The sequence below is a fragment of the Mustela putorius genome, unplaced genomic scaffold (genome assembly GCF_011764305.1).
Source record: "Mustela putorius furo isolate JIRA1106 unplaced genomic scaffold, ASM1176430v1.1 tig00000095_pilon_pilon_pilon, whole genome shotgun sequence".
In the NCBI taxonomy this organism is placed as follows: domain Eukaryota; kingdom Metazoa; phylum Chordata; class Mammalia; order Carnivora; family Mustelidae; genus Mustela; species Mustela putorius.
The window spans coordinates 6786619-6858707 of NW_025421280.1; the positions used below are offsets into that span (position 1 = coordinate 6786619).

The window sequence follows — 72089 nt, forward strand, 5'->3', positions numbered from 1 at the left end:
CTCAGTATTTCTTGCCAGGCCTTCATACTTTAGTAAGAGTTTAGTGGGAAGAGTAATTGGGTTATTCGTATCTCCCAGTCACCCAGGAAATCTCCATACTTTGCTTAGTAATAGTGCTTTATTTTCTGTTTCTTGAAAACCAGATATGCACGTGTGAAAGGGATTAAAAGTATTCACCCAATTCTCGTCTCCTTCCTGGGCACATGGGGGGATTGTACTTTCCAAAACCATTTGATTTAGATGAAGCTCTATAGTTAGTTCCAGCCAATGAAATGTGAGTGGAAGTAATACATAAATCTTCCAGGCTGAGGCATTTAAGAATTCGGGTGATAATCCATATTCTTTTTTCACTAATGTAGTGACCTACATTAGTGCGATATGGAGGTGGTTCAAGTTGAAGAGAGTCTGGTCCTCTGATTCCCTGGACTGGGGAAGTCCCCACTAAACTGCACTTAATTTCACATAAATTTTGGTTGCCGACCCCCCGAGATTTCAGAGTTGGTCTATTGTAGAATCTTGCAGTTACTTAGCCCGATTAATAGAATATAAGCAGTCAATATCATATAAGTTTGGGAGCTAAAATATTAAGATACTCCAAGAGCGCTGGATTTGGAATCAGAAGACCCAGATTCAAATCTTGGCTCCGACACTTATTAGACATGTGACATTAGGAAAATAAACAATTCTGGTCTTAAGTAATATTAGATTGTTTTACATAAACCCTAACACCCCTTTTCCCCAACGTCAGCATTCTCTAATTCTTTGAAGCCTCGTATCATATTTTCTCCTTTTAGTCTAACGTTCCTCCCTGCCCCTTACCCTGCTTGCTTATAGGAAATGATAGTCATGAGAATGAAGTATATGTACTAATGTAAATTCTACAAAGATAATCTTTATAAAGAGTCATGGAATCAGTTCATGCCTATAAAAATACAGTGTTTTCTGAAGAAGGTTCTGTCAAGTACATAAGCTCTATTTACAAGGCCATTCCTTATGCTTGCCTGATTTACTCATCAGCCTGATTCACAACAGTGTCTTTCAAAAAAGCCATCATTGTCACATTCGGTGGTCTGCCCCCAAAGAATCAGTCATACGAAACAGAACTGTTTGTGTTACCACGAAATTGATGAGTTTCCATCTGGATTTAACCACAGTCCCATCTCCAACTAGAATACTGGAGACCAATACAGATGGTAGCTGAGAAATTTATTCTTTCTGGAATGGTGGGAGTCCCAGTGAGTTCTTTGGGTGCAGATCGCTACTTAGTAAATCATTTGCATGCTGATTTGTTTGGGGGCCTTCAGGTTTCTCCAAATCCTCCTTTTGTGTCCAAGGCATAATGCTGTTGCTGTGACATCCAGACCCCTCCCTCCATATGTGCATTCACTGCCTCTTCTTTCTTCTCTTGCCTTTGACATGTCAGATGGTATGCTACAGGCTTCGATTGCAGTAGACAACACTAGTGCTTTCTACTTTAAATCAAAAAGACACGAACTCTTCATTTGAAGGTGGAAAACCCCAGCTTCTTAGAAGTTTTTAAAACACTGAGATCGAAGATTGATCCGAGGGAAAATATCAGGGGACTCTGGGGGGGCAGAAGGGAGAAAATTGGGGTGAGAAAGGAATTACGGACATAGGAATATATACATCAATGATTTCAGGCAGTGCCTTGTTCCTGAAATGAATATATCCTCCCAACTTGAGTCGTCTTTTCAGAGCTCTTCTGAAAACAGGAGGCATTTTCTGTCTCACTGCCTGTGTGTTCATGGTTGGTCCTCTCTGGGGCTGTTCCAGCAGCTGCCTCCACCCCCGCTGCTCCTAGATGAATTGTGTCGGCCCTACTGTGTGTTAGCTGCCATTTCAGAGGGAAAGTCCCTTTGTTGCTACTTTCTGAGACTTCACAGCTCTGATGCTTTTCAGGAGCACCAGAAAACAAAACACTTCCATCTACAAGAAAATGCAGGTGCCACCACTCTGTTGCTACAGGGCAGAGAGAAAGTAGATTTTTTTCTCATTTTTTCACAGTGGGTGAAAGTCTCTGAGGACAATTTTAAAGGGAACCTGCACAAAATATGGGTGGAGTATTTGGGTGTGTGTGTTGGGGGGGGGGAGTTGTTGTTTGTTTGCATTTGGTCCTTTCATTTCTGTATTTCAAAGTGGGATCGGAAGCCTAGGTTCTTCTGTGTTGTTCGTTCTCAAGCGTAGATACGTAATAATTACAAGGGCTCTTGTAAAATCAAACCTCTTTCCTACTCGGACACAATGAAAGGAACATCGTTCAAGTTATTAGTTGTATGTTTTGCAGTAATTTATTCTCCCCTACCCTCTGAATTCCTAATGAAGAATTCTGAATTCTATTGAAATCTTCAGAACCAAACTTTGATCTTATTTTTGTTCTTTGGCTTCAAGCACACATTCGCCCTGATTTCTTCTTTTCCCACACTCAGCTGACTTTGACATTATTTTTCCATCTCTACTGCTTCCTTCTAGTGTTTTTCCTCTACTAGGAGTTAGCTGCCTTCCTCCTCTTTCTGTAACGACAACTCAGTTCCTCTTTCCTTTGATATAAATAGCTTCGTTCTATCCTCCTTCTTGTGTAACTTTTCACCCAATTCTTTTTTCCTTTATCTTTTTCTTCCCAATTTCTATCAGAATCCAGATTAATTCTACTTTGTTTCTGTCCCCCTGGCATTCGTCAAGAATGACAGTAGAGCATGGAATAACAAAATATTTGGCTTACTTGTTGGTTAAGAAATTAAAATGTATGTTTCCTGTGAAGATAGCATTTCTTCCCATGCCTTGGTAGCATTGGGGAAGTTTGGTGTCATTCCATGAAATAGTACTTACTGGGATTTTATTTTTGATAACATTTTGCTGATTTCACTTGATGGAAAATCAAAGGTCGCCAAAAATGTTTGATAATTCTTCTGTCTAGAGGGGAGAATCTTCCTCTCCCTTGAGCTTGGCTGGGCTCTGTGACTGTGTGGGCCTTGAGAATTTGGTGAAAGTTTGGCTGTACCTGTCTCAGAGCCCAGTCCTGAAGAGACTGGTCGTTCTACATCCTCCGTCTTATAACACTCACCCTTGAAGCCTGAAGTCACCATGGAATAATGAGCCTTGTGGAGGAGCCATGTGGAGGAGGTCTTTGCAACAGTCCTAGCTAAGTTTAGCCTCCGAGTCGGGGCTCCAGGCACACAGAATAAGGCCATCCTGAACCAACCTCCAGCCCAGCAGACATCAGCCGATGTACAACTTACCCCTTATTGCATTTGGAAGTTTCCTTTGGGTCTTGGCCGTTCTCCCGATTGTTGCTACAATCATTTTGCTACTCCTGCTCCACATATGGGAGACTCTCTGGGTGCCATTCCAAGCCCTCTGCCCCTTCAATCCTTCTTGGGCTCACAGGTATTTACAGAAACTCCATGCAGTGACATCAAACACTCCCAACCTAGACATTGCATTTCTTCTCTAGGATATGTTTCTAATACAATGTCTTGGCTGGGAAAAGACATACACCTGTTCATACATCCCCCAAGCCTACCTGCCTGTCCTGCTTTCCCTCCCTAGGGCACACCCCGGACAAGAAAGTGAAGAGGTTCAGGAGACGGTCACTATTTCTTGAGATTTTATCAAATGGCAGGCACTGTGCTAGGCTCTTCAGATACACAAGTGAACAAAACAAAAATCCCTTCTATCATTCTAAAAGGGCAGGCAGACAATAAATAATAGCAAAAAAAAAAGACTAAGTAAATTATATACTAAAAACGTATAGTAAAATATATACTGAAAGTGCAATCAAAAAGGAACAAAACAACAGTAAGAGCAATAGGTTGGGAATGGAGGGTCTCAAGGCAAACCTACTGAGGATGTGATATTTGAGTAAGAACCTGAAGGAGGTGAGCCTCGTGGTTGTCAGGGAGAAGACTATGACCATGTACTGAAGACAGTAGTATGCCTGACATTTTCAAGCAACAAGAGGAGGGCTAGTGTAAATGGAAAAAAATGTCATCAGAAGAGGACTAAGATATGTGTACAGAGTCTTGTAATCCTTGCAGAGGTCTTTCTGGCTTTGACTGGGAATAGCATGCGGAGATTTTGCAGGGCTGTGAGCCGAGAAATTGGCCTGATCAGGCATAGGTTACAATAGGAGACCCTTTGTTTGGCTGAAAGCAGATTGGCCTGGGGGAGATGAGGAGGGCAAGAGAAGCAGGTACCCCTGTTGGGAGAAGCTATCACAGTAATCTGAGCAAGACATTATGATTGCTCAGACTTAAGGTGGTAACAGTGGAGGCGATAGGACATGCCAAGACCTGCCCTGTCCAAGATTTCATTTTTTTCCCCTTCAAAGTCTTTTTCACTTTAGCACAAAATTATTTTATAGACTGAAGGTTCAAAAGTCTTGCACTTAAATGATCATGTGGTCTCCCAAATCTGCAAACTGGGCCCTGAATTCTTTCCCTTTCCCTCAAGACCCAGGTGTTTAAATCTCAAAACATGAAAGGAACCACTTTTTTTCTCCACCTTCCAGAGAACATGTCCTTTCCCTGCATCAGTGAGCCCCAAGTGGCCTCACTACAACTTGATAGATGAAAGAAAGCAAGGACAAAAGCAGAGCAGGAAAGGCTGGAGGGGACCATCAATTATTGTTTCAGAAATATCATCACTCCACTCTTGTTTTGCTACATCACAAAGAGTCATTGCAAGTCATGGTTGGTGTGAGAGAACATACGTTATGAAATAAGGTCACTTTCATGGAGCCACTTGCCCCTGAGGATCTTCAGCTGACCACCAGGTAACATGCCAATTTCAGCAGGAGAGAGCCTACCAGTACCTGGTCAGTAAATATATGCTGGATTAGTCTTTGGATCCAGAGTTAGCAGAAAATGTAGGTTAAACCAATCTCTCCTGAATTTCTACCTTTTTTTTTTTTTTACCCCAAAGTCCCATTCTCTCTTCCACATCCTTCTAATGATTATTTTTTTCTAATTGAATTATAATTAACATACAGTGTTACATTAGCTTCAGATCTGCAATATAATGATTCAACAATTCTGTACGTTACTCAGTGCTCATCATGATAAGTGTATTCTTAACCCCCTTCATATGTTTCCACATGCCCCATCCACCTCCCTTCTGGAAATCACCAGTTTGTTTTCTTGTCTTTAAGAGTCTGAGTTTTGGGGTTTTGTTTTGTGGTTGGTTTTTTGTTTGTTTGTGTTAAATTTCACAATTGAGTGAAAGGGTATGTTATTTACCATTCTCTGTTTGAATTATTCACTTAGTGTTATACTCTCTAGTCCAACCATGTTGTTGGAGATGGCAAGATTTCATTCCTCTCTATAACTAATATTCCTGTGTGCATGCATGTGTCTGTGTGTGTGTGTCTGTGTGTTTAAGTAGATATCACATCTTTTTTATCCATTCTTCTATGGGTAAACACTTGGGTTGCTTCCATATTGTGGCTCTTGCAAATAATGCTATAGTAAACACCGGGATGCATATATAGCTTTTTGGATTGTTGTTTTCATTTACTTTGGGTCAATACCCGGTCGTGGAATTACTGGGTCCTCTGGTAATTCTATTTTTCATTTTTTGAGGAAACTTCATACTGTTTTCCACAGTGGCTGTACCACTTTGCCACTTTCCTACCAGCAGTGCAGTGGATTCTTAACTTCTTAAGTACTCTGTGAGCCAAAAATCCGCTCAGTACTTTTAGAGTCATCTGCCCAAGGTCACATGGACGTCAACCAGCAGATTCAGGCTTCTGGGCAGGCCTCTCTCAGAGTCTGTACTTTCAGGCACTAGCAATGCTGTCTCCCATTATAACTAGCAGTTTGACTATGGAGGGCCTAAGTGTGGTTGGCTTATATTTATGCTCCTTGACATACATTCATGAAAAATGTATGTCTTTCACCAAATTTGCAAAGTGTCGGGCCACTGTTTCCTCAGATTTTTTTTTTTTTCCTGCTTTATTCTCTTACTCCTCTCCTTCTGGGATCCCAAGTATAAACACATTATTTCTTGAGCTATTGTCCTACAGATCCCTGAGAGTCTGCTCACTTTTTAACGTTCTTAGGTTGGATACTGTGTGTCTTCGCATTGGCTGACTATTCTGTCATCTTCAGTCTGCTGTTAAGACCATCCAATGGATTTTCTATCTTTATCATTTATTTTTTTAAAGATTTTATTTATTTATTTGAGATAGAGAGAGAGAGAGGCTGATGTAGGGCTCAATCCAAGGACCCCAAGATCAGGTCCTGAGCCAAAGTCAGACGTTTAACCTACTGAGCCACCCAGGCACCCTTATTTTTAAGATAACATACTGTTTAGTTCTAGAATTTCCATTGGGTCTTTTTTTTTTTTTTTTAATGGTGTTTTTTTTTTTTTAATTATTTTGCTGCTGTGATTCTTACCTTTTTTCATCTTAGCGTGTTTTCCTTTATGTCCTCAAACACAGTTATAAGAGATGCTTTAAAATACTCATCCTGCTGTTCCCAGTACCTCATTCATCTCAAGTTTGGTCTTGATACTCTCTTTTCTTGAATATATGTTACATCTGCCTATTTCTTCATGTTACAAGAAAAATCTGGATTGTATCCTAGGGACTGAGGATAATACATTAAAGCATCTCTGGATTCTGTCAGGTTCCTTTGAGAAATACTGATTATTATTTTTATTTATTTATTTATTTATTTGACCGAGAGAAAGCACAAGTAGATGGAGAGGCAGGCAGAGAGAGAGAGAAAGGGAGGCAGTCTCCCTGCTGAGCAGAGAGCCCAATGCGGGACTCGATCCCAGGACCCCGAGATCATGACCTGAGCTAAAGGCAGCGGCTTAACCCACTGAGCCACCCAGGCGCCCCCTGATTATTTTTATAAACAGGAAGTTAACGTTGCGGAACTCAAACTGCAACCTTTTTCTCCCCTCCCATCGGGAGCAGCTGCAGTCCTTGCCGCTCTCTTAGCCTTAGCTGGGCTGCTGGGAGGCTTCCTTCTTCCTGGGTGACCTGGGGGTTGACCACAGGCTGGAACAGAGTTTACCTACCAAATCTGGGACACCCTCTCTGTATCTCTCTCCTTCCTTCATCTTCCTTCCCCTTTCCTCCTTCGCTCTATCTTCCCGCACTGTCTAGCTGTTGTACTAACCTGAACTCTGACATCTGATTTTTAAGCCAGTCCATTGCAGGATTTTCTCTCTGAGTTGGAGTCCACCCCCACAGGGGAGATCAGACCACCCTTGGGCTAAAGCCGTCAAAAAAATGGGCAACACCACTAGTCACTCCTTTTTTCTTTGGTCCTATTATCTCCCCGACAGTATCTGTTTTCCTCTGGTGGTTCTCCTATGCTTTTCCATGTCAGTTTTCTTTGGTTTGCCCCAAGTTGATAATATCTGCCTAACCGAGAAAGGAACCTTCCCACTCTTCTTTACTCGTCAGTTAGCTCTCCTCCATTTGTTGAAGAGCCCACGGCTGGGCTTTATTGTGTTCATCTCTATTTCGACCCCAAGGGTTTTGCTACAGAGTGATTCCTAGGCCACCAGCACTGACTTCACCTGGAAATTTTTAGAGATTGAGAGTCTCCAAGATCCACGGAACCAGAATCTGCATGTGTTAGGTCCCCCAATAATGGGTCCATGTTTAAAGGAGCGAGACTGATACAAAGTGAAGGTCAAGCAAAGCTTTATTTTGTGCCAAGCATCAAGAATCAAACCAACCGGCTGGGGCCATGGCTCTTACAGAGAGGGAGACCCCTCTCTGCCTCACAGACTAACTTTTTTTTTTTTTTAAGATTTTATTTATTTGCCAGAGATAGAGAGAGAGAGTACACACAAGCAGGCAGAGAGGCAGACAGAGGCAGCGAGAGAAGTAGGCTCCCCACGGAGCAAGGAGCCCGATGTGGGACTCGATCCCAGGACCTTGGAATCATGACCTGAGCCGAAGGCAGCGACTTAACCAACTGAGCCACCCAGGCGTCCCCAGACTAACTTTTATAGAGCAAAGGCCATGTGGTTGAGCCTGGCCACACACAGGTGGCCATTGAGATTGCAACACACAGAGAAAGCTGCACAGTCATGCTAGGTCACACACGGGTGGCCAATTGAACTACAATTCAGCCCATAGTAGCTATTTGCACTAGCCTATCCCCTTGGTGAGAATTGGCGCCCAAAAGGCAGGGCCCACACTCCTTGGTAGCTAGGGGGACAGCATGCACACTCTACTGATTGGATGTCTGCACCTGATGGGACTCATCCCTGCATGCGGGCTGTTATCTCCACCTGATCTGACCCACCCTTGTATTTGGGCTTTGTTACCTGGGCCTGGTTTCCCGGACTTGCTTTTAAATAAGTTCCCCTGGGGTGGGGGAGGCAGGGTCAATTTAAGTTTTACTGCATAAACAACAAAATGGCTGTTCAACCGAGGTGGCACCGCTCTGGCTAAATAGGCCCTTACACATGAGAACAGCGTCCCACGTGATTCAGATGCACATTAAATTTGATAAGCGTGGCCATAGAGCACACTGAGGACCACATCATGGGCACTTGGCAAATGCTAATTAACAGAGCAGATAAATTCTTCAGCCCAACATTTACTACTAAGGGAGGGTATATTTGCATTGAGAAATCATTTTCCTCTCAGATTTTAATATTAACATCTGTTCTGTATTGTCCTCTTAAAAAAAAAAAAATGCTACCTAAACTGGTGGGAGATTTGGTTGGCAAATATGAGTCTGGATGGTAAAGCAAAGATATTTTAAAACTCATCAAAAAAAAAAGGAAATTATCACCAATATCAGTCATTTCATTTGTGAGAGAACCAGCATCATGTTGGTTGTAATTGAAATGCGGGATTTTATGAATCAAATTCTCTGTCTACTTCTGTAAAAAGCTTTTCCCCTGCCTCTAGGCTATAGATGAAATCTCCGGCAAAAAAAAAAAAAAAAAAAAGAATTTTCCATCCACATCCTATGCATAAATTCATCCAGATGAAAGCATTCTTCTTGATTCTTCTTTATTGGCAAGCAAAGCTGATGATAATTATGTGCTCTGGCAAAGCAAATCCTGTCCTAAAAATGTTTCTGATAAATGTTTATAGTTTAGGAAACTACAAAATAAATTCAAATGTAGAATATAGAAAAAGGTTGACACCAACCACATGAATATATCCCCTTCACATTTAAAAGTAATTCTACCTGATTAAAATTTTTTTCACTCTTCTTCAGCTAATGATAACTCTTGATATAATTTTATATGTTGAATTCTTTAAAGAGAAATTATAATTTAAAAGCATGCAAATGGGAAACAATGCTAGTGGAGAAAGAACCATCAGAGAGTACAAAGTTACATATAAAGCAGGGAAAAGAAAATTGTCAAGAAGAGTTTGTAATGCATACACAGAAACAACAAAAACATGTTTGTGCACCTAGTACATAATTATGTTGCCTAGAGACATGAAAATAATATCAGAAGTCTTACCCATAATGAAATTAATTAGTCTAACACCCCTCTCTTTCCAAGGGATCAGTGATTTCTGTTACCATGTAATAGACAAAAGCTGAAGTGTTTTTCTTTTGTCCATTCTGGGCCTACATTGTTATTAAATTAGTGCAGTCTGTGAAAATGACACTTCTTAATAAGAATGGAACAACACACTTAACAATAAACCCCCTTAAAAAGAAAAAAATGTCATTACATTTGAATGTCAAGATAAATTTCTTCTCGATGGATCCATGGAGTAGCTCAGTATTTAAAATCAGCTTATAATGGACAGCTATGAATTCTCAGTCAAGGAAAAGAAGCAACAATGTAACTGCCACAGAAATGAAATAAAATAAGGGGACCTGGGAGGCCCAGTCAGTTGGGCATCAGACTCTCAATACTGGATCAAGTCATAATCTTGTGATCTTGTGATCTCTTGATCTCTGGCCTGTGTGGGTCTCTGTGCTCAGCAGGGATCCTGCTTGGGATTCTCTCTTTCCTTCTCTCTTTACCCATCCCTGCTCATGCTCTCTCTCTCTCTCTCTCTCTAAAAATAAAATAAAAACAAATGGATGGAACTGTAGGGTATTACACTAAGTGGAGTAAGTCAGAGAAAAACAATGATCATGCTTTCACTCATACGTGGAATATAAAGAATAGTGCAGAGGACAATAGGGGAAGGGAGGAAAAACTGAATGGGAGGAAATCAGAGAGGGCAACCAATCATGAAAGACTCTTGACTCTGAGAAACAAACTGAGGGTTGCGGGTAGGGAGGTCAGTCGGGGGATGCGGTAACTGGCTCATGGGATTAAGGAGGGCATGTAAATGATGAGCACTGGGTGTTTCAGGCAACTAATGAATCATTGAACATTACATCAAATACTAATGATGTTAGATAGTCGAATTTGAATTTTAAAAATTTTAATTTAAAATTTTAAAAAAGAGAAATAAAAAAAAATAATCATCATTGTGAAAATAGACAATGTCCTGTTTTTCACTGAAATGGCCCTTACGTTTGGCCAAGAATATGTTATCTGACTATATAATTTTGGTGCGATCTTCAGGCAGATCCCAATGGACCAAGGTCACCGTATCCATCCCCCCTCTGGCTTTCCAGTGGGCTCACTGCTTAATGGGGCTGTGGATTCATTTCTACAGACTCTGCTTTATTGAATGATCATGAGGAGCCTGAGTTTTAGGACCAAACAGACCTTGATTTATTTCTTTATTTTTTTTAAAAAAGATTTTATTTTATTCACTTGACAGAGAGAGATCACAAGTAGGCAGAGAGGCAGAGAGAGAGAGGAGGAAGCAGGCTCCCCGCTGAGCAGAGAGCCCGATGCGGGACTCAATCCCAGGACCCTGAGATCAGGGCCTGAGCCGAAGGCAGCAGCTTAACCCACTGAGCCACCCAGGTGTCCCCAGACCTTGATTTAGATCCTAGACTACCATACATTAATGATGGGAGCTTCAGCAATTTAATTAACTGTTAAGCCTGTTTCTTCATCTTTAGATAAGGAGGAGTTATCTCCCTTATCTCATAGGACTGTGTAAGCAATTAATTTAGATAATTTGTGGAATGTTCTTATTCTAGTGCTTGACAGAGAGTAAGCACCCAACAAATGATTCTTCCTCCTCCTCTTTCTTCTTCTCCCCCTTCTGCTCTTGCTATAATAGGATTTTCAGGGTAAAACCCATGGGGGTGAGGGTGTTAGTGGGCCAGCCACAACTCTGAAATAGGTGATGTCTACAGCAGCTCTGCCCAAGAAACTCCATCCATTTAGTAATGGAAACATTGTGATCTATCTCACCCAATATGGCAGTCACTAACCTCTGGCTGAGATGCACTTGAAGTATGGTTAGTGCAACTGAGAAGCCAAATTTTAAATCTTATTAATGTTAATTTAAATATAAACTTTTTATTCTTATGTGGTTAGTGGCTACTGTACTGGCCAGTGCAGATCCAGAGAAGGGTCACTAGCTTCATGCAGGGAACAGACAGGTGACCTAAATGAATGAAGTGAGTTGAGTTAATGATAGACTCAAATGGCAGTTGTCATTTCATGCCTTGCCGAAAGGAGTCAGGCAAGACGAGTCAGCCAGTGCTGCTGGACTGGTGTAGAGCTAGCTTTTCTACTGTTTGAGGAGAAGCCAAAAATCCAGGTTTTTTACAAAGTCTTCTTATTCTTTAAAATATCACTTAAAAATTTTTGGAACCACTACAGGCCAAACCAAATGCGTATACTGATCAGACATAGGCCATAGAACATTAACATGCAAACTCTAGCTTGAAGCCCATTCTTAAAATCATGGAAAAGTCTCCAAATTAGACTATCCCAGGAAGAGCGGGGAGCAGGGAGCATCACCCTCATTACATATCAGGTCAGTTTCAAAGGCAGTGGGACTTGGGAGCCCCATTAATGATGGCCTCGGTGCCTACGTTAGACCTTGAGAATCCACCTCAGTCCTGGGTCCTCCATTTTCCATGGCTTACAAGCCATGAGAATATTTTATTCAAGATCCCAAAACAAAGTTGAGGAGTTAAGGTAGGTTTGAATTGAAGAACAAGGTCAAGTTAATTCTGGAGACAAAGTTTTCACTTGGTGGAAGTTGAAATCCATGTATACATTGTAATCAAAGACCTGTCCCATGTAGGAGTTTTCAAGTTTTTAAGAGTCTACCAGGCCAAACCCTTGGCCGCCTTTGCTGCTTTTGCTTTGCTTTTCCCCTTCCCTTTTTCTCGCTTTGCCTTCAGCCTTTTCCTTTGTCTCTGGTTCATCCATATGGGGTACTGTCCATGCTGGTCTAGAAGACTCTTTTTGTTTCTCTTAATTTCAGTCTCCATTTTCATGTCATCTTTTTCATCTTGTACCACACACTGAGTTTTCTCTTCACAATGTTTGGGTACCACCACAGTTGCTATCTCTTGAACATCTTTCATTAAAACATCACTATCTATTTTAAGAATACTTTTCAGTGGCTGAGTTCCTTTGGGGCATTCTTTTTTCTCTTTTCTGCACGCATCTTCCTAAGATAGACTAAATCTTAGAAGAATCTTGGGGCACCTGAGTGGCTCAGTCAGTTAAGCACCCAACTCTTGATTTCGCCCCAGGTCATGATCTCAGGGTCCCGAGATCAACACCCAGAGTGACATCGGCTTCTCTCTCCCTTTGCCCCTCCCCTTACCGGCACTCTAAATAAATAAATAAAATCCTTACATTAGTGTTTCATGGTGCAGCTCATCCACAAACACTTGGTATCCATTAGTGTAAGCATCTTCCCCAAAAGGGGAGTAACCGGGACAGGGACCAGCTCAGTCTTCAATGTTCTCAATTCTTAGGACTGGCAAGCCCCAATGGCTGGAAAAATTAAAAAAAAAAAAAAAAAAAAAATCTGTCCTGCTTGAACTCAAAGCTCTCTGGAGTCTGGTAATTCTAAGACAGCACCAGTTTTCACTCAATGTATTCCCTCATTCATCCACTCAGTTATTATTAAGCAGCTCATCTTGCAATCACTGCTGACCTCCCACTCTGCCCGCCACTTCAGTGTGCCCATTAGGGAAGCGGCTTTTAGACTTGTCCTTATGTAGGAGCAAAGGCAACAGCGCACCAGGGCTGAGATGCCCTATCCTTGGCCTGGGATTCAGATTGTCAGCTTACTGTCTGTGTGGCCTTAAACAAGAGACTTGACTTCTTAATACCTTATCTGCAAAAGGGCTAGAGTAAGTGTCTTCCTTACAAATTGGTGAGAACATTAAATAAGAAAAGTATAGAAAGGGCTCAACTTCAGCACAGCAATTCTCAATAAAAAAGGACATTCACAGGTCATGGATTACCTTCCACTCCATTACAGGGGCACACTCCAAAGTAGGAAGTGTCGCAGGCGGGTAATTTGCCCCTGCCAGGAGAAGACTTTTTTTTTTTTTTTTAAGATTTTATTTATTTATTTGAGAGAGAGAGAGAGATCACAAATAGGCAGAGAGGCAGGCAGGGGCGGGGGGCCCAGGGAAGCAGGCTCCCTGCCAAGCAGAGAGGGCTCCATCCCAGGACCCTGACTGAGACCTTGACTGGAGCTGAAGGCAGAGGCTTAACCCACTGAGCCACCCAGGCACCCCCAGGAGGAGCCTTTTATCACTGACTTCATTTAGAATGGCTGGTGCAGGCTGATAATGAAAAGCACACTGACTTCTAATCAGTTTTATCATTGCTTTAAAATTTCTCTACAGAGGGTGTGCTCTGTTACTGTCTGTTTCTGGAGGATCCCCAGCTATTGCCTCCAACCCTGCAGTACCACTGGCTTCCTATTTATCCCTCCTGTGGTCTTGCTTTGCAAGTAGCCTCAATACTGATTTTGAGCCCCCTTGGAATCATATATCCCGGTGGATGGCAGATAGACGCCTTGTGAACCAATACGGAGCACTTAGGACAGAGGGTGACCCACTTGTCCCAGTTTATCCAGGATTTTCCCAGTTTGAGCACTACAAGTGCCGTGCCCTCTCAGTCCTGTGCAATGGGGACAACCAGTTAACCCTGAACTGGCCACACATTGAATAAAGATGGTAGCAAAGGCAAGAAGCCAGAGTTTCCACACTAAGAATTTGAATATCATTTGGGGTCGCATCAGCAGAAAAAAAACTATCCACAAAATACAAGCACACACACACACACACATTCATATTTCAGAGCTTGGATAACACTGGTATGCCCAGCCCCTGCCTTTCTCATTACACAAACATCTGCCTCTACCCACTGATCATCTCCATATGCCCAGACTCATTTAACTGGAAGTAGAGCTAGCAACTACCTCTTCATGCCCTTTCTTGTTTCATGGGTTTTGATGTGCCTGCTAAGGGAATGTACAACGTGCTCTAAAGCAGGCCACACAGACGTGTAGTTGGAGCCAAACTGATCATTGCATAATTGATAATAGGCCTTTTGTATTCACATTCTATTTAGATTATTGTATGAAGCAGGTGACAGGTGTTCAGAGAGCATTACCCAAGCCGCCTGTTGCCCAGAACATCCTGAGACCAGCTGGGGCAAGGAGCCCAGAGGAAATCCCCATAGTAATTTAATAGTTCACAGGGCTTTGGGTTTGTGTGGATTACAATGAAGAATTAAAGTGATATTGACCACCCACTTAAGAAGAGCCTTTGTGCTTTTCCCTTGATATTTCTGCACTTATTTCATTCCCAAGGATATTGCTGCAGGGTGACCAAGAGGAAAACTTTTTTTTTTTTTCTCAGAAGGGTGTATGCTACCATTTGACATGAGAAACAATTAAACAGAATACAATTAGTAGGAGAGAAGCCTGCTTTGAAACACCCAATTTTGGGTATGCTAACTTTGGGGTGGATGGGGGTTCCTAACTTCTCTTTTCGAAAGATTTACAACAGGGCACCTGGGTAGCTCATTCAGTTAAGCGTCTGCCTTTGGCTCAGGTCCTTATCCCAGGGTCCTGGGATCTAGTCCCTAATCAGTCTCCCTGCTCCACAGGGAGCCAGCTTCTCCTCCCCTTTTGCCTCTCTTTCTCTTTGTCTCTCATGAATAAATAAATAAAATTTAAAAAAAAAAAAAAAGATTTGCACCAGTGCCAGAGGTGGGAGAAAAAACTTAACATGCAACTTTCAGGATGACAAGTTGGTGCTGAAACAGAACTGGGGGCAGGACATGCCACTTGGTTTCCAGAACTCCTACTTCAGGCTCACAGCTACACTTTCCAAAGTTAATGAGCCACTACCTTGTTCTTTGTTATCAAATTCACTTGCAATTGCCCTAACTTTTTAAGTTTTCTCCCCTGTTTTCTCAGGTACAAATCTGGGTCAGAATTCAGAACAAAATTGGGTCAGAATTCATTCACTGGCTCATTTATTAAGTGTGCCTCCTATTTCCAACACACCATGTGGGAATCCATCCATTATTTGTCCCACAGATACCTTAAGAGTATCCTACTCAGGCACAAGCTCTATGCAAGGCAATGGAGACACATCCTGCACATGAAGCCCATGTCCCAATGGAGCACACAGACCCATTTCCTTGCTTTGGAAAAAAAAAAAGTACAGTTATAGGTAGGGTAAAAAGAGCTAGAGCAAGGAAGTGAAAGATAATATTTGAGCAAGAACTTGAAAACAGTGAGTGAATTAGAAAGACATTTGGGGGAAGAATGTTCCTGACAGGGAAAGCAAGCTGTGCAAAGGCCCTGAGGTAGAGGATGCCTGGATGGCTTGAGGCCCTTGTAAACACTTCAGCTGCACTCTAAATGAAATGGCAAGTTACTTTATAGGGTTTTGAATAAAGGAGTGATGTGAGCCAATTCAGATTTTTAACAGGATTCCTCTGACTGCCCCCTGAGAAATAGCAAAGGTCAAGAACAGACTCAGGGAGTCAGAAGACTGTTGGAATAATCCAGGGAGGAGAAGTCAATACACAGAGAGGAAGGCATAATTCTAACCCTCAACAAATACATAGCTAAATGTTTTCTGGGGGGAAACAGATCTTTGCAGCATTTTAGCAGAATGGAATAATATAAAGCAAGCTGAGGAAAGGGTAATTAATTCCAACTATTAGGGAAGGCTTCTTAGAGGAGGTGACTGCAAGAATGACATTTTCTGTTCATTCTTAAGCCCCCTTCATTCCTTCATTTTTCTCTTCCTTTTCCCTCTCTCCATTTTGCTGTCTGCTTCTCTCGCTTTACAGTTGTCTTTCTTTTGATGACTTTTTTATTTTTATTTTTTGCTTGAGTAATAGTTAATCATGACCTAAAGGCTAATTTTCATAGCACCTTTATAGCACCTTACTTTTACTGCCCTCAAATCTGCTATAACTTCATTTTTCTTCCTTCAGGCAAATAGAGTTCAGAATATCAGATAGTGTTTCACAGAAGGTTTTTAAGCACTGAAAAAATGGATTTTGATGCACAAAATATGGCAGTTAATAAAACTTATTAAAATGTCACTGGATATGAAGGGGTTTGGAGTGGAAGAGGGAAGTGCTGTTGAGATTTGATTGGTAGAATCTCCTTAATGGCTGAGCTGGTCCATGGGCACACGGAGGTCTAGTGTTCTATTCTCCTTCTGTGAACGCTCGCAATTTTCTCTAATAAAAGGTAGAAAAATTGCATTAGATCATTCTCATGAAAAACTGCCATTTATATCCTAAGTGTTTGGTATCTTTTACAACTTATAGCTTTGAAGCTCTTTTTGTTGGGAACCAATCTCTAAACAGAATGGTTTGCAAGAATAAACATTTCAGGATTTAACTATTTTAAATATGTGAACAGGATGGGGCCGGTTTTCCTTTCTTTCTTCATTTTAGGTAGTGAGATATCAACCCTTGTTTTACATTCTGAGTTCTATAATATGCTCGTCCTGTTCGATAATGTATCTCTAACAGAAACTGTTTGAAATAACTGGAGACGTTTGAAGGAGTTCTAGAATAAAACGGGGCTTCGTCAGCAGGGATCAGCCCATGGTAGGTGTGTAACGGATATTTGCAGAATTCACCTCAGAAGGGGTTTGTCTATAAATCTCTACTTGCTCCCAGATAGCCCTCACAACCAGATGACATTTATTAATTCTTAAAGGAAGAACACTAGAGGTCAGTCTTCACATTAAGAAAGAATGGGAAGGTAGCAAGAGACCTTGTTCCTGGAAAACAGACTGACAGTCTTCTTCCAAATAGCCTCTTACATAGTGAGGAAATTATACTAGACCAACGTCAGTGTAAATTCCTTCTATTATTAATTATATTCTTCTATTACTAATACAGCTCAGGAGTATGAAAAGCATCCAGATATGCAGTATGTAAGTGTGTATGTGCTTACCTTTCCATAGAGTAGATGGTAAGGATCATATAACAAATGTGATTTTTTTTCAGCCCTTAATCTAATAAGATATCCTTTAGCAATCTTTTTTTTTTTTTAAGATTTTATTTATTTATTTGACAGAGTGAGACACAGGGAGAGAGGGAACACAAGCAGGGGGGGTTGGGAGAGGGAGAAGCTGGCTTCCCACTGAGCAGGGAGCCCAATGTGGGGCTCCATCCCAGGATGCTGGGATTGTGACCTGAGCCAAAGACAGATGCTCAATGACTGAGCCACCCAGGTGCCCTAGCAATTTTTTTTTTTAAGATTTTATTGATTTATTCGTCAGAGAGAGAGCATAAGCAATGGGAGTGGCAAGCAGAGAGAGAAGCAGGCTCCCCACTGAGCAGGGAGCCCCATAGGAGACTGGATCCCAGGAATCTGGGATCAGGACCTGAGCCAAAGGCAGATGTTTAACCAACCGAGCCACCCAGCAGTCCCATCCATTAGTAATCTTGAACCTAAATTAAGAAACTGGAAATTAAAATCTAAACTCATATAGGTTAACTACACTCTCTGCAAGTCCCAAACCCACAACAGCAGTTTGGTCACTACCTTCTTTTCCTGCTTCATTAAAATACGTTTCCCTTCCCAAGTAATGGCCATGATGAATCTGAGGACTTGGGTTGCTCAGCTTCCAGATAACCTTTCTCAGTGTTTTACCCACTATCAGATCTTTTCTCTCCCCAACCCGTGCCCAGTTTGAACATGTGCTATTCCCATGATGCATGTTCGTCTCTTTATACAACATCTACCAGTATCCCAAGTCTTGGACAGTAGCATGTTTTCCCCTGCTGATACTATCTCCATTACCAGAAGTACATTTCTTGTTGACTCTGCTAAAGCATACTAAATTCATTGAAAATAATGTCTCATTCTGTTCTAAAATTATCACCCTAATGATGGCCATTGAAGAAGAAAAAAGTTCTTTCTCTTCTATTGTTATGGATTAGAAAGTAAAGCAAAGAGCACCTTAAACAACAATAAATGTTAACACAAGAAAAAAATTAACTATAAAAGTTACTTAAAAGTTGCCTTTAAAATATAAGGCAAGTACAGATCCTTTTTCTCTTTGGTTAGGTCTATTCCTAGATATCTTATGATTAGGGGTGTAATTGTAAATGGGATCAGCTCCTTAATTTCTCTTATTATTAGTGTATAGAAATGCAACTGATTTCTGTGCATTGATTTTATATCCTGACACTTTGCTGAATTCCTGTACAAGTTCTAGCAGATTTGGGGTGGAGTCTTTTGGGTTTTCCACAGAAAGTATCATGTCATCTGCAAAGAGCAAGGGTCTGACTTCTTCTTTGCCGATTCAGATGCCTTTTCTTTCTTTTTTTTTTTGTCTGATTGCTGAGGCTAGGACTTCTAGTACTATGTTGAATAATGGTGGTGATAGTGGACATCCCTGATATGTCCCTGACCTTTGGGGAAAAGGTCTCAGGTTTTCCCCATTGAGAATGATATTCACTGTGGGCTTTTTGTGTATGGCTTTTAGGACATGGAATATTGTTAAAATGTCTATGCTACCTAGAGAAATCTACATATTCAGTGCAATCCCTATCAAAATACCATCAGCTATTTTCACAGAGCTGGAACAAATAATCCTAAAATTTGTGTAGAACCAGAAAAGACCCTGAATAGCCAAAGGACTGTTGAAAGAGAAAGCCAAAACAGGTGGCATCACAATCCTGGACTTTAAGCTCTATTACAAAGCTATAATCATCGAGGCAGTATGATACTGGCACAAAAACAGACACATCCAATGGTCAATGGAACAGAAAAGGGAACCCTTAACTCTGTGGGCAACTTTCCTTCAACTGCAGAAAAGAATGTCTAATGGAAAAAAGACAGCCAAATAAACTCCAAATGGATGAAAGACCTCAATGTGAGGTAGGAATCCATCAAAATCCTAGAGAAGAACACAGGCAGCAACCTCTGTGACATTGGCCACAGCAAGCTCTTGCTAGACACATCTCCAAAGGCAAGGGAAACAAAACAAAGATTTTTTTTTTTAAATGAACTATTGGGACTTTATCAAGATAAAAGGCTTTGGCACAGCAAAAGAAACGGTCGGTTGACAAAACCAAAAGACAACCAATAGAATGGGAGAAGTTATTTGCAAATGACATCAGATAAAGGGCTATTGTCCAAAATCTATAAATAACTTACAAAACTTAACACTCAAAGAACAAATAATCCAAACAAGACATGGGCAGAAGACATGAACAGATATTTCTCCAAAGAAGACATACAAACGGCCAACAGACACATGAAAAAGTGCTTGTAACACTCAGCATCAGGAAAATACAAATCAAAACCACAACGTGATACCACCTCACACCAGTTAGAATGGCTAAAAGTAACAAGTCAGGAGCCGACAAGTGTTGGCAAGGATGTGGAGAAAGGGGAACCCTCCTACACTCTTGGTGGGAATGCAAGCTGGTGCAGCCACTCTGGAAAACAGTATTGAGTTCCCTCAAAAAGTTGAAGATAGAGCTGCCTTACAACCCAGCTATTGTGCTACTAGGGATTTATTCCAAAGATACAAATGTGATCCAAAGGGGCATGTGCACCCCAATGTTTATAGCAGCAATGTCCACAAAAGTCAAACTAAGGAAAGAGCCCAGATGTCCATCTACAGATGAATGGATAGAGAAGGTGGGGTGTGTGTATCTATATACTGCATACACACAATGGAATACTACTCAGCCATCAAAAAAATGAAATCTTGGGGCGCCTGGGTGGCTCAGTGGGTTAAGCCGCTGCCTTCGGCTCAGGTCATGATCTCAGGGTCCTGGGATCGAGTCCCGCATCGGGCTCTCTGCTCAGCAGGGAGCCTGCTTCCCTCTCTCTCTCTCTCTCTGCCTGCCTCTCTGCCTACTTGTGATCTCTCTCTGTCAAATAAATAAATAAAATCTTTAAAAAAAAAAAAATGAAATCTTGCCATTTGCAACAACATGGCTGGACCTAGAGGGTATTATGCTAACCAAAATAACTCAATCAGAGGATCTTATCTTATCATATGATCTCACTCATTATGTGGAATTTAAGAAACAAAACAGGGGATAGTAGGGGAAAGCCATAAAAAATAAAACAAGAAAAAATCAGAGAAGGAGACAAATCATAAGAGACTCTTTTTTTTTAAATATTTTATTTATTTATTTGACAGGCAGAGATCACAAGTAGGCAGAGAGGCAGGCAGAGAGAGAGGAGGAAGCAGGCTCCCCGCTGAGCAGAGAGCCCGATGCGGGGCTCGATCCCAAGACCCTGAGATCATGACCTGAGCCGAAGATGGCTTAACCTACTGAGCCACCCAGGCGCCCCAATCATAAGAGACTCTTAATCAAAGGAAATAAACTGAGGGTTGCTGGAGGGGAGAGGGTTTGGGGGATCGGGTAACTGTGTGATGGGCATTAAGGAGGGCCTGTGATATAAGGAGCACTGGGTATTACATAACACTGATGAGTTATCTTTTATCAAGATATCTTTTATCACTGATCTCTATCTCTGAAACCAATAATAAATTATATGTTAATTAATTGAATTTTAACTTAAAAACGGTGTAAGCAAAACAAACAAACAAACAAACAAATAAATATATAAATATATAAGGCGAACCTTTAAAATACAAGGCAAAGCCCATGGAAGGCAGGGAAAAAGACAAGGTATGGGACTGGGATACATCTAACAAAGAACTTACATCTAGAGCACAAGAAGATATCTCAAAACCCAATGGCAAAAAATATAAAAAGCCAATGAGAAAATGGTTAAAGACATGAACAGGCATTTTATTGAAGAGGAGATAGAGGTAGAACACAAAAAGGTGTTCAATTTACCAGCCATTGGAAACGTCCAAATTAGAATCACAGTGAGAGGCAGCTACACACCTGTTGGCTAAATGGTACAGCTGAGAGTAGTATAACCGTACATTAACTAACTAGAACCAAAATAAACACCTAAAAAGGACAGGGTGGTATTAGTGAAAGAATAGATATACAGGTCAGTATGACAGAAGAGATTGCTCCAAAATAGGCCACACGGTAGTCAACTGATGTTTGACAAAGAGCAAATGCAGCTTAATGGAGAATGGATAGTCATGTCAGCAAACGATGTTGTAGTGATTGGAGATAGATGGATACTGAAATTCAGCTGGACACAGACTTTACACGTTACACAGAAACTTTCAATGGATCACCAGCGTAAAAACAAAATGTGAAGCTATAAAACTTCTTGATGAAACATAGCAGAAAATCTTCATGAACTTGGGTTTGCTGGTGACTTCAAAAATACAACAGTAATAACAAAAACATTGAAATGCACAGATATTTGAAAGAAAAATTGCTAAGTTTATTTAAATTAAAAACTTTTTAAATAAAGATTTTTATTTATTTATTTGACAGAGAGAGATCACAAGTAGGCAGAGAGGCAGGCAGAGAGAGAGGAAGGGAAGCAGGCCCCCTGCTGAGCAGAGAGCCCAAGGAGGGGCTCGATCCCAGGCCCCCGGGATCATGACCTGAGCCGAAGGCAGAGGCTTAACCCACTGAGCCACCCAGGTGTCCCTAAATTAAAAACTTTTGATCTGTGAAAGACAAGCCCCCATCAGGGAATAATATTTGCCAAACACATATCTGAGAAAAGACTTATATCCAAAGTATACAAGCCCCTCTTAAAGCTCAACAATAAGAAACAAAAGCTGGTTAAGAAATAGGCAAAAGTTCTGAATGGACGCCTCACCAAGGAAAGGATATACATGGCAAGTAAGTGTACAAAAAGATGCTTGACATCATCTATCATTAGGAAATTGCACATTGAAACAATGAAATACCACTTCGCCCCTGTCAGAATGGCTACAACCCAAAACTGACAGTAACTTCCATCGAGGATGTGGAGCCACAGGAGCTCTTATTCATTGCTGGAGAGAATGCAAATGGAATATCCATTTTGGAAGACATTTTGCAATTTGTTTACAAAACTAAACATGGCCTTACCATACAATCAATCAATCACGTTTCTAGGCATATATCCCACTGATTTAGGAACTTGGCCCACATAAAAAACCTGTATGTGAATATTTACCCAGATTTATTCATAATTACCAAAAGTTGGAAGCAAACAATAATAGGTAAATAGATAAACAATTTGTACCACCTCTACAGAATGGAATATTATACAGCAACAATAAAAATGAGCTACCAAGCCACAAGGAGATATAGATGAATCTGGAGGTTCCATGGGTGGCTCGGAGTCTAGGGATTGAGCCCTGCATCCACTCAGTGGGGAACCTGCTTGTCCCTCTCCCTCTGCCCCTCCCCCAACTCATGCCCTCGAGCACTCTCTCTCTCTCTCTCAAATAAATAAAATCTTTATTTTTTTTTTTTTAAAAGAAAGATATGGATGAATCTTAAGTGCATATTGTTAAATGAAAGAAGCCAATTTGGAAAAGCTGTGGGCTGTATAATTCCACTCATATGAAATTCTGGAAAAAGCAAAATTATAGAAACAGTGAACAGATGAGTGATTACCAAGGGTTCAGGAGTAAAGAGAGGGGAACACTTGAAGACATATTTAGGATGGTGAAACTTCTATTTCTTTGTTTAAACTTAAAGGGAAAAATAGTGGCTAATATAAAAAATTACAGTAACACCAAAAGCCGGTGTGCAAGAGTAGCAACAGGATCACGCATACATTGCTAGTGGAAACACACTACTTACTCTGATAAACAATTTGGCAGTTCCCTATATAACTGAACAGGCAGTTACCATGTGGCGCAGAAATTGAACTGTTAGGCATTAATCCCAGAGAAACGAAAATTTATTGTGGACTGAATGTGTGCCCCAAAAAGCCATATGTTGAAACTCTGCTCCCTAATGTGAAGGTATTAAGGGGCAGAGTCTTTGGGAAGTAATTAGGACTAGAGCCCTGGATGGGGGAGGGGGATTAGCGTTTGCCTCTCCCTTCTTCCCATCCTATGAGGACTCATAGAGAAGACAGCACTCTGCAACCCAAGAGAGGGCCCTTCGTAAAACCTGATTTCCTGACCCCCTGCTGATACTCAGAACTCTGACTTTCAGACTCCGAAGCCTTGAGATAGCTTTCTCTTGTTTGCAAACCACCCAGAGTATGATGCTTTGTAAGAGCAGCCCAACCAGACTAAAACACTTACCTTCACACACACACCCGCGCGCGCGCACACATACCCCTGTACGTGCAAGTTCATGGCTGTATTCATGATAGCTCCAAACTGGAAACAGCCCAGTATCCTTCAGCAGATGGATGGGGAAACAACCTGTAGTCCATCCACACCAGGGAATACTACTCAGGAGTGAAAAGGAACCAATTGCTGATACAGCAACAGCTTGGGTGAATCTGCAAGGAGTTACGCTAAGTGGGGGGAAAAAAAAATTCCCAAGGATAATACAGGATGTTTCCATATATGTAAAAGTGCTGAAATGACAAAACTTTAAGAACTGAGAATGTGTTCATGGTGGCTGTGGAAGGGGGAGGGATTATAACCACCCAAGCAAGGTGAGTGTAGTTACAAGGGAGCAAATTCATGGTTGCTTGTGGTGCTGTACCTGTTCAGTGTCTTGATTGCCCTGGAGTCATAAACAGGTGACAAAACTGTATAGAACTAAATACATACACAGAGACACAATGAAGCCAGGTGAAACCACAGAAATCTACATATAATTGGTGGATTATATCTATGTCGCTGTCCTGGTTGTCATATTGCACTAGATTCTTATAAAATGTTAACATTGGAGAAAATTGAATCAAGTGCACACAGAACTGGTATTTTTGTATTTCTTACAACCACATGAGAATCTTCAACTATTTCCCAATAGTTTCAATTAAGAGAATACATAAACAGTGGCTAAAGAATTCAAACAATGTAGCTAGTCAGTTCACAGAAATTTAAATATGTCTTCAGATGCTTAACCACATTTTTCTGCTTGTTCAGACTTAAATTTCCTATCAGAGCATGTGCAAAGTGGTTGTTTCCGCGTCTTGAGACTGGCTGGTGGAAGAGTTGATCAAAATAATCTGAGATAACAGTTCCCTAAGGCAAAAACGGGAGTGGGGGGATGGGGGGGAAGTAATTTCCAAAGTAGATTGGTATTCTGAACGATCACCACAAAAATTACAGTATCGGAGAAGGAAAATGGTAATGCTGGGAAAATACGAATCTTCCCTCGGTTATCCGGCTTTCAAAATACGTTGCCAGGCTGCAAACCCGACACGTGAAACGAAGTCCCTACTTGGCATGTGTGGGCATTCGTGTGGGGAGCACTGGCAACAAAGTCCTAGTTTTCCACCTTCTCTCTGCTAAGCTCTTCTCTGCTTCTGCTCCCACCTTCCTTCTCACATTATCATCAGACGCAAAGAAAAGCAAAGGTGTTTAACTGGGGAGAACGAAGCTGCTTCTATCACTTTTTTTTTTTTTTTTTTTTTTTTTAATTGAGGGAAGCTAGGATTCACTCTGGAGGGTGAAAAACCTCAGAGGTTCTTGCAAGGATGTCCTTTCTTGGTTGATGGTGTTGATGCCTTCCTACAAGGCAGCAGCAACCATTCTTATTCTGGGGGGAAAGGGACTGCTCTTTCCTTGTCCTGGCACAGCAGAGTAACTGCTGTTGATAACTGATAAGGCGCCAGCGACTCGTCGACTTTCTCATGGCTGCCGTCAGGGTCGGAGCTAATCCCAGAAACTTTTATTAGGATGATATTTTTAAAACTGTGCCCCTTGTGCTCTTGCTGGCTTTCATCAAAGGCTAAGACAAAAACCTGCCTAATCTGTCTGAAGGGCCAATCTAATATGCCCTATTAACTGTGTTTATGGAGGAAAATGCTTTGTAACATTATATATCATAAAACTCAGCACATGAAGCAGATGCAAAATGTTCCAGAAACTGCCAATATTGACCCATCTCTTTTGCTCCCAAGCAGATGAACTTGAGACCCAAGAAACACATCAACTGTCACCGAAGGAAGAATAATAGAGAAACACAGGGTCAAACTGTTTCTCCCACCCTATCTGCTTATTCTGTAATGCCCTTCAGAATACCCAAGCTGCCTAGAAACATTTTGTAAATGAAGAATATTTCTTTTTTTTTTCCCCCCCCCGAGGGGCACCTGGGTGGCCCAATTGGTTAAGCTTCTGCCTTCAGCTCAAGTCAAGATCTCAGGGTTCTGGGATGGAGCCCTGCCTCAGGCTCTGTGCTCAGCAGGGAGTCTGCTTCTCGCTTCTCCCTCTCCCTCTGCACCTCCCCCCAGCTCATAATCACTCACTCTCTCTCTCTCTTTCTCATAAATAAATAAAATCTTGGGGCGCCTGGGTGGCTCAGTGGGTTAAAGCCTCTGCCTTTGGTCATGGTCCCGGGATCCTGGGATGGAGCCCCGCATGGGGCTCTCTGCTCGGCGGGGAGCCTGCTTTCCCCCTCTCTCTCTGTCTTCCTCTCTGCCTACTTATGATCTCTGTCTGTCAAATAAATAAATAAAATCTTTTTTAAATAAAAAAATAAAATCTTTAATAAATAAATAAAAATAAAAAATTTTTTCCCAAAATTATATTGGTCACTTAAAATGTGCAGGTAGTCAAGTCATCATATCGGAAGGCTCAGCAACCTATATTGTTTCTTACCCTCCAACCTATTTCTGTCCTGGTAATGCCCAGCCACCTGAACTATGGGGGGTAAGGGGGACTTGTTAAAGGTGCAGGTTTGCAAGCCTTTCCCCAGACCCACTGAATCAGATCTCTGGGGCTCAGGGGCCCAGGAAATGATAGCTTTAACCAGCCATCCAGGTGATTTTAAAACTGATGCAGTCTTACCAAATCTTTAATAATAGATTTAAAAAATTATGTTTAAAGATCATAAAACCATCTTTATATTTTAAATAGATTGATTTGTCTGCACGTTTCTTTTTAAAGTGTCTTTTGGGGATTCTTTTGTCTTGTGAATTTTAGTACATAAACATGATTGAAACACAAAGAGGACTGCATAGTTATAACTATAGACGGACATAGAGATCTTCATATCTAGCTAACTTGAAAAAAATTCCCCACGATAGAAATGGTAAATATTTTTTAAATGCTAATAACAAAAACAAAATTCAGGTTTTATGTAATCCCGATTAAGCCTAATAGGAGCATGGATTTTTGCAATATAAGGGACTGAGGGGAAAATTATTCATTTTATTTCATTTTTTAAAATTTTCATCGTGCTTGACTTAGATCACTTCTCTAATGGGTTGCGTGGCAGTTTCAAAAATATGAAATGCTGACGAGGATCAGTTTCTTCAAAATAAAATGCAAGCCACGGTGAAAGGAGAAAAAAGGCAAAAATCACCCCTAATTTTGCTCGAAATGATAGCTGGGGCCTGATGACAGCGTACTGTGCAGCCAGTGTTTTCCAAAGCGTTTTCCAAGAACACTGGTCCCATGTGATGTGCCTCTAGGGAAGGGTTCCATTTTCCCAAATATGTTTGCAAATCGCTCCAGGCTCCCTTGCCTGCACCCCGCCCCCCATGCTTCAGAGAGCGCACGTCATTCACATTAAAGGCTCTGAGGAGTCCTGTGGGAAAGAAACTCACTTGACTTTGATCAGCAAAGCATTTTTCAAGCTTATATGTCCCCAGAGCCTTCTGCTCCCCTTCCCCTCAATCCCTTATATCACCTCTCGAGGCTTTCTTCGAAGCAGGCACACTTGGAGGTTGCCGGGAGCAATCCTGAATGTGTCTACGGAGTCAGTGCGGTGGGGTTAAATCTCTTCTCTGAACCTGTCCGTTGGATCAATCTACCCTTCACCTTCATCTTCTAAAGCCAGGCTATGGGTCATCCGTGGCAGGAAACTCTAGGACACCCCCATTCCACGGCCATAAGAAGCGCAGAGCCCCTACCCTGCTTTTCAGCCGCACAGCCTGATGTAAGCAGAGCAAGGTGTCAGAAGCGGGATTCCTGCCTGACACTACTCTTTCCTTGAGGATCCCCATGGAAGGTGGTTTCCCAGGCTCCTTCCCTAAAAGATGGCATCTCATCTGCCTCCTACTCCAGAGATTTCTGTCTGATGTGCTTGCTGTTTGATGGGATCGCCCAGGGCAATGCTTTCCAAAGCCCCCTCTTTATGGGGGCTGGAATGACTGGAAAATACCGCCTATTGGTAATCTTTCGACATTTCAGTGTAAAATCCTGTTCCTCCTTAAGTGATGGAAGTGCTCTGAAGTCCAACAGCAAGGTCTTCCCCCACACATGGATATGGCTGTTAGCATATCTTATTCATCACCATCGCTGATACCTAGAACAATAGTGCAGTCCATAAGGGGACAGTGGGCACTTGGCAAACTTGTTGGAGGGGAGACTTAGGCAGAAAACTCAGTAAGGATCCCATGGGAAATCTCCTCAGAGCAGAGCATCTCTGTGGCTGACACTTCAAAATCCTTTCAGTTCCCCCTTCCTTAGGCTTTCCTTCCAGGAAGGGCAAGCCTCCTGAAGCATGGGGCCGTATTCCAGGCACTCACTCCTGTTGCTCTAGGACAGCAGCAATGTTAAGATCTTCTCCTAAGATCCACGGAATATCTTATGAGGGCACCCAGCAGGGGCCTGTGGCCAAAGGAATAAAATGAGTTCTTGGTCCATCAGTCACTGAAGGGAAGTCACTGTGAGGATTAGGGGATTTTTTTTTTAAGTTTTTTTTAGATTTTAATTATTTATTTGACAGAGAGAGAGCACAAGCAGGAGGAGCAACACGCAGAGGGATAGGGAGAAGCAGGCTCCTCGCTGAGCAGAAAGCCCAGTGTGGGACTCGATCCCAGGACTCTGGGATCATGACCTGAGCCGAAGGCAGAGGCTTAACTGACTGAGCCACCTAGGCACGTAGGAATAGGGAGTTTATCAGAAAACCAGGATAAAGCAATACAAATCCAGAGTAGAAAAGACCATGAAGCTATGAGGAGTTCCAGAGTCTTTACACAATCAGGCTCTTTCTTGAGGGTTGGTCACACTCTTGTCCATTCTTGGCATCCAAATAAGATGGGGCCTGACTGTCAAACTCACAAGGAAGCTCCCGCATTTTCTTTGAATGGGCTTTTTAGCTTCCTCCAAAAGGACTCAAAATAAAAAGGAAAGTAGCATAACAAAGGAAATAACCCAGTCATCAGAGAGGCAGGAAGACTCTGGGTCAAGCATGTGACCGTTCCTGCAGTGACATCCAAGGGGGGCCTTCTGACTGCACTTCCAAGCCTGAGGGGGCGGGGCTGGGAGTAAATACGGGAAGAGCACGTTCCTTAAATTTGGGGTCAAATTGAGAATCCCTGCTTGGGACCTCCCCTAGATTAACAGCATCACAAACAAGAAAACGTCATTTTTCTCTCCTTACACCAGGCTTTAGCACAACTTTGGTGCCCAGACCGCTCAGTGCAGCTCTCGGCAGGGAATTCTGTGGCACAGGCCCCTGGGTGACTCAATTGCTTAAGCATCTGTCTTTGGTTCAAGTCATAATCTCAGGGTCCTGGGACAGAGCCCCTCCTTCTCCCTCTCCTGCTCCCCCTGCTTGTGCGCACTCTCTCTCTCTCTCTCTGTGTCAAATAAATAAATAAAATCTTTTAAAAAAAATCCGTGGCAAAACAGGGTGGGAACCTGGTTCCCTGAGGAGCGGGGCAGCCTCTTCACAGGGTCTGGAGGGAAGACAAGAGCTCCCTGCTCAGCAGAGCGAAGACTAACGCTTGGGGACAGGGACGTCTACCCTTGCATACTTGTGGGGAAGGCTTTGGGGGAAGCTGAACATGCCTTATGCACAGGTGAGGGCCAGAGGTTGAGTCGTTTGTGTCAGTAAAATAGGAAGTTGACTCTAAGATGACAAGACCCCAGTAGCCCTTTAGTTTGGGCTTTTCAGGACCCTCTCGCCTGGGACATCTTGGTGTGCCCACACAGGTTGGGAAACGAGCATTTTAGAGAAAATATTCTGAGAGACGAACCAGGGACTCTGATGATAAAATCTAAGAATTTTAGAAGATGGATTTTGAAGGTGATTTCACTCAAGCCTGTCCTTTTAGGGATGAGGAAACTGATGCCCTAAGTGATATGTGGGAAGTCACTTGGGAAGGAACAATTGTGTTTTTTTCTAAAACAATAGTCCTAAGTTGCAGTCCTCTTTCAGCAGCTCCTCTCACAGGCCTGGCACTTCCATCCCTCTGGGCTGTGAGAGAACCATCGTGGAGTATGGCTTAGCCACTGCTAAAGAGTCTACCACACGGACAAGAGTTTTATTCCTCTGGAGACATCAAAGCCCCAATTCATTGATCTCTAAAGCAAGACACCTGCTCCAGGAGCAGAAAATACACCAGCCTCCAACCCCAAAGCCAGAATTCTGCCAGAAAAACTGCTTGAGATGATATTGTTGTCCAGCTGGTCCCAAGAGGCAAACCCTAAAAGTCTGGGCTTCTGCTAAGACTCAGCTACCCATCCTTGGAACTCCTTGGAACTCCATGGTTATGTGAACACCAGAATATCTTTCTCTTTCCTTTCCTGGGTGAGCTGCATCACGGTAGTGAGCTGGAACAAGCACCTATACTTGGCAGTCACCCATGGGGATTTTTTAAAAAGTAGGTATCAGCCATGCACACCTGCGGGTGAAAGCCCCCCACTCTCACCTGTGCCCAGGGAAGCCTCTGGGAATGTCCCCCACCCCCGCCCAGCTCTCTCCTGGGAGGACTTCTCCAGCAGATCCAGAAAGAAATGGCTCATGGGGTCCTCTAAGCCTTTTCCTTCCTAAATTCCTCAAGGCTCCATTGTAAGCCACTCTAGAAATTCCAAATCCTTAGAATTTGAAGAGCAAACATGTCAACGTTCAAAGAATAGTCCCAGAAGAAGACTTTGCTGGGGTCTAGGCTTCACAGACCTTTTTCCTTTTCTACAAGTTCTCCACCTGTCCAGACTGGACCTCCATCTATCACTAGCTTTTTTTCTTCTGCCCTCACTTGGTTAAGAGTAAACACCTACGTGCTCATTTATTTATCCATTCACAATACAGTTAGGGAGTACCAGGTCCTGTGCTACTGACATCAGGGAATGCAACCATGGCATGGTGGAGGTCCCTGTCCTCACGGAGCCACCAATATGCTGGGGATCATAAGTGATTACACAGGATAGTGAGAAATGGTGGAATTGCCGTCAAGACAGAACAGTAGGAGAATACAGATAGGAAGGGTACCTAACTCAGTCTCAGAGGATCAGAAAGGGCGTCCTAGAGGAAGTGATGGGTTTTTTTTAATCTTAGGAATCAATTAGTTGCTTGTCAGAGCAGAAGGTCCAAGTGTAGTATAAGGAGAGGGTGAAATTCCAGATAGAAAAGTTTTTCTGCAAAAGCTCAGAGGTGAAAACACAGTTCATGCAGAAATCTTAAAGATGAGGATGATTTAGACCAATGGAAAGGACAGGAAAAAATGGGAGGCCCAGGACTGGGGCTGCACTGGTGGCACAGAGCTATATTAGCAGTGGAACCTGGTCCCCCCTTCCCCAGCTATAGTACAAGCAGATTGGGCTAGAGGACAGTGGAGCTTTATGACAATAGATGGTCATAAGGCTCCTGCCTGTAACATGCCAGCACAAGGGCCATCCAAGGACTTCTGTTGAAAGGGCAAAGATGGTCACCTTGGTCTTGGTCTGTGGCTCTCCTCCAAGTTCCTGCTGTGGAGCTGGGGGAGAGCACTAGGGAAGCAATGGAAACTTTCCCAGGACTTGGAGCCACTCAAGTCGCCACTGAGTCCTGGTATCAGAGGGAGACATTTGTATAGTCCTTGTTCTTTGATAGTCCGTGTCTGAAACATTTTGTAAAACCCAGTGAAGGACAAATACTAAGCTGTGATTGCATGGCATGCTGAAAGAACTTTCCATGTTTAATGAACGGAAAACAAATATTGATTAGAAATTGTTCGAGTTGTGCTACATAGAATAAGAAACAATGTTGGCCAAGGTTCTTAGATTTCTCCTACACACAGTAGGCGCTTAGTAATGATTTGGATTCAGTTGAAATGAATGTATAGATATAAATAGAGATATAGGTATTTGTCCTGTTATTACATGTTGGTTACCTAGGACTTGTTACTACGTGAATCCCCAAAAAACCCCTAGTTATAATGTGGTTCCCAAAGTGTTGACTTAATCTCATGGGGTATTTTCCCTCAGGTAAATGATTTTCTTCTGATTTGAAACAACATCTGTGGCAATGGTCAAACAAAAGTCAGTCGGGGTCGATCCATATCATCACATCAAAACAGGTTGTAGTCAAGGTCATAGACCAAACACATGCTTTCTCTTTCATCTAGTATGGTCTTAGTCCTCCTTAGAACAACTGTTAGGAGTACTGGCCAGCACAGCTTAAGGTCAAACAGAATGAGGACTTGCAGGAACTGATCCATAAATGGTAGATTTGATCATTGATTCCATTTTCAAAGGAGGAGCTTTTTTTTCAAAGGAGAAGCTGCTTCTATGATGAAATACATGTGAGATGCGTGCCCTTCATATCGATATAATCCACGGTCTTAAGCTACACACAGGAACCATCTAAAATACATTGGGAAGTAAGACTGCATTAGAAAAAACAAAGAAGTTAAGTTTGGGAACGTTGTAGCTTGTTTTCAGGAGACACATGTCCAGCAATTCAGCTAGCCTAAGGCCTGGTGCAGACCTCACCCTATCATCAGTCAGGCTGGGCTCACCCCAAACTAGAGAAGTAACCAGCAAAAGGTATTTGTGACGTGGGGAGAATTCTGGTTAAGAAAACCAGAGAATTTAAAATAGCCAGGGTAAGAGTTGTCTCACAAAACTCAAAGTGAAAGTACTAGGCTGTATGGACTCTTTGGAACAGGCATGTAACTGGACTGTCACCAGCTGGTTCTTCAGCTTGGGAGGGACCCATCTATATCTCCAGGTGGTGTGCTCTTAACCCCTCCCTCCCACTCCCCACGTCCTGTCTGGGAGAACACGCCCCAAATGACCACAAGGGGGAGCATTGACCTGAGGAGTCAAGCCCCCCCATAGGTGATACCGGGTGGATGGTAGTGCACGTTAAAGGGACATGTCAGAAAGCTGACCATTTACAGCTAAACCTCCACCATTCACGTGCTCAGCCATTATCCACGCTGGGAGCTAGTCCTCCAGCACTGGCTCAGTGTGGACACAAACATCTACCAATTTTGAAACCCAAACAACCTCTCAGCCCACAGGTCAGTTCTAGGGGTCTGAAAACTTCCCAGACAAAATGTTTTCTCATACCCCCTTTCTGAACACTGGAGTGCTCTCCTAGCTTCATAAGGAAAACAACCTTAAGTGCCTGCAAACCGTCCTAGAAAGGGGAGAATCTGCCTTTCACACCTTGGAGGCAATTTCCCTTCCTAATACTGAGCATGGGGGGGCTCCCCAAGGTCTTTTCTGCTAGAGTAAGGACACTGAACAATTATTTAAACCTTTCCCAGCCATCTTCCATAATTCACCGTAGAAATCCCAAATAGAAAACTTCCTCCTTTCCCATCAATGGTGCCCCATGAGGGTAGTGCCTTTCTGCCAGAAATAAGTTCAGGGTCCGGTGTATCATTTCCACTTGATTCTTGAAGAGGACTGGCCAAAGAAAGAGAAGGAGAAAAGAAAACAATTCTTGAAGAGCTTCTAAATAATGAATGGCTAGCACCTTCTCCACCTTGGTGCCCATTCTTACCCCCCACCCCGGAAGCTCTACCAGTGCGAATCCATACAACGGGCATGAAACATGCTCCCACATTGAATGTGCCGTTTTTTAATTTTTTTTTATTTTTAATTTTTTTTTTGTTGGCTTGCTGTATAACTGGCCACATGTATCCTGGCATCTAAAGAGAAACTACAGCTTCTAAATGTCAACGTGGCATTTTTCTTCCAGCTTTAGAAATGTAATTGTGGGGCATCTGGGTGGCTCAGTGGGTTAGGCCACTGCCTTCGGCTCAGGTCATGATCTCAGGGTCCTGGGATCGAGTCCCGCATCGGGCTCTCTGCTCAGCGGGGAGCCTGCTTCCCTTCCTCTCTCTCTGCCTGCCTCTCTGCCTACTTGTGACCTTCTCTGTCAAATAAATAAATAAAATCTTAAAAAAAAAAAAAAGAAATGTAATTGTGCAATGGAGTCGTGAGGTCCTTGGCGTGAAGGCCCGTGCATTTCCTGCATGTGCAGAAAGTCACACTTGAACTTCACAATGCGCTTTGACTCAGTCAGCCCAAGATGAAGGAAAAAAGAAAGCATATCAGTGTGTGTCATACCAGCTTTGGAAAATGAGGTTCCCCCCACCCCCAGCCCAAAGATTCACCAAATTTATTCACTAGATTTATTCTATTAACTGCAATCAACTTCAGAACATGTAATTTAACCAAATAACCCAGAAGCTGAAGACATTCAACAGCCTAAGAAGGGGCTTCGTCAAAGGCAAACGGCCCTCACTTACCTGTTGAAACCCTTCTCCCTGAAATCATCTTCTAAGGGACAGAATTGTCCCTATAGGAGTATTAGGTAATAATGATCATTTCTGTTTCTGAAACTCTTCCTAATAAATTACGTTTGCCTACATCATTGCCTTTGTTTTTCACAGCAACCCTGAGGAATGGGCTCAGGGACAGCTGTCATTCCTGATGGGTGAGGAGCACTTACTGGTTACGCTTCAGGATACCCAGACAACGGGCAGAATCGGTATCCAAATCCAGACCTTTCCATCTGGGAGTTCAAGCCTGTTCTTCCATCTCCCTGCCATGGCTTCCCAAGTAGCAGAAAACGAGCTCATTAAATCATTAGGACTTTCAGGAATAACCATACTTGCAAGCAAATGGCATTTTTTAAAAGAAGGCCGCCTCCTTGATTGCAAGAGGGCTTATAAAGCAGGCTTTTTCTACTCACTGTTCCTGTCATCTGTGAGACATACAACTTGAAAATGCCTTAAAGGAGTGAGTTAAAATTCTGGTGCTGGGAGCCTTTTAAATACCCCATTGTCTCTGAGGAGGAGGACAATCCCGCCTTTGTACGACCAACGGGGACACTTTTCATCAAGCCCTGCTCCCTGGAAGGCCTCCATCCTTAGAAGGCTTGTTGTCTTTTTCCTGCCACAACATCAGTGTGACACATCTCCCACTCAAGACGGCAGCCTCCTCAGACCCCATTCATGGATTCCTCTGGAAATTAATGTCTGCTCACCACCCCCTCAACAAAACAAAACAAAAATCTCTGGCTTTGTCAAAAGAGTGATTGGAAATGGAATTTGTGAAAAACCCTTTCTAGGCAGTGTGAACCCAGACAATATTGTGTTGTAACAGTCCCGTCTGATGTGTGCTGACGGGAATTCATCATTTTCGTTAACAGAATTGCTCTTTGTTATGTAAACTTTGTAAGGTCCGCCTCATATGACCTTTTGCAGGCGGGAATCCTGTGTTCAAAACTGTCCTCTTTCTGTGGGCAGTGGTATTCCTATGGCAACGTCGGGAACCAAATTACCACTTGACCTTAACATTCATACCGCTGCCGGGTTGGGTGCCAAGCCAAGCGAAGATGAAAATACTGTAAAATGTGTACATACACAGGTCCTATTCCCCAAGAATTGATTAAGTGGAATAAGTATTTGTTTTCCCATTTCTCCTTTTCATTTGCAGGTAGGTGAGATAGCAAGCCTCTATCAAGAACGACCACAACCCTAAAAATACATCATTTCTAGATTAATTCACTTCTGTTCACCTTAGATATCCAGCTCTGATCTATGTACCATTTAATCCCTGCGGGAGATAGTGGGATCTGAAATGTGTGCTTTTAGATTGGAGATTTGGCAAGCAAATAAAGCAGACCCCCACCCCCACACCAGCACTGCCTCCCTAACACCATAAGAAACAGAATTCCATCCCCATATGGTTTCCCAAGTGTGACTGACATGGCTCGAGCCAGCTCGTCCAAGCTCAGCCAATAGACCTGTGGTCTATGAAATCACCCCGCTTCCATCACCGCGAAGAACGGCAACCTCAATCGTGTGAGAACCTCTTCTTCTCACTCTGCCCGTGAGCATCTGAATTGGCACAACCATCACGAAGACCCGGCAGGGTTCCTTGAACTAGTTCAAAGATTTCGTCTCCTACACTGACGTCCTCCTGGAGCTGGCTATGAAGGGGTTAATTTCTGTGTTTCCCACACGTATGTACCTCATAAGCCAACAGATAGCCAAAGGTTGTTTAGCTATAAATATTCCAAGTGACAAGGACAATGACAGTGTATTAGTACAGTGCATGAAGAAAGCAGGCAGGCACTCAACAAAAAGAAAAAATCTGAGGGCAGATCCTGCCTCACCCACTTTCATGCCACCTGCGTGAGACAGGCGGGTCATCACATGTCCCTGGCCTTACTTCCTCTCCTGCTTGGTAAGGATGATGTGTAGTGGAAATTAAATACTCTAATGTGGGGTGTCTGACTCTTGATTTGGGCTCAGGGCTCAGGATCTCAGCATCGTGAGATTGAGCCCCATGTTGGGCTCCACACTGGGCATGGAGCCTGCTTCAGACTCTCTCTCTCTCCTTCTCCTTCTGACCCTCCCCCCAGCATGCATGTTCTGTTTCTTTAAAAAAAAAATTAAACATGGGACGCCTGGGTGGCTCAGTTGGTTAAGCAGCTGCCTTCGGCTCAGGTCATGATCCCAGAGTCCTGGGATCGTGTCCCACATCAGGCTCCTTGCTCGGCAGAGAGCCTGCTTTTCCCTCTGCCTCTGCCTGCCTCTCTGTCTGCCTGTGCTCGCTCGCTCTCTCTCTGTCTCTGACAAATAAATAAAATCTTTAAAAAAAATAGTTAAAAAAAAATTAAACATAAAAAAAAAAAAAGAATGTTCTAACACATACACAACGGTACATCACGTGTAGGTATCTGACAAATAACAGCTCCTTAATGACCCCGTTAGAATTACTACACTTAATCTTAACTGTTATTGAAATAAAATCCATTTTCCACATAGTTTGTGAGTGAAAAATTAGGATATCAGGGCAGAAAATAGATCTTTTTTTTTTAACTCTAGATTTTTTTTTTCCAATTCTGCCCCAGATTTTCAGATAAGTAAAATCTATAATCCACTTTGGAATACCCATTGCCAGCAATAAGAACATGTTAGAATTTAATCAGTTGGGTTTTCCATGAAAATAGCGGTGGAAACTTCCAAAAGCAAAGCATCTAGCCCCTAATACTGCTTTTTTGGGGGGAGTGGGGAGGGGAATTAGAAAAAGCCCTTAGAATTTCACACAAACTTTATCAGCCATGTGAGTGGAGCAAGATGAAAGCACTGACCTGTATATTTAGCACCAGTAATAATACTATGAATGCAAAAGAAAAAAAAAATGGGTGGGAGGTTGACAGTGTGAAGTTTTTCATGTAGGTGGTTCCCTGGTAACCTTACCTGGGTCTTCAGTGCAGTTCAGCCTTATCAGAGGCTGATAGGAAGCACACCACGCTCAGCCAGCTGTAAGGGTGTACTATGGCTCTTCCAAATAAAGGGCATGACAGGCATAGCTGTTTGAAAACTTACCTGCCAGGATATCTGCAAGCGCATCAGATGATCACTGGTAAACAGGTAACCTGAACTGATGGGTTCTTACAGACAGGGGCGATTGCAGGGCGAGAGAGAGGTGTTGGTCTGATTTGGAGTGTGGATACTGGACCCGCAGGCCACTGAACACAAACGCAGAAGCTTTTGTGTTGGTTATTCAAAAACTGGGCATGTGGGCAGAGGGCCCCACCACGTGTCCCTGCCAGGACTTCCAAGACCACACTAAACCTGCAAGGCTTTCTCTCCCAGACTTTCCCAGAAGAGCTCCTACCAGTGAGAAGCAAACTTTGAGCAGAGATGATACTAAGTTATTTCTAATTCTGTTGACCGCAACAATGTGGCGACAGGTGTATTTGAAACACACGTTTGGAAAAGAAAATGTATCAAAATTGATTTACTTTCACTGACTTGTATAACATTCATTCCTTTGTTTTAATACAGGGAAATGAAAAAAAATGATCTAAAATCTTACTACCCATCAATTCATACCTGATATCATTTTTTAAACTTTTATTCTAACTGAGACAACAGGGAGGAATGTACATAGGTGAGAAATGTACAGCTTGACTGGTTTTAATAGCCAACATACCTTTGTTACTGATACCAGCTCCCACATCAAGAGAAACATCACCAGTCTCCCAAAAGTCCCCTCTGCCCCTTCCAGGCACTACTCTTCTCAAAGAGCAAGCAACATCTAGACTTTGCCCAGCACTGAGTAGCTGCTTTCTCTTTAATTAACTAAAATAATTAGGTACATAATCAGAAAAATCTGAAAGCACGGAAGCATGAACTGGAAAGCAAAATTATCCTTCCCAACCCTCTTGACCCTAAAGGTACCTTTGATGCCCAGGTTTTCATTTTGATCATTTTGGTTTTTTTATTTCAGGGAAATGGTTGTGCCATTTGCCAGAATTATTTCTTCATTTCTTCTCCTTCTCCTCTTCCCTTTGCTCCTCCTTCTCTTCTTCCTCTTCATCCTCTTCCTCTTCTTCAGAATTTTTTAAAGGTTTATTTATTTATCTCTTGGGGAGGGGCAGAAGGAGAGGGATAGAGAGAATCTCAAGACGACTTCCTGCTGAGCATGGAGCCCCACTCAGGGCTCGATCCCACCACCCTGAGATTGCAACCCAAGCCAAAACCAAGAGTTGGACACTTGACCGACAGCCACCCAGGCACCCCTTCTTCTTCAAAGTTACACACAATAGAACATACATAAACTTGTCCTATTTGCTGCTTATCTTCTTTGTACTATTTTTGCCCTGCAGGATGTTTGTACCAATTTCATACTGCTGTGTTAAAAGTATTTTGGTGGGACAGGGCAGTAGGGAGAACAGTAAAAAGGAACAGTTTATAATTTGTAACCACATAAATTGTTCTCTTGATGGCAACAAGAGAAGAGGGGGACAAAAGTGCTTCTTCCTTTCTGTAAGAAGGTAGATATGGTCAGTCCTGCTGCTTCTCCAGGTATCTGGGTCCGTCCATAACAGAGCTCAAAAAAGAAAGCCCCTCTAGCCCAGGGGAAGGGCTCTCCATGCCTATCCCAGAGAACTCAGTCAGACCCCATTGGAAGTGCCCATGAGACATCTGGCAGAAAAGCGCATTCTTGAACTATGGTTTTGTTGGCTTCCTAGTTCATTATTATTTAGTATTTTCTTTGCTATCAGGTTGAAAAATGAACCCCCCCACACACACACAAAATGCCTAGAGCTCATGTAAGTTGCCTTCAGCGAGCTGGCTTAACTTTGTTTTCCTTTGACGGGAAATTGCCATCCAGGGAGACATTTTTCCAATATTGCAGACTTTAAGCCTGCAACTTTATTTTTATTAAAATATGTTTTTCCAATAGGTGGCAGTAGTGTGTTTAGCTAGAGCTAATACAGTCGCAATGGGGAGAAATTGTACAGTTGAAAATAATCGTACTTACCACTTATCAACAAGTTTCTCTTATACTTTGAGAGGTTGTCTTGACTTCTCCGAACCTCAGACACGGTTGCAAGATATCCTATCTAGCCTCTTAGAAACCGGCCCTAGCCCCTTGATAAGGAGAAAAAGATTAGAGAAAGAGCAAATAGATCTGCAATGAAGATTATTCCTTCTGTCCTTTAGTTCACTTACGGCAATGTTAAAATTGGAAATTTAAAGTTTAAGGTTGAAATTGTCCTTCTTTAACAATTAAACATCCAGAAAGCTGCGAAGGTCTAATTGGTCTGCAGGTCACCTACTTGAAAGGCCATCTTGATGTCCAGAGAAAGCCATGCGCTCTGCCTGTTTCATGTTTTACATTCGTGAGTTATAAGTAATAGTGGCTTCCTTCCAGCGAATCACTGTATTTGATGCTATCTCAAGAGAAGAGGTTGCTCTCCATTCAAGGTCAATTTATAGTATGCCCTTAGGAGGACTTGAATTTTCACCACTTTTTAGCAATACTGTAACTGGAATATTAGAGCTACTCTGTGTGTATCACAGGGTCTGGGAGAGGACAGGATGATACAGTCTGGGTTCTGCAATTTAGCTGAACATGATCCCAGTTGCTTCCTTTTCCAACTCTACCCCCACGAAGACTCATCTACACTCTCTTGGTTTATGAATCCATCTGTAAAATGGAACTGAATATAACTTCTGCTCCTTTATTGCAGAAGAATAAAACCCAAACCAGCCATTTTAAAAGGACCAAGCTTGAAGGGTGGATGCAATTTTATTTTCACTCTTTTTTTTATGCCTGAAATATTTTGTAATTAAACATCATATAATATTTTAATGACATCATCGTGTTTGGAAGGAAAAGCAATATATAACTTCAAGATGACTTTGTAGAACTTTTACTCATCATAGGAGTAAAACATGACCATTATAGAAAAATTGGAAAATTATCAGAAGTGGAAGACAGAGGGAGAAAAAAAATCACTGGCCACAGGGGAGATATCCACAGTTGCATAAGCCTAACATATTCGGGGGGTTGTGATCAGCATTCTTCACCCAAGGTTCCTGTAAGAGTTCAACAATTAAATAAAATTGGGCTGCTTTAGACTGCTGAACCCAAGGGACAAGCCCAGCACCTTATAAATCCCAAAATTATTGAGAATGTTGCTTTGAACAGAAGATTGAATTAATTAAATTTCTAAGGTCCTTTCCAAACCTAAGGTACTGTAATGTCATACATTCATTCAGCAAGTACTTATAGAATGCCTGCTGCTTGGAGGACACTTATGCTGGGTACTAAGATATACGTGGGTGAGTAGAAGCAGCAGGAAGACAGGCATTAAACAATGAAACAGATAATTCATTCCTTGATTATGAATGTATAAATGTACTCTGAGGTCGGTATGAAAGAGCAGTTTAGAGAGCCAGGAAATAACTGTGAACACAGAAAGAGTTTTGACCTAGACAAATGGAAGAAAGGGGAAGGAAGAGGAGGAGCCTGTCCATGCAAAAGCCCTGTGGCAAGAGAGTGTTATCTCATCTGAGAAGAGAGCAAAGTACATGATATGAGAAAGGTACAGGGATGCCACAGATGCGTTGAGAGAGGTTTCCAGGGCCTCTGGATCATGAGCGGACTCTTTAGACTAACAGCTTCATTTGTACTCAAAATAAGGTAGTATTCCATTGAGTTTTAAGCAGAGCGTAACTGTTCTTAGATTGAGCTTCCATGTTGAGGCTGAATTGGATGGAAATGGGGGTGGATATATATGGACACGAAGCATCTGCTAGAATCGTTCAGATTAGAAATGATAGGTGTGACAGTGGATGTGAAGAAAGTGATTTAAAAATCATCAATGGGACTTGATGCCATAGAGTATGATCAGAGGGGAAGGCAATAGAAAGGCTGCCTCCCACAGCAAATGCACTGAGTTAGGCTGTTGTTGACATATATATTATGTTTCAGGGAACATGACTTCCTCCAGTCAGCAAACATTCCCAAAGTACCTATGAAACTGTATTATGAAAAAATTTACTCCCACCACTCAGCAGGGAATCTGCTTCTCCTCTGACCCAGCCTACTCTTATGCTTTCCAACTCTCTCTCCTAAATAAATAAACAAAAATCTTTAAAAAAAAAAATTTTAGACAGCAAACTGTAACCATGATTCCATCCAGCCTGCTGCCTGTTTTTATGAATAAAGTTTTATTGACACACAGCCCATCCAAACCCATCTGTTTGGAATGTCTGTGGTTGCTTTCACCCAGCAACAACAGAGTGAAGCAGTTGCAACAGAAACAGAATAACCTACAAAGCTGAAAGTATTTGCAGTCTAGTGCTTGACAGGAAGTTTGCCAACCCCTAACTTGAATGATTTTTTTGTTGATCTTACCTTTCTGATTTTCTCTTACCTTGAGGAAACGAATTAACTCCTCTCAGCATTCCCAGACACAGAGCAGCTATACTACCCATGGGGCCAAATGGAGAAAACGGCAATGAGTGTTCGGATTATACAGAGTATGGGGCTGGTATAAGGTCTCAAAATAGATCATGGGAGTCTGCAATATTGATTTTACTCTTCCTTTGCCTGGTCCTCAATCTCCTCTTCCAACCTGACCTTGCTGCAAATTCTAGAACCATTTCCTGCTTCAGCCAAACTGAAAACTTTCTCAAGTCCGTGACCTCATCTATACTGCTCCCCACCTTTGTTTAACTCTAAGTTTACTGAAATACTGCCTGTTCACAGTCTTTATGAAATTATTCCAAATTGACTCAAGCAGGTGCCTCTCCTTTGTTCAAGTATACTTCATGCTGTGTCTGTTCCTCTCTTCATGGCTTACCTCCAATCTGTCCTGGTCTTCTACTCACTTATCTTGCTAGGATTTGTGGGATGGGAGTGAAATTGCTCTTATCTACAGCCCTGTAGGACTTAGCACAATACCTAGCCCTAGCAGAATCTCAGTAACTAACTGTTGGTTTCAGTTAAATATACACCTAATAATGATGGCAAGTTTTATGATATAATCCTAAAACGAGTTCCTCCAAGGGGAGAAGGCAATATAGAGGGTGAGTTTCCAGCAACCTAATCTAACAACGGGCTGGGAAGATTCTTCCTCTGAATGCAGACATCACACCCAGTGACCCAGAGCTTGATTTCAGCCTATCGACCTGTTCTGTGTGGCTTGGCCTATGTGGACCCATGCAACATTATAATCACTCTAATTCAGTTGCCAGCATCTTAACATAGGAGAACATCACCAAACAATAACAACAAAATCTAGATTTCTGGTTTATTTTAGGGAAACCTGGATGCCCACATGGCAACAATTTACAACACTCAGTAGAAACTGCTCTTTTTAGAGGAAGAATAGGTATAGTCTCAAATTTGTCATAGTCCCCCCTGTTGTGCGACTGATCTTGTAGTTCCGACACATTGGCCACTTGTCCTCTTACTTACTACACTTATATACTCCTCTGAACAGATTTCAGAGGCATATGAAATACTACTTTTACCCAGGTTTTTAATAAAAGTATTAAACTTTTTTCTGGGGCCAAATTCTGATAGGCCCTCCTTACTTAAAGTTAGCTGGATTTAAAAAAAAAAAGTAACAAAGCCAATTACATCTGTATTTCACATAAACATTGAGTGATTTTTAGTGTAAGTATGTCCCATGTATTTTTATTTGCTTAATATACCAACTCTACTTCCACTTGGCACATGACCTTTGGCAAGTTGCCTAGCTTTTCTGTGCCTCAGTTTTCTCTTCTGTAAACTGGGGATAATAAAGAGACATTGTGATGACAACATAAATATTAGCCACTAACACTCTTAGTTTTTTTTAACTTTTACAATTAGATATACTTTACATGTAACATTTGTAAGTTGAAGGTTATGGTGTGCTGAGTTGATACATTTATATATTCCAGTACAGTTACAAATATAGCATTAGATAACACCTCTATCATGTCACATAGTTACCATTTCTTTTTTGTGGTGACAGTAACCAGTTTGAGGTTTATAATACAATATTGTCGACTACAGTCACTATACTGTGAGTTAGAACTCCAGGACTTACTTATCTACTGGTTCCCTTCTGTACCCTTAACATCCCCCAGGTCCCCACCCACCCCCCCAAACCCTCGGTCACCACCATTCCACGCTCTATCTTTGTGAGCTGGGCTGTTTTAGATTCTACATATAGGTGATAGCATACAGAGTTTCTATCTGTCTCTGCCTGACTAATCTCACTTAGCACAATGACCTCAAAGGTGTGTCCATATTACAGCAAAGCTCAGGATTTGCTTCTTTCCTGAGGCTGAATAATATTTCATTTTATATATATATACATATATATATATACACACACACATATATTTATATATATATATAAAATAGTCATTTTATTTTTTATATTTTTATATGTTAAATATATTTTATATATTATATATATTAAATATGTTTATATATTATATATATATTTATCTATTGTCTTTGTCCATTCATCTGTTGACATTTAGGTTGTTTACATATCTTGGCTATTGCAAATAGTACTGTACTAAAAATGGGGGTCCAGCTATCTCTTCAATAACCTGTTTTCATTTTCTTTTTTTTTTTTTTTAAGATTTCATTTATTTATTTGACAGAGATCACAAGTGGGTGGAGAGGCAGGCAGAGAGAGAGAGAGGAGGACTCTCTCCCCACCGAGCAGAGAGTCCAATGCGGGGCTCAATCCCAGGACCCTGGGATCATGACTTGAGCTGAAGGCAGAGGCACCCATGTTTTCAGTTTCTTTGGAAATATATACCCAGAGGTGGAATGCTGGATCGTACAATAGTTCTGTTTTTAATATTTTGAGGAACCTCCATACTCGTTTCCATAGTGCTGCGCCAATTTGCATTGCTACTAACAGTGCACGAGGCTTCCCTTTTCTCCGAGCTGACCCACAGTTGTTATCTCTTGTCTTCTTAATGATAGACATTCTAACAAGTGTGAGGTGTTATCACAGTGTGGTTTTGACTTGCATTTCCCTGGTGATAAGTGATGTTGAGCATCTTTCTGTATACCATCTGGAGGTGTCCTTTGGAAAAATGTCTATTTAGTTCCTCCACCATTTTTTTTTAAAGATTTTATTTATTTATTTGACAGAGAAAGAGAGATCATAAGTACACAGAGAGGCAGGCAGTGAGAGAGGAAGAAGCAGGCTCCCCGCTGAGCAGAGAGCCTGATGTGGGGCTCGATCCCAGGACCCTGGGATCACGACCCGAGCTGAAGGCAGATGCTTAAGGACTGAGCCACCAGGCACCCCCCCTTCTCACCATTTTTTAATAGAATTTAATATTGTTGTTATTTTATATGAGTTTTTTTTTTTAAGATTTTATTTATTTATTTTAGAGAGAGCTAGAGCATGAGTAGGGGGAGGGGCAGAGGGAGGGGGAGAATCTTAAGCAGGCTCCATGCCCAGTGAGGACCCCAACTCAGGATTCAATCTCACAACCCTGAGATCATGACCTGAGCCAAAATCAGGAGTTGGATGCTTAACCAACTGAGCCAACCACATACCCCAATTTATAGGAGTTCTTTATGTATTTTGGATATGGAACCCATATGTAATATGTGGTTTGCAAGTATTAGATTTTTTAAGAAAAATAGGAGACAACATATTTCATTGGGAATGTTTGATAAACAAAGTGTATATGTGTTCAAATATACAATTTAAGATGCCACATTTGGGCAATACTCTGGACAACCCCTGAAAAATCTCAGTGGCTTAACAATAAAGATTTATTTCTACCTTGCATACTGCAGAATGTAGATCAGGGACTATATCCCCCTTACGATGGAAGACTTGAAACCCAAAGTCACAACAGCCAAGGACGAGAGAAACAGAGTTGGTGCACTAACTGTTAATAGCCCAGACCCAGAAGTGATACAGTTGCTTCCATTGTTCAGAAAGAGTCACATGTAGGGCACCTGGGTGGCTCAGTAGGTTAAGCCTCTGCCTTCGGCTCAGGTCATGGTCTCAGGGTCCTGGGATCAAGCCCCGCATCAGGATCTCTGCTCAGCAGGGAGCCTGCTTCCCCCTGTCTCTCTGCCTGCCTCTCTGCCTACTTGTGATCTCTGTCAAATAAATAAAATCTTAAAAAAAAAAAAAACTTAAAAAATAAAATAACAAAAAGAAAGAAAGAGTCACATGGTACTAAGCTAACTGTAGGGGAACACACAGACTACCTGGTGAGCAGTACCCATCATGGCCATGGGTGCCATTATATGACAAATATGACCTGCTTCACTTTTTATATTACCCATCTGACTACTGTAGATTTGGATTTGCAAGTCCAGTGTGTGTAACGGATGCAAAGTCAGAAGACCTATGTCCTAGTTATGATCTTTCTCAAGTCAGAAAGTATAGCTGGAGGATTTTCTTCTTTCCTTGGGAGATTCATCTCCTCCTACCACTGGAGAAGCAAAGGGACTTTTTTCTCTTCCTATCAGGAGCAGGAAGCTGTTCCAAGTTGAGTTGGCTATACTTTCACCTGGGAAACTTGGAAGGAGAGTATGAAGTCATCAAGCAAAAGGAAAATGAAAGGAGGAAACTATTATTCTGATTCAGGGCCCCCAGGTATGAGAGGTAACAGGCCTTTTCTATTTGTAGCATGGAAAGCAGGTCTCATTTTTCATTTTGGATTTGGAGATACATAAACCTTGATGTCTTCCAGCATTGGAAGAATAACTCTCAGAAGATAGACAAATGTCTGCACAGGTTCAATCAGTGGCATGTATCCAGGTGTTTTCCTGGAATGGAATTTTACCAAAAGCATTTTGGGCTGCAGCTCTGTTTTCAGAAGAACATCATGTCGATCAGTATAGCCAGGCTTTGGAGCTCACTGACTTGTCTCAGAACCAAAGGCCAGTCAGCCGATAAGGTTGATGAGGCTATGTTATAATCTAATCTTATATGGGGTTTCTGAGCCATGGGGAGAGAGGGAGAGAGAAGCGAGCTGGAGAGAACTAGTCTGAGATGAGTGATGAGGCTTTGTCAGTGACACCTAACCTGCACAGTTCATAAATCAGAGACTATTTCCTGATCTGAAAATCTGGATTTGCAGCTTTGGTGATTATTTTTAGATAAGTTCTGTGAGGTTTACAAGTAGGAACTTGAAAACACAATTAAAACCCTAGAACAGATAAGCCATCTGTGTGCACTCAAGGAAAGAAAAGTGAATTTAATCTTTATACTCTCCGAAAAAGGAGGAAGGTGCTGTTGGCAGGTCCATAAAATGTGTATGATGGCCAGGGTGGCAGAGACTCAAAGTCAAGGAGAGAATCATTTACCCGATGTCATCATTGTGCCTGGATCATCTGTTAAAGTTTCCTGAGCTTCAGTCATCCTGGTGCCATAATGATCTCTGAAAAGAAAAAAAAATGCTTGTCTCAAAAAGATCACAGATTTGATCCACGACTTATCATTATAAATATTGGGAGACTTTTCTTAGGTGTTTACTAAAGTCTTGGAGACTTACTGAGGTGCTAAAATCCTTGAAGGGAGGAGCTATGTTGGTCCATTTCACGTTTGCTTTCCTTTGCTTCTTCCCCAAATCCAGAAAACTCTCACAGCTCCACGAAACTAATAAGACATCCCAAATATAACCTCTTAACACCCTCGTATGAAAATCAACCAGACCCTTACAATTCCCTTTTATTCTCCATTATACAAACAGGTAAAAAAAAAAAAAAAAACTTGGAAATCATCCTCAGTGAAGTTAACACTAGATACTCTGTGTTTAATAAACTAAGAAAGACTAATCCTTATGTTTTCAACTTTTTTTTTCTTTCAGTATTAAACATAGTTATATCCACTGAAGGAAGATTCGTTGATGAGTATCTTGATTTCAGGTGGTCTCACTTAGCTCTAATACTAGTTATCAGTCTTTTAAGTGGTTCTGTGATGTTATCAACAACCTTATAGTAAACTTCCTTTACTGCATAAATCAGGCAGTCAGTTTCTATTGCTTGCTACCAGAATTTCTCCTTGGTGCATGATCTATCTATTCTGCCTGGTATTGGAGCTGCTTACGTCTGTGGATCTCACCAACAAGAAGCAGCATCTTTCAGGATAGGTTAGCTTAATATCTCATGTGCAACATAATGCCCAGAGTCGAGTCTCACATCCAAATAGTTAAAAACGTGGATTCTGGAGTCACATCACACTGATTAAATCCCAACTTCAGGATCCCTGGGTGGCTCAGTCGGTTAAGTGTCTGCCTTCAGCTCAGGTCATGATCCCTGGGATTGAGTCTCACATCGGGCTCCTTGCTCAGCGGGAGCCTGCTTCTTCTTCTGCCTGAAGCTCCCCCTGCTTGTGTTCTTTCTCTCTCTGACAAATAAATAAATAAAATCTTAAAAAAAAATCCCAGCTTCTTCCTTTACTAAGTGCATGACCTTGGGCAAGATAGCAACCTTTCTCAGTCTTGGCTTCTTTGTGTAAACTTAAGAACACATCCCCGTTTTAATGCTTAAGGGCCCAGAGCATAGAAAGCATTTCATAAGTATTAGGTATTATAAGAAAAATAAATAATAAATATTGGGCTTTTTTAGTATAATGAGATGAATTTATATTATTTTGTTTTTTATTACTTCATGTTATATTCACATTATAAATCATATATATTATGTCTAAAATTATCATATATGTTACAATAAATTATATGTTCATATTACATATATCATGTTACGGTTATTATTTTAAGTCAATAAATGTATAGTTGAATTTAGTTTTTTCTCAAACTGTAAGCTCAGTTTTAATTGACCTTATGAGGTGGCTTGCTCATTTTTAAGAAAAGTTGTCTAATCCTTGGTTTTAAAAAATCTATGTTAAAAGTTTTCCCTTTGAAGGAAGTAATCATTTTTAATACAAAAATTATTAAAATGCCAGCAAGGAGTTTTTCCATAATCTGCTAAATTTTTCAACCTCTATGCAAGTAGTATTCAGCTGGTTGAAATGTTTTTGAGTCTTTTTTTTTTTCTTTAAAGATTTTATTTATTTATTTGACAGAGAGATTGCAAGTAGGCAGAGAGGCAGGCAGAGAGTCAGGGGGAAGCAGGCTCCCTGCTGAGCAGAGAGCCCGATGCGGGACTGGATCCCAAGACCCTGAGATCATGACCTGAGCCAAAGGCAGCGGCTTAATCCACTGAGCCACCCAGGCGCCCCTGTTGAGTCTTTTTCTTAATGTCATGAATGTTTTTCAAGAAAAATCTGTGCATTTCATCTGCCTGAACACAGAGCTTTCCAGAGCAACTCCATTTTCCACAGAGTTGTGGGCTGTAAAGTCATCTCTTTCTCCAGATCTCTTTCACTTGATCTCCGGATGGTGCCGAACTCTGAGATGCTTCTTTTCTTGCATTTCCGAAAGACTCTGTCTGCTTTCAGACCCACTGGTCAGTTTCATCCCTCCATCTGACCTCTCTAACAAATATCGGACATTTCTTCCTCCTTGGCATAGCAAATGATGCTGCTGAATTTCACTCTGTTTCTTTAGTGCTGATGTCAGAAATGTTCTTTTGTTTCATTGAAGCATTTTCATCCCTAGATTGAAGTGCTAACGCCTGAGTTCTCAATCATGTCATCAACATGGCAATCAGGGATGGGTTTGGCTTTTATTTTCTTTGGAAACCCCTGGTCCCCAGAAGAGTGTCATCACGGAACTGCTGCAATGAACACAGAATTGATTTATCTGTTCAACCATTACTAATTGGGGATTGACAATGGGTCCGATTTGCTCAGAATGTTGGCCTGACTCCGAGATGAATGGGACACATCCGCCTGTGTTGTATAAGCAAACAGTCTCAGAGGATAGAATTCTCTACTGAAGATCAATGCTTCTCTTTATTTCAAGCTCATGGCACCAGTCCTTATTTGGAATATAAATACAATAAACTCCCCCATAGACCTCCAAGGACAGAAGAATGCCAGGGCAAGACAGAGAAGGGAGAAGAAGGTCATGAGGGGAAGAGGTTGCTGCCTCCTCAATATGCGAGAACTTTCTCATCCAGTTTCACAATTAAGGAAACAAGAGCTCAGAGAGGTCTGATACCACTTCTGCGGTAACATAGCTGGGATGAGGCAAAGCCATCTGGTTGCCTGTGGGACCCGTGCTTTCCCCCTCCTCTCCCGCACTGCCCCACAGACGGGGAATGGTGGGGAATGGGTAACAAAACAGGGCAACACACGGTTGGGACCAGCTGAAGGGCCCCTAACCGCTCCTGTTCCAGAATCTGAGAAGATAAGCAAAGTCAAAGAAAGAACATTTGAATGATTTTGACTCTTATTAATTGTCACTATCTAATTAGAAGGCATTTGATGTAGTCTGCTAAATTTCTAAATGTCTCCCTATCTACCCGTGTGCATCTTGATGTCTGCCCTAGAGAAATGCTTGCACATTGGTAGGGGAGAAAAAAATAAAAAGCATGTACGTTATCTGTAGAATTTTATGTAATGTGCAGAAACTGGAAACCACACAAAGGTTCATTAATTTTGGAATAATTAAATACATTCTGATGAATCTGTACTATTAAATACTATGCTGTTAAGATGGATCTATATATGTAGAACTAGGAAGATCTTCTAAACACATTAAGTGGGAGAGGCAGGCTTCCAGCAATGAAATGACTATGTCAGGGGATAAAAGTACAGCATAGGCAATATGGTCAACACTACTGTGTTAGCATTGTATGGTGACAGATGTAAGCACAGCATTACATATGGACTTGTCAAATCACTGTGTTGTATACCTGAAGCCATTGGAACATTGTGTGTCAACTATACTTAATTAAAAAAAAAAAACACATTAAGTAAAAAGCAGAAACATGTTTGTAAAATGATCACACATCTGTAAAAATTAACTTAAAGTTTAGTATTTCAGGGGCACCTGGGTGGTTCAGTCAGTTAAGCATCTGCCTTCGAAGGGCTCAGGTCATGATCTCAGGGTTCTGGGATCGAGCCCCACATTGGGCTCTCTGCTAAGTGGGGAGTCTGCTTCTTTCTCTTCTTCTGCCCATCCCCCTGCTTGTGTACTCTCTCTCTCTCTCTCTCTCTCTTTCTCTCTCTCATATACGTAAACAAAATCTTTTTTTTTTTTTAATCAGTATTTCATAAAAGGGAACAATGCGTGAAGAAGAGGAAACTAATATTTCCAAATTGGGGATGCTAGGGAAGCAAGATCACAGACTGCTTCAGGTAGAAGGTGGTATTTAAATGGGAACTTGGAGCGTGGTGAAATGTAGAGATAGAAGAATTTACCCAGAGCCCCCTAGCTAACAGGGAGCTGAGCCAAGGCAGGTACCCAGTGCCATCTGAATCCAGAGTGGGGGCTTTTAAATAAGATCCCTTTGACTATAAATCCCAAACAGCAAATGTAAGCTGTAGACATCACCTTACATCTGCGTAAGGTAGAGGTAGAAGATATGCATGTATCTTTATTAAGTATTTACTGTGTGTTTGGTGCTCTGCTGGAGGTGGTGTGGGGTACCCAGGTGAATTAGAGTTCCTGGCCTTAATAACTGGAGGCTGGTCGGGAGAGAAGATGCATTTATAAACCTTTTTCATTTATGAAAGTTGAATCAACTTTAAGACCCAATTATAGGGAAATTCAGAAGAAGGATGCATGAGCCAAAAGGAAAGCTGCTTCCAGCTGGGGGATTAGAAGATGTACCAGGTAAAATGTGTTAAAATACAAGAAACAGTGGGTGCCTGGGTGGCTCAGTCAGTTGAGTGTCTTCCATAGGCTCAGGTCATGATCCCAGGGTCCTGGGATCGAGCCCCACGTCAGGCTCCTTGCTCAGCGGGAGTCACCGTGCTTTCTCTCACTATCTCTGTGTCTGTGTCTCTCTCAAATAAATAAAGAAAATCTTTTTTAAAAAATACAAGAAACAGAAAACTAACAGTGACCTAAACCATAAGTCTTACTTTCTGAACAGGAAATCTGAAACTGGCTATTCCTAAACTATTCAGCATCTCAGCAGTGTCTTTAAGGACATAGGTTTTTCCTGTCCTCCTCAGTAAGCCTTCATCTTTGGGCTGGTCACATCAGCATCCATTGCGGCAGCCACAAGCACAAGCATGTCAACCACGTTCAAGAGCAAGGAACAGGAGGTAGCCAGGGCAGCACAGGGAAGGGAGTGTGGCTTTTAATGAGGGACAGTCTGTTAGCATCTCTCTGAATAAACTTTTCCCCAGATGCCTCCTACATCCATTTCTTCTTATAGTTCTTTGGCCAGAATGGGTCATAACTCCTCCACCCCCAAGAAATACCATGAGAGCCCAATCCTGCCTTTTCCATTCTATCCTGGAATCCTGGCTGGGAATAAGGAGCCCTGCGGCCCCGAGGAGCACTCAAGGGTATGTGCCCTAGCAGCTTCTGTGGAGGAAGGAGTCCTTGGGTTGGATCTGAAACAATGGTGAAAAGAACATTTATTGGATTGTCTCTCCGACATCCCTTTTCTAAGAATTGACCCTGCCCAGCTCCAAGTGGGAGTAGCCAAGATCATACACTATGTTCCTGCCTTCTGGGAATCGTTATAATAGATTTAAATAGATACTGCCAAATCAGTCTTCGTTTTGTCTGGTCCTCTCCAGGGGCATTTCTGACTTTCTTCTTTTTATTGAAGCTAATTGTGTAAGCGTCGTACGGCTGCTTGGCTGTCAGTCAACGTGGTTGTTAATTCTCTGTGCTCGGTTTCTGGCATCAGTCAAGATCTCAAGCATTTCATCAGGAAGAATTTAACAGAAAGGATTATTAACCAGGCATGAGGAAATCAAAAAGGCACAAGGGTATCACAGAGGTACTGAGTACAGAAAGCTCGCTTTCTCCCTCCCCAGTGTTAAGGGAACGAAGAGGTTAGGTTATTAAAGCTTAATAGAAACCCTTAGGAGAAACGGGGGAGAAAGAAGGAATGGGAAGAAGCAAATATAAGAGACTTGAGGGAGCTGAGCCCGGAGCTAAGTCTGTTGAGGTTCGGGTGCTTGCTGGTACGGATGTCTCTGGAAGAGTTCGATGCACCTAGTTCTGGGAATGGAAAGACCTGCAACTAGAACCAATGGGCGCCGCCATGTTTACAACGCAATGCTGGAGAGAGACTGCCAGCAGCCACAGGCGAAAGCGGCGGGAGCCAGTCTCCTCCCTCCCCCTGCTCCCTTTCCCTAGCCTTCCCGATGCACGAACCTAACGGGAGGCTGCTGGCAAAACAGAAGTGGGGCTCACGGAGCACGGCCCCGGCATCACTAGCAGAGTATAGATTTGGAGCTTAAATGGTAGGCCTCTGTGATCATTCTTGAGTGGACGTCGTAATAGAACCTACCTCGTAGCATTATTTTATAATATGGAAGAAGTTACCTAGAACTTGGTGGCTAGCAGCCAAGAGAGTGAACATGTAGGCCACATTTGGGGACAGTATTTGGGACACACTTAGGCTAAAAAAAACTATTGTTTTCCTGAAGTTCACAGTCAGCCGGAAGTCCTGTTTTTTATCTGGCCACTCTTCACCTAGGACAGAGTAAGAAGGTTGCGTTTTCTTTTGTCTGCACTGAGAAACCAATGGTAGGGTTTTCAGAGGCACGGTGGGGTAATTTATGTTTTACTAAGATCGTTCTGATTACTTTGGAGAGCAGATGGTAAAGAAGTAAGAGCATGGCCACTGCAGGGGTCCAGGGAGAGAGGATGGTGGCATTAGACCAGGTAGCAGTGGAGCCTGAGAAAAGTAGATAGTTTGAGGAGATAGAGTTTGGAGATAAAGATCTAAGGACTTATTTACAGATTATTTTCTTGAGGGGGGGAGATAGACAAGAGAAAGAGGAAAATGAAGGATGCTCTTAGGATTTTGGCCTCAACAACAGGGCAGATTCTCTCTGATCTAATGATAAGAAAGACTTAAATAGTGCTTCCAATGGGCCATGTTCACTTCTAAGCATTTCACATGTATGAACTCATTTAGTATTGACTCATTATGAATTAGGCCCTTGAGAGTGATAGGGAGACCTAGTCCCATTTTACAGATGAGAAAATTAAGACACTAAAAGGTGAAATAATGTGCCCAGGGTTGTGCAGATGATATGCTGCAGACCCAGGTTTCTAACCCAATCAGCCTGGCTTCAAGTCCATACTCTTGAATGCCGGGCTCTGCTGTCTCTCGGGGGATTGGGCCCATGATGGGCACTTGGTAAAGAGTAGTTGAATCACTGAATGAGTGAGCGAATGAGGGGACGGGTCTGTGAATGGGGTCCTCACACTGGTCTCATGTTTATTTTTACACAGGATGGCCCCTACATCCTTAGGCATGACAGGAAGAGGTTATCATTGTGCTTTTCTCCATTTTCCACAAGAATTTCCATTTTCCCTTCGTCCTTCTGGACATCATCTCATATGTTGACGTTGGAAGTCATTAAAAGAATACCTGCGAGGCGTTTTTAAAGTGTCAACTATTACTAGGTGGAGTTAAGAAATACTCTTTTGCAGTGCTCCAAGCGAACTGGCACAGGTAGTCAAGTCTGAGCTCCAAACAAGCCACATAGGATCAAATTCACATTGACTCTGTCATCAGCCAAATCTGTGGTCCAGGTATCTTCCAACCTGGAGGGCATGATGTGCAGATGAGCCATCTCCCTCAGAGGGACTCTACTTGCTGCAGGAGACGATCTAGTGTGGCCTTAAAGGCTGCTTCCCCGGTAGGCAAAGAGTCTTGGATTCAAACAGTGGCTCTGCTCTGTGGCTTAAAACAGTTTCTCTGTGTTTAGCTTCCTTGTTTGTAAATTAGGAATAATAACAGCGCCTTTTCACTGGATGATTGTTAGCACTGAGAAGATAATGCTTTTAACTAGTATCTGACTGATTAAAATGCAGAATAAAAGTTGGCATCTGTTATTTCTATATCTAATTCGGACCTAGCAGCAAGCTAGTCCCATCAGGCCCACTAGAAGCACCCACAGCTACATACTAGGTTCTTGCCTGGAATGTGCCCCGGTTTTCACGCCCAGCTGGGAGCATAGGAAAAAGCAATGATTTTGTTCTTAGAACCATCCCTTACCACACTCCCTCTTCCCTTGGGTCCAGGAGCTGTCCCGGAATCCCTCCCGGCTCTAACACTCTAACGGCAAGATCTGGCCCAGACCTCACAGGTCTGTTGAGGCCCCCACCTTACATCCCATCTTGGCTTCAGAGGAAGCGCACACCCAAGAACTTGGAAGCTGACTGCGACTTCCGTGTTTTCCGTTCATGTCACCACATTTGTGAGTGAGTTAAAACGATAGAATATTCAGATATTAAATGTCAACCTAGGACAGGGAGTGGAGTTTATAGGGTTTTTCATCTTTTTACTGACAGATCCTTGCCTCTGAGTGGTGAAAGCCCCAAAGAAAACAACTCTGCCAGGAGACATGTCTCAGTATCTGTTTGCACCATTAGTAGGACATAAATTCATCTTTATGGCAATATCATTGAGGAAGATAACCTTGAAGAGCTTGTTACATTGGACCTACTGAGTGGCTCAGTTGGTTTAACGTCCAGCTCTTGATTTCGGCTCGGTCATGATTTCAGGGTCCTGGGATGGAGCCCTGTCCATGCTCACTGGGGAATCAGCTCTGGGATTCTCTCCCTCTTCCTCCGCTCCTACCCTCAGCTCACAGGCACAGGCTCTTTCCTCTCTAAAATAAACAAATCTTAAAAAACAAAAAAACTTTTTTTAAAAAAAGTACACATTACACCCAATAAAAAATAATTTTAGAAATAGATGAACCTACTCTTAAGAAAGCCCTGTATGCCTAAATATGAGCACATAAAACAGATAGAAATTGGGGATGTTTATTCACTTAACAAAAAGGTTTTTATTTTTAGCCTCAATGCACACTTTCCTGGAATTGGTTGAAGTATGAGCTATGAAACACATTTAAAATGTGATCTGATTCACATGAAATTTTCCCCTTTTACACTAACTAGCTCAATCACTTTGTCTCTCTAGAACATCAAGACCTGGTTAACAAAATAAGAGGCTTAGGTTAAATAATTTCAGAGTCCCATCCAGGAGCAAAATCCTACTTTTGTGGGACTGGAGAGCAGCTTGACATATTGTTTTTTTTCCTCTATATGTACATTTTTCCTTCACTCTTTCCCTCGTTTAAGCAGATACCAGATTCTGGGCTTCTTCCCCAGCACAATTTTGTGGCAAGGCAGAAAGCAGAGAGAACCTATCTTTTCCAGGGAAGAGGCAAATAGGGTAGCGTTTAGAGTGAGTTAGGAGAAACCTAAAGGCAAAAGTGCTGTGGGGCCAGAATCCCAGAGAAAATTGGCTTATTGGAGCATCGACACATCAGTGGAGGGGAGTCCTACGTCCCAAGCTTCCTGCTGAAGCAGTCACGAGCTTCAGAACTAGCCTCTGTGAATGGTAACAGTGGTATTCCCAAGACGACCTCTGTGGTCTGACAGCCAGAAGACACCCCCACCACCCCACCCCACAGCTTGGAGTTAGGCCCTAGGAATCAAGAGAAAGGAATGCCAAAAATGACTGAGACTAAGATTCCCACCAGTATGGCAGGATAGGTGCTCAAAATGAAAACTGAATACGCTCAGTGATAGGAACAGACGTGATGCTCCAGGAATGCTAGATCTAGGGACTGGGTCCATACTCACTGTAGGGCCACATCACAATATTGGCAGTCCTTCATTCTTTCCAAATTTTCACTGTTAAATCCACCCCCCCCCTCCATTTTTGTCCAATCCTTTCATTTCTCCTCTTTTCAAAACTATATGACCTGCCTGAAAGAATGTTTCAGGGCCCGTTTTTTTTTCTCTTCTTCCAAGAACTCAAGGATTTACAGAAAAGTCTGGGACCTACAGCTGCTGTAGTATGAGGGGCACTTGGCAACTGCTGCCCCTTGGTTGGGTTCAAGGGGGCACTGCAGGAGGGGTTAGGGCTCCACTCACCACGAAGAGCCCTGTGATTGGCTGTGTGAGTAGGGCAGGAGTCAGTTTATATCTCTGAGCTTCCGTTTTTTAGAATTAAGCTGGGAGCCCGGCGGGAGTGGGCGCTATATCCAGAGCGCCCATGAATGGCGGAGCAGACTGAGCCTTCCTCAAGGATGTCCCAGCCGCGGTGGGGGTGGGGGTGGTGGCGAAGATAAGGGCAGCCCCACCATCCACTGCGCAGCCCTTACCCCAGGGGACAGGCTCCAAGCCTCTCAAAGATATCTGCAAACTAAGGTTGTTCCTTTCCACCACCCCACCCCCGAGGGTTAATTGAGTTCGTGGATACAATTGAAATGCGACCTGAACTGAGACGTTTGCCCCAGCAAGTATGAAAAACAAGCTTTGTTCAGGTCTCTGGTCAGCAGGCCTTCAGAGAAACCGAGAGATGGCTGGAGCATTGGAGGTCCAGCCATCCTTTCTTCCGGAGCGTGTGCCCGTAGTGTGTTTCCGAAAACAGCCGCCCAGGGGCTGGGACCGTGCGGTGGCTGGGACCGTGCGTGAGCTGGGAGGAGGTACTACCGTCCCGGCCTTTTCAAGAGGCCTGGGCCCTCGCTGTGGGAAACCGTCCCGAAGTTGCAGCAACTGGGTCCAGCTGGCGTTTCTCAGAAGTCCCGCGGTCACCCATGACCGAATTGGGGCCGAGCTCTGGGTGGGGACCGCAGGCCTCCAACACCTCCTGGGAAGACTGGGCTTCAATGGTGTCTTTGTTGTCCCGTCCCGTGGGCGAGTCCGTTTGCCATTGGAATGCAAATAGCACACCTGCGCGGCTGCAGACCTCCCCCCTCCCAAGCTGCGCGCCCCCTCCCCGGGCGCTCTGAGGGCGCAGCGGGCCACCCGCGGACCCGAGAGGCAGGGACCGGATGAGGGAGGGCACACCGGGATCGAGAGGGGACACACGACCCTCCCCCTCCGCAGTTCGCGGGTCCCCAGCCCCAGCGCCCTGCCGGGTCCTCCCTCTTCCAGCTGCAGGAGCTCGGTGGTGCTTTTTTCCTGTTTTCCGGTTGCAGCTACAGGAGGCAGTTGAATGAGAGTCATGGTTGTAATTTAATTTCTCCGAACTCAAAGCTGTTTTTTCTCCAAATGTATAAGAGGCCAGGAAACGTTTCAAAGAACTGGGGAAACCGGTCTAAACTCAGAAAGGTTAGAGAAGAAGAGAAGTCACAGGGTGAATGTTACTACTAATATAAATAGTTCTTAATAGTCAATCAAATAAACAATACCATGTATTATAGACCTTCATATAGCACGAAATATGTATCCTTATATATAGTAACATAGATCTATTATTGTTATGATAATGTTATAGATGTTATGAAACACAATATTCATAATGTTCAAAAATAATTTTAATAATGTTTAAAAAATTCGAGGACCACTCCAAAATCAAAGTTTTAAGAGGAAGAGGAGAGAGAGTGAAAATAATAATTTTACAATTAATTCAATTTAATTTACATTTAATGTTTAGTTACATATAATTTTCTGTATCATAATGAATGCTTATGTGATACTCTATGATATAAGCATAACCTCATTAATTATTCTTATTATTATCAAAGATAATATTTACTGATGGCTTAGTGGGCATTGTGCTAAACACTTTATAGGCTAATTGAACAGTAATTTGAACAATATCCTATGATGTAGATTTATGGGCTTTTTTCTCCTTTTTTAAAATCACTGTTTCATTGAGATATAATTCCCATACCACATAATTCACCCATCTAAAGTGTATAACTTAGTGGTTTTTATTATATTCAGAGTTTGCAACCAGAACCACAGTCGACATTAGGACATTTCATGACCCCATAAGAAAACTCCATACCCATCAGCAATAATTCTTCATTACCCTCTCCCACCAACCCTAAGCAACTACTAACTACTTTCAATCTTTATGGATTTGCCTATTCTAAACATTTCATATAAATGGAATCATGCTGTATGTGGTCTTTTGTAACTGGCTTCTTAAACTGAGCATAATGCTATTCAAGTTTAACCTATCTTGGAGTGTGTACAGATACTTCATTCCTTTCTCTGTCTAACACTCCATTTGTTTATCCAGAATAGGTCTTTGGGTTATTTCTACTTTGGAGTTATTATATGCATCACTCTGGGTATTAATGTGTAAGATTTTGTATGGTTGTGTACTTTCTTTTCTCTTGACAGTACTGTGTTTCTACCCCATTATATAGAAGAAACTGAGGTACAGAAAGGTTAAGTAACTTGCCTAAGGTCACACAGCCTGTTAATGCTCTGAGACTCAAACCCCATTCTGTCTCATGCCTTTAGCTACTCCCTCTGTCGCTCTCAAGTTTATCAAAGGTTAACATGTGGAGGGTGGGGACTCCTGTCCCTCAGGGCCTCTGGAGAAAATCTGAGAAGAAACACAGCAGGAAGAGTTTCTCTGCAAGCTGAAGATGAACTCTTGCCTGTTAAAGCTGGTTAGTTAAGCCTGAGAATGATTGCCAAGGGAGGGGTGAATTCCCCTTTTGAGGTGAAGAAGCCTCTCTGGGGATCTTTAAGACATAGCAGGGATGGATACCTCACTCCTGGGAATGGGGTTTGGCTCAAGGCTATCCAAATGGCAGTCCTCATTCTGCATCTGGTGTCCAAATGGTGTTCACAGGGGCCAGGCTATAATTCAGGCCTCCCTCACCCCTCCTCGGCCCTGACTGCACCCCAGCCAGCCCAGCCTGCTTCCAAACCTCCGCCCTATGGAGCAGGACCTCCCAGACCTCCCTGTTCATCCCAGGCCCTGACCTACCGCTCCCTCTGGCTCCCACTTGGGTGTCCGCAGAGGGAACCAGGAAAGGCCTGCTGAATCAGGCCCTTTCTTGGGTGGAGAAGAAGGTGATGAGGTTAGGGGAGGGTGGAAATGAGGAGGGCCAGAGGAGCCGTTCTAGAATGCCCAGGGCAGGGCAGGTCTAGGTGGAAGAGGAGAGGAGCCACAAAACCTCCCCAGGGGAGGTGATGTTAGACACCGAGACCCCTGCCCTCGTGCCACTTATAGAACCAGGGTCATTGATATATTGTTGGAGGATGTGGGTTTTCTTCTCAAAAGATTCTACCAAAGAACAGATCCTGAATCTTGAAATAGTTACTGTGCCAATTGTAGAGAAAACAAGGCTTTTTCAGGGTAGAGAGGAATTCGAGCTATGAAATATAGTGGAAACCATTTTAGCTTTAAAGTCTGACCTGGAGTCTGTCCTTCACTAGCAATATGACCCTGAACAATTTTCTTAGCCTTTCAAAACTCCATTGTTTTTGTGTGTAAAATGAGAGTTAAGAGTAGCAAGACCTGCCTAGCTCAGTTATGGCCTAGGGTATGTTCTTAGCAACTCCACCTCTGCAAGTTATTATAATGTGGGAACAAGAAGGGTCCACAAGCTGATGTTTTGGGGGAACCGTGGTTTACAGGCTGATGATTTGGGGGAACTATGGCTTTAAAAAAAAGCTAAGCAGGGGACACCTGGGTGGCTCAGTTGGTTAAGCATCTGCCTTCGGCTCAGGTCATGATCCCAGAGTCCTGGGATTGAGTCCCACATCAGGCTCCTTGCTTGGCAGGGAGCCTGCTTCTCCCTCTGCCTCTGCCTGCCATTCTGTCTGCCTGTGCTCGCTCTCTGCCCCCCACCCCGATAAATAAATAAAATCTTTAAAAAAAAAAAAGCTAAGCAGGTTTCACGTTTGCATGACTTCTGAGAACATTTAATATACTGAACTGCATTAAGAATATCTAAGAAGGACCCCATTCTCTTGCATTTTGCAAGTTTATTTAACCACGGACATTTGGAGGTATAACGTTCAGGGTAGAGGTTGCAACCTAAAGGGCCAGATCTGGCCAACAGATATAGTTCTTTGGCCAGCACAGGGCTGCTTAGAGTCTCCAAAATTTAAGTCTGGTGAGATTTCACACATACATCATGAATTTTTACATAAAAACGAGCATTTGAAATTTTCAGCTTCTCTTGAAAAAGAGTCTTCGTTTCCACACCATGATGGTGGGCCAGGAAATGGGTGATGGGAGCAGCAGCTGCTCTGTCTAGGTGGGGCGTGTGTCTCCAGTCAGTCACTGGGATCCGGGGCGTTCCAGTCTGTGACCCCTGAGAGTCCAGTGCTAATCAAAGGCTGAGGTAAGAAATTCAAGATGGTGAATTTTGTCCACACACCTGTTGGTTAAAAAATTGTTGAGCACATTCATCATCCTTTCACGCAAAGCTGAATGACATAAAAAATGTACATTATAAAGTGTATACAGAGAATAGTGTAACAGGATGAGATTTAAAAGAAATATAAATGTAAAGTTTCCCTCTTCATCCTACGCTCTGTGGAGGCCAGGGTGTAGCTTCTCCTCTGGAAGGTTACTCGTGGTTGTTCTCACATGGAATGGATGGTTGATGGGATTGTGAAGACGTCCAGCTTGCTTGTTAAAGCAAAGTCGAGCATGGAACCATCAAACCTGGAGCTGACACTGGGCTCCGTGTCTTATGTACCTGAGCTCCTCAATCCTTACAAGGAGATTATGAATTACATGTCATTTTGCTTTGACTTTGTCCTTGAGGGTTATTTCTTCTTTCTTTGAACTATGCCCAATAGCATAAACCACCGTCTTTGGAAGGCAGGCTATGCCTGAAGTGCTAATTTAGGTCAATGCCAATCTAAAAGAAGTGAGAAATTGGTACACAACATTTTCCCCCTAAATATTGGTGAAGTGCTTGTGTTAGCCAGAAAGGACCGGCAAAAATATTACACAACTTAAAGGGACTCTTCAAGTCTTGAAGCAGCCACACTCCATTATGGTCCCCAAGGGAGCCATAGAAGAGTAAATAGTAACTACTCGTGAAGTTGTCAGAGATTTTAGATGAAAGTCTCACACAGAAACCTTTTTTAAAAATGTCCTTTATTAGGAAGATTTGGACTTAAATTTTCCATGTTTCAACCTCATCCCCTAACAAATTTTCAAAACAGCAAATAGCCATGCAACCGATAATACTGAGCTTCTCCCTAGTGAGGCAGAGGGAAGCAATTTCAACAAACAGCCATGGACCGTATGTAAGTCACTGGGTGTGGCTGTGCGCCAACAAAACTTTGCTTACAAAAATAGGCAAAAATGGGATTTGGTCCCCAGGTCACAGCTTCCTGCCCCCTGATTAAGGCTCTATTTCTCCCCAAAATGTGCAAACAGCAGGCAAGAGTCCCCTTGGGAGACCCAGGTGTTTAGCACATGTTTTTCAGAAGGAATAAGGGGAAAGGAGCTTGGCTTATGTGGGTAGAAGGGAAATGAGAGAAATGGAGCCTCCCTCCCACTAAAAAGTCACCTAGACTCTGCAGAACAGGACAGTCTCACAGGAGAAGGGAAGAGTGCTGGTGGGATAGCGAGAGGGGAATAGATCCAGTATTTGGTGGAGCCAAGGAGAGTGTTGTGCTCACATGGCTCCAGGCTCCTGCTGTATGTTGCTGTTTCCCAGTGCTCAAAATCCCTGAGAGTTGGAGGAGAAGCCTGCAAATGTGTATGCCAGCAATAGCCCTGAAATGCTTCCACAACCATCCCTTCAAAGTACTCTTGCTTGTGCCATATGGAAAGGGTACCAGATATTCCCAGAAGTTTGCTGAAATCCTCAAGCAAGGGGCATTTGAGAAAAATACCTTCCAGCATTTTTGTGTGTTGCTCAGCACCAACCACAACATTTGATTTCTCCCACATCTCCTATCTAATGAAAGTGGCTTCTCGAATCATCAGTTCCTCCTGATGGAGAGTGTTACTGATGGTTTTCTCTATCTTTATATCTTTGGGGGAGGACAAAATCTCTTCTTCATCCCCCATCAAGCTCTTGACTAGAGAAAGAAACAGAACAAGCCAGGCAGTTCTTCTCTAGGGATCTCACTACCTTCAGTGTTTTTTTCTGCTCCATCTGCCCTGCCTCAGAGACCAGGAAAGCATCAAGAAGCCCTGGGTACCCAGTGAGTAAGAGTCCCTGGATTGGGCTCTTTTTGTCTAGAAAAGCGTAACCAAAATGAAATAAGGCTTCTCATGGTAGGGTCTCCCTCCCTCCACCCTTGGTCTTCTTTACTTTCCCCCAGGTGACCAACATCTGGCATATCTCAGGCTTGGGGCATCTCCTCATGCTCCAAAATATATCTCCATGCTATAACACTGGGCACAGGCTGTTGGTGATTTGCTTACCTATGTAGGAGGGCTTTTTATTTCACCCTTTGACTCTTTATAAGGGTCCCTGCAGTGCCCAGCTGACAGTGGAACTGGGGTTCACCTTGAGCGAAGATGTTTATTTTCCAACCATCAGAATTGGGCTATTTGAGGAAAAAATTCTGGGATACCACTGGAGCATGGATTCTAGTTTATTTGAGGTTGGCTCAAGTAGTAATCAAGCTGAAAATTTTCTAGACCATCATCTGCCCATCCTCTATCCAGAAAATAGCTTTGGTTCTCCAAGCAAGAATGATAATAATAGATGTAATTTCCCTTAATCAAGAGGTTCTCAAACTTGGGGGTGCATTGAGTCATCCAGAATGCATGAAGGAGGAAGGAGGAGGAGGAGGAGGAGGAGCAGGAGGAGGAGGAGGAGAAGAAGAAGAAAGAGAGAGAGAGAGGAAGAAAGGAAGAAAGAAAGAAAGAAAGAGAGGAAGGAAGAAAGGAAGAAAGAAAGGGAGGGAGGGAAAGGAAAAAAAGAATGAAAGGGAAAGAAAAAAAGAAAAGGAAGGTCTCCTGGCCCTACTTCTGATTCACTAGGACTGGCACAGAACCTGAAAAGCTCTGTCTATAAAATGTAATGTACACTGCCTATCCTCTCTCCAACCTAGGTCATTCTAATGTAGAGGGGTTAGCGACCACAGCTAGCTAGACACACACTTGCTTAAACTGAGGATAAGTACTGATTCTCATACATGATGCCTCAGTCTACAGGTGGGTATTAGTGACCCATGCTGTAAAGATCATTCTCCCAACCAACCGCTAAAAAATTCTTGAAGGAAACCAACACAGAAGAAATACAAAGACTCGGGGAAACTTGGACCTGATGCGATTTGGGGAGAAGGGGAGGCACAGGGAGTGTCTTTCTCCATCTTTCACATGCATCAAGTCCCACAGCTGACATACATTATCACAGTTATTTTTATCAGAATGTCTTGACTTCAAGTCCATGTCCCCTCAAGAATATGTGGATATATTTCAGAGCTCTGTGAACTTGAATGAGAAAAAAACTTTTTTTATTAAACTCTAACTAGAACTTAGCATTTCCATCAGTTATGAGTGCAGGCAACAAACCACAGCCCCAAAGGTACCTATGACTTTACCATGAAATGAAGTCACATATATTTTCATATCATATCACTGCTGTGGTAGATACCTGAACATATATCATTTAGGCTCCCTATTATAGACCAACTGCTAAATCTTGTTATTTAAGGCATTACTAGAGACATTTATTTTTATATCAGTTGATTTTAATAATTCAATAATTATATTTTCATATGCTCTGTTTTGTTTGCAACCCTATGTATGTTAGGCATTTTTTTTTTAAGATTTTATTTATTTATTTGACAGACAGAGATCACAAGTAAGCAGAGAGGCAAGTAGAGAGATGGTGGGGGAAGCAGGCCTCCCGTCAAGCAGAGAACCCGATGCAGGGCTCGATCCCAGGAGCCTGGGGATCGTGACCTGAGCTGACGCAGAGGCTTTAACCCATTGAGCCACCCAGGTGCCCCATGTTAGGCATTTTAAAACACAGTTCTAAAAAGGGATCTTTTGCTTCCCAGACTGCCAAAAAGATCTTTGACAAAACAAGAAAAAGGGTAAAGAATCACCCCAATCAGATTATCAAAATGACTCCTTGAAGATATCAAAGTAGTTACTATTATCCTCTTTCCAAGGATGAGGAAGCTCAGGGAAGTCCAGGGAAAAGTCCGAGGTGCCAAAGCTAACAGGTAACACAGCCTGAACTCAAACAGGATGGTCAAGCTTCCTTACTGAACATAGTCAGTGAAAGAGGAGGAGGCCATGGCCGCAGTAGCCAGCCCATGAGTTAGAGCAGTGGGGAAGAAAAAACATTGAGAAATGTTTGCATCTGGGGAAGGCTTTGGAGTAATCACCAGAACAGCCCTAGGATGAGCCACAGCAGAGAGCAGAGCCTGTCAGGCTGAGGTCCGGTGATTAATCGGTACAGGGAACACAGCCAAAAGCAGAGAAGCCACACCAGGCCTCCATCCATTTGTCCATGCCCTGGGGTCAGAGATGGAGCAAATGGAATCTTTTATAAAAGAGGAAAGGGTGGAATGTGGCCATCGGGGGAGTTCTGCAAGGAATTCACAGGTGTTTTCTTATTGTACTCAGCCCTCCCCAAGGACTTCTGGGTGTGCTGTTAGCTATAGAGGGGAGGGGCGGGGTGCAGCTTGGCTGTGTTCTGCAATCTTTCATACGTCCCACTCCCACCTCTGTATTTTTTTTATGGTCTACAGTTGTTTCTATTGAAATCACAGAAGCCATGCTCAAGTCCCAGGGAGCTGGATCACTTGGGAAATTCACTGCGTTCTTCAGCAAATGTCAACAGGGAAAAAGGGAGGGGCTTGGGGTCTCTGAAGGGGTCAGGCACTAGGGTCTTAGGGTCACCCCACCCGGACGATGAGAGTGATCTCTTTACCGTTCTGTAAATCACTGCATCTTGGTGATTCTGCAGAACCGGGTTCAAAAGAAACTTGTCAAATTCTTCTCTCTCTCTTAAGAAAAGGAAGCTCAAAAGAAAAAAAAAAAAGGAAAGAAAAGAAAAGAAAAGGAAGCTTCAGAGAATGGGTGACCCATTTCTTCCCCTTAAATGCTGGTGTCAGTATCTTAGTAATTGGTACTCAGAGGCACTAGTGATATGCAAGCACAGCTGCTATGTATCAGGAGGACATTTTCCCCCTAATATTTATTTGACTTATGAAATAGTAGAAGATTTGGAAAAGATTTCTTTTCTTTTTTTTTTTTTTTAAATAAAACCCAATCTCATTACTAGGGTATTATGAACATAGAGTCCTACTGTGTTCCCTTTTGAGACATATAAAATCAGGTTCAGAAACGGAAGAATTCCTCCTTCTTTCTTTTTTCCCCTCCTTTCGTCTTCCTACTCATGGGAACTCAGTTGCCTCTTTTATCCTGCAAGCTTCTACCATCATACCCGTAGTAACTGGCAGAGCATGGCCATCTAACTTGGGAACCTTTGTCTGCAGTAGATTGCATTTTTCCTGCAGCGAGCAGTTTCCTGTAGGCCTCCAAGAACTAAGCTAAGGGTTTCAGATTCTTTAAGAAAAGAAAATGTAGTGGACTAACAGCCCCCTCCTCTCTGTGCCACTATCAGCCATCCCTCATGGTGTAATTTAACTTGTTTTGTGCTGAAAGACCCGCCCTTCCACCTAGAGAATAGGAAGATGGAAATAAATGACAAGGATAGAGCACATTATTTGATAAGACCTAACATATTTTTTAGCACTTAATGTGTGCCAAGTACTATTCTCATTGCTTATCATATAACTCATTGAATCTTCACATCCACCCTTTGACGGAACTACGATACAGAGAAGTCAACTGATATACAAGCCCCAGATCATACAATTAGGAAGTAGCACAGCATGAATTCTGACCCAGGCCATCTCACCTGACAGTCCCCATCACGGCAGGTTACATTTTCCAAAGATGGCAGCACCAAGAGATATCTCATCTCACATGGCATCTTATAGCATATGGTAATTCTCCTCCATCAAACTGTGGGGATCTATGTTGCACTCTTTGAACCTGAGTGAATCCTTGTAACTGTCTTGACCAATTCAATGTGCTGGAAGTGGCCCTTTGTGATTTTCAAAGCCAGATTATAAAAGGCAATACAACGTTTGCATAGCTCTTTCGCTCATGGAACATTTCCCCTTAGGAATTCAGCCACCATGTGGTAGGGAAGCCCATGGCACGTGGGAAGGCCCAGTGTGATGCTCTGCCTGACAATTCCAGTGAGGACCCAGTCCAAGAGGCAGCACCATCCGCCAGAAAAGTGAGTGAATAGGCCCTTAGAAGATTCCAGCCCCAGGCTTCCAGTCTTCCCACTGAGGTTCTAAAAACTCATGGAGTAGAGCCAAGTTGCGCTCATGGTGACTTGTCTGAATTCCTAACCTACAAAAATTGTGAGAGACCAAAAAAAAAAAAAAAAAAAAAAGTGATTTCCATTGTTTGAAACCACGAACTTGAGCAGTAATTTGTGATAGAGTAACTGTTATAGTAGGGCAAAGATAAGCTCTCAGCAACTCTCCCTCCCTCCTTTGTCCTGGCCCACTCTGGTACACCAGCAGCTTGAGCTTGCCATGAAGGAAATCTTGCCTGGATTTTTCTGGTCCAACTCCATTGGGACAATTATTTCCATTAGGCTTTCTATTATTGTTTAAGTTTTTGTGTTTTTCTCAGTTTTCATAGTTCTTTCATTGGGGAATAAGAGCCTGAAAGCCAAATATCATTTTAAGCCAGATGTAGAGTTGGCCTCTTTTAGGAAAGATGTAGCCAGTCCTTCAACAATTGTTGATTAAAGAGTTACTCAGACCAGTCCTGGGCTTTGTCCAAGCAAGGTCATTCAGTCAAGAGATAATGTACAGTAATTTCCAAAAAAAAAAAAAAAAGAAATAGAAAAGAAAGAAGGAAAGAAAAAGTAGAAATGCACCATGTGTGGACGCCTGGGTGGCTCAGTGGGTTAAGCCACTGTCTTCGGCTCAGGTCATGATCTCAGGATCCTGGGATCGAGCCCTGCATCGGGCTCTCTGCTCAGCGGGGAGCCTGCTTCCCCCTCTCCCTCTGCCTGCCTCTCTGCCTACTTGTGATCTCTCTCTGTCAAATAAATAAATAAAATCTTTAAAAAAGAAAGAAAGAAAGAAAGAAATGTACCATGTGTTTGAAACATTCACTATTTGATTCTCTGTGTAATGCTCTTCTCTGGAAAAAGTGAAAGAAAGAGGAGAGGAAGATCATCAAACAAACAATAAGAGAGAAATATGAAGGCCTCAGGACTAAGTCAGATAATGTACTAATGTTAAGTTTGATTGTAAGAGTCAGGATGTTTAGGGTTTATGAAGCTCTGGTGTCCAAAGTCCATACCTGTAAGAGCTTTCATACATGTTTTTAGAGCTTTTTCCTCAGATGTAAGCATGGCTCACTTCTTTTAGCCCTCTACTGAATATCCTGGTAAAAGGTCCGTATGTGACAATATAAAATGTTTAGTTGGGGGGAGTGAAGAATAGAGGAGGTAGCAGGTAAGAAATCACCAGCCTCCATTACATAAGGAAAATACATGTGCCAGTTTCACATGGATTTTGATGTCCAAACACCTGTAAGTGTATATATATTTGCTTATATTACATCCATGTTTGAAGAGTTGTACTCCTCGATAAATTGCTTCTTCAAATTCTGAGTATGTCTGTATACTTATCCCTCCACCCCCTTAGTTATAAGGGCTGGGAAGGGAAAATTTAAAAAAAAAGGAAATGACAAAAAGAGAGGAGGGCGATAAATCAAAATTACATTTATAAGTGCCCTAATTTGAATTTTTAGAACTTAAGAATTGCTATACCATCTCAGGGTCCCCAAAAGAACAGAAGGCACATGCAAAATAAGATTATTGGAGAAGATCTTATTTGCAAAGGGTCTACTTACAGTGGTGTGGTTATAGAGAACCAAAGGGAGAATGCATAAATGGAGGACTAGTAGGAGTGAAGTCCACCACCTTGGCCTTAAAGGGAGAAAGAAAATTTACCAGGAGTAAAGAAAGAGTCTCATAGAACAGCTACTTTAAGTGAAGCTATGACCTTCTGTCAACATATAGCTGAGGTAGCTCTCAAAATGGACTGCAACGATTAATATCCTGATCTCACTCTCCTTCCTCCCTTTTTCCTGCTAGAACTTTCCATTGGCTATACCCACCCTGAAGCCAGAGGTCCAAAGAGATACGGAGGTCAGCTCCTGAGCCAGACAACAGAGTAGAGAGGGTAATGGATCTAGAGGACAAATAAGAGATAACCGGCACACTTGCCACCCCACACCTATAGAAGTTTTCAAAATCAGAAAATGTTTGCTTGTAGGGGGTGCTAAATTTTATTGGTAATGCCTAAAAAGTACAAATTCAACTTTAAACCAAATACAGATTTTAGAAAGACATTTACAAGAGACCAAGATTTATCACTTACCTTCTTAGCTCAAATATAATTGAGTTCTCTGGGTTGTAGCAATAAACCTCATTCCTACTTATCTTGTTGTAGCTCATCTTCACAGTGATAACAAATACACCGTAAGCTCATGAGCACTGCATCTCAATAAGTGATCCTTTTGAAGCCTAAGGCCAATGTCTACCCTCTGTTAACCTACCCTTTCCTCATGGCTTGGAGTAAAAGCTAAAGTCTTTGCAAGACCCTAAATAATAAGCCCCTGGTTACTTCTCTGAACTTAAGTTAACACTATTCTTTTTTTCGCGCACCTGATCTCAGCCAAACTGGTTCAAATACATCAATCACAATCTGCCCCCAGGGCTTTTGCACTTGTTTTCACAGCTCTTTCCCAAGCATAAACACGACTCCCTGACTTTCATGGACATGTGTTCAAATGTCACCTTGAGAGAAGCCTGCCTGACAATTCTATATAAAATAGTAACTAAAGCAAAAGGTGTTTTCCCAAAAAGGCCACACGGGTATTTCCCATATGATCTCCCAGAAATTTGCCACTGCTCATCAACAGGGAGTCTGTTTTTTTCTCTCCTGGGATGGAAATTGTGACTGCCTCAGCAAGTAGAATGCAGGAGAAATAATGCTGGGGATTATCAGAACTAGATCTTCAAAGGTCGTACAGCTTTCTTCTGATGCTCTCCCTTTCTTAGGATATTTGCCCTTGGAACTCAGCTACCATTTTGTAAGAAAGCAAAGGCCACTCAAATAGACGACATATAGGTATTTCATTCAACAGCTCAAGCTGAGGTCTCAACCAACAGCCAGCATCAGTCACCAGATCTGGGAGTGAGTGAGCTATGAGGTGGTTTCAGCCCACAGCCTTCAAGATGCTCCAGCTGATATCACGTAGAGTAGACAAGAGCAATTTTTGCCAAGACCTACCTGCATCACAGATTCATTAGCAAAACGGATGGTTATGTATGCCACTATTTTTTGAAGTAATTTGTTCTATAGCCTTCACCTTTTTGGTGCCAGAAATGAGATGCAATGCAACAAAAAATCTAAAATAATGGGAATGGCTTTGGGACAAGGTAGGAGGCAGAAACTGTAAAAACCTCAAGGAGTGTATTAGTGAAACCCTAAAGGATCTTGAAGAGACCATAAAAGAATGCCTGATCATCCTTGATGAAGCTCTCCGTGAGGGTGTAAAGGAAGGTGAGAAAAATGTTTTCGGAAGCTGGGGGAAAATCCTTGTTATGTCAAGAGACAAAGTTTAGGAATCCCATTCCTGAAGTAATGTGGAGAACTGGCGATGTACTTAACTAAAGTGTCTTCTGGCTTCATCCCATCGTCTGTGGTAAAATGGGAAAATGAAAAGATGACCTTGAAAAAAAAAAAAGGAATTATTCACATTCACATTTCAAGCAATATTTGGAAGAAATATAAAGGAGCCAGGACTTGATGTGTTAAAAAAAAAAAAAAAAAGATTCCTAATTCCCAGACTCCTCAGTAGTCTCAAATTTTGAGATAGCCTCAGAGCAAATATTAAGCCCAGGATGAGATCCTAAAAGTTTTTGTTAGAACCTTAGAAATACCCAAGCCAGTGCCTCAAGAACTGCTTTGCTCAGAAAGGCGGCCCTCTGGCGATCTTACAAGAATGCTCCCTACATCCTGTTAACTAACAGAACAAAGGACCTGACAAATACTGTTCATTAGAAGTTTTACTGCAAGCCCAAGGTGCAGAAGGGCTTATTTGGCAAGATTGGTGGGTATAGTTTTGTCTAATGGAATATATTCAAAATGCATTAATTCATAAGAAACCCATGAGGTTTTTAAAATAACTATATCAGCTTAGATGGAAAGGAAGGTTTAGCCAACATTTTACATGCAGAAAGCTGACTGAGAAAACCATTCAGCTGTCACATGGACCATTTTTTGTAAAAAAAAAAAAAAAAAGGAAAGAAGACTTGGAGGGCACAACCAAGAGTCATGGTGCACCCTTGCCAAGTGGTAATACTGCAGTCTACTCAAATAAATGGCTACATGTACCCTACTGGATTTCAAAACTGGTATGGATTCCTTCATGCTTCTCATCTTCCCCCTTTTGGAAGAGAAGGGTCTATAGCGGTTAACTGTATACTGTCCCATCAGTATGTGTTCCTATATATGTCACAGCCCAATTCTTTCTCGAGTTCTCAAGTCTCAAGATCAATGAGAATTATCCCTAGAAGCACTACATGAAGAACCAAACCCAAAGAGTCCCAGTTGCATATGAGAATGATCTAGATGGCAAAGTCTGGGACTGTGAGCCCGAAATGGAAGTCATAATGCAAGTAGTCCTTTGGGGAGAAGGTAAGCAGCTTCAAATATGAGAGGCATATAAATTACGGTAGCCAGAGGGCAGGTTGTGGCAAAGTGAATTTTTCCAAAATGGCCACAACAATGTTTCTGGTCTCACATATTCTTCCATAGCCTTGCTACTGCCTATCAAGAGGTGGGATCTATTTATCTTCCTTTGGGAGTAACCTGAGAAATGTAACATTCATATAAAAGTAATTACAAAATGTCATTGAGATGCCTTTAAAAAAATTAAATGGGGATATGTTATGGATAGGAAGACTTGATGTCACAAAAATATTAATCATAAATTAATCCACAAATGTGAAAAATCTAATTCCCATTTTAATAGGCAGGATTGTTCATGGAACTGGCCAAGCTGGTCCTGAGATTCATTTGGAAGAGGAAACAGCTATAAAAAACCAAGGCAGGAGCACCTGGGTGGCTCAGTTGGTTAAGCCACTCCCTTCAGCTCAGATCATGATCCCGGAGTGCTGGGATCGAGTCCCACATCAGGCTCCAGCTCCACGGGGAGTCTGCTTCTCCTTCTGACCTTCTCCCCTCTCATGTTCTCTCTCTCAAGTAAATAAATAAAATCCTTAAATTAAAAAAAAAAAAAAAGCCAAGGCAATCATGATTAAGAGTAAAGTAGAATGCAGAGGAAAATATCTGCACGGGAGCATGTCAACATTATAAATCTATAGCAAGGAAAGAAAATGTTAAGGAACTGGTACACAGATGGGTAGACCAGCAAAATGACCTCGAGAATCAAGAGCTCTCTTCATGCACTTATGAATACTTGACTCACGATAATAGTGGTTATACAGAGCAACCGGAAAGCCAACTCTTCAACAACTGGAGCTGGAATATGTGAGTATCCGTAAGGAAAAACATCAAATCAGAGCTCCTCTCTATTCTAATTCCAAGTGGATTCTAGACTTAATTGTGTAGGTAAAACTATAAAACTTTCAGAATAAATATAGGACGATGTCTGAATGACCTCAGAGCAGGGAAAGTAATATAGATAATATATAAATAGCACCTTAGATAATATATAAAAAGCACCAAGTGTAAAGAAAAAGATTGATAAAATTGACTACATTAAAATCCGGACCTTCTATTCAAAAACAAAATGCAAGGAAATTCAGTCACTTGGGAGAAAGTACTTGTGATGCATATCGAACCACAAAAGATTAGCATCCAAGATACATAAATAACCCTTTCCCATCATTAGTAATTTAGAAGATGCAAATTAAACCCAGAATGAAATACTTTTCACAGATCTCAGGTTGGCAAAAAAATTTTAGTCTGTCAATATTAAATGGGGGTTGGGAATGTGGGGGAAAGAAAAAATTTCACACATGCTGATGGGATTATAAATTAGTCTTTACAGAGTGATATGGCAGTCTTTTATAAAGTTGAGGCCACACGTCATATATAACCCAGCATTTCCGCCTCTAGGTATATATCTTACAGGAGACTTCTGCCCACATGCACAAAGCACCATGTCCAGGAATATTTGTAAAGCCATTATGTGTTATATAAAAACACTGGAGACAACCTAAATGTTTATCGGCTAGAAAATGGAAAATCAAATTTTGCTTTATTTATACAATGGAATGTTTTAAAGCAGTTAAAAGGAGTGAACTAAATTATATATATAAACATGGATAAATCCCTAAAATACAACACTGAATTTTTTAAAAATCAGGTTGTAAAATGATGCAAACAGAATGATCCA

The 72089-nt window shown here is 42.3% G+C and overlaps 1 pseudogene; it reads right to left on the reverse strand.

The window, feature by feature from the left end:
• Positions 1–11974: 11974 nt before the first annotated feature.
• LOC101676732 lies at positions 11975–55578 on the reverse strand (annotated as a pseudogene).
• Positions 55579–72089: the final 16511 nt, after the last annotated feature.